Source organism: Abrus precatorius, unplaced genomic scaffold (genome assembly GCF_003935025.1).
Source record: "Abrus precatorius isolate BTA unplaced genomic scaffold, Abrus_2018 Scaffold3, whole genome shotgun sequence".
Classification (NCBI taxonomy): Eukaryota; Viridiplantae; Streptophyta; class Magnoliopsida; order Fabales; family Fabaceae; genus Abrus; species Abrus precatorius.
Genome location: NW_020874373.1, coordinates 14,606,927 through 14,679,015, shown reverse-complemented (window position 1 = coordinate 14,679,015; position 72,089 = coordinate 14,606,927). Strand labels below are relative to the sequence as shown.

The 72,089-nt window shown below is 33.2% G+C and overlaps 5 protein-coding genes across 8 annotated transcripts; 3 read left to right on the top strand and 2 right to left on the bottom strand.

Annotated features, from left to right (window-relative positions):
* Positions 1-10,062: 10,062 nt before the first annotated feature.
* On the top strand, positions 10,063-13,492 carry LOC113861829 (U5 small nuclear ribonucleoprotein 40 kDa protein). 2 transcript variants are annotated; one of them, XM_027494881.1, is made up of 2 exons: positions 10,063-10,201; positions 12,087-13,492. In XM_027494881.1, the coding sequence occupies exon 2, from the start codon at positions 12,145-12,147 to the stop codon at positions 13,180-13,182; it is 1,038 nt and encodes a 345-aa protein (XP_027350682.1). In that variant the 5' UTR covers positions 10,063-10,201; positions 12,087-12,144; the 3' UTR covers positions 13,183-13,492. The 2 variants fall into 2 exon arrangements, with proteins under 2 accessions (XP_027350682.1, XP_027350683.1); XM_027494882.1 differs by lacking the exon at positions 10,063-10,201 and adding an exon at positions 11,078-11,983 and having other exon boundaries at positions 12,087-13,367.
* A 1,448-nt stretch (positions 13,493-14,940) lies between these two features.
* Positions 14,941-19,766, bottom strand: LOC113863055 (tafazzin-like). 2 transcript variants are annotated; one of them, XM_027496445.1, is made up of 8 exons: positions 19,325-19,766; positions 18,470-18,917; positions 18,187-18,305; positions 18,033-18,098; positions 17,751-17,948; positions 17,245-17,363; positions 16,039-16,144; positions 14,941-15,713 (listed from the first exon to the last, which is right to left on the bottom strand). In XM_027496445.1, the coding sequence occupies exons 2-8, from the start codon at positions 18,702-18,704 to the stop codon at positions 15,162-15,164; spliced, it is 1,395 nt and encodes a 464-aa protein (XP_027352246.1). In that variant the 5' UTR covers positions 18,705-18,917; positions 19,325-19,766; the 3' UTR covers positions 14,941-15,161. The 2 variants fall into 2 exon arrangements, with proteins under 2 accessions (XP_027352246.1, XP_027352247.1); XM_027496446.1 differs by having other exon boundaries at positions 19,491-19,710.
* LOC113862230 (F-actin-capping protein subunit alpha-2-like) lies at positions 18,763-24,280 on the bottom strand. The gene is made up of 6 exons (XM_027495331.1): positions 24,169-24,280; positions 23,971-24,086; positions 23,716-23,805; positions 19,611-19,764; positions 19,209-19,259; positions 18,763-18,917 (listed from the first exon to the last, which is right to left on the bottom strand). The coding sequence occupies exons 1-6, from the start codon at positions 24,278-24,280 to the stop codon at positions 18,763-18,765; spliced, it is 678 nt and encodes a 225-aa protein (XP_027351132.1).
* Positions 24,281-24,837: 557 nt separating this feature from the next.
* Positions 24,838-39,750, top strand: LOC113862004 (protein RRP6-like 2). Of its 2 annotated transcripts, XM_027495152.1 has the most exons (12): positions 24,838-25,521; positions 29,943-30,101; positions 31,030-31,188; positions 31,278-31,361; positions 32,247-32,326; positions 32,462-32,512; positions 33,888-33,996; positions 34,248-34,330; positions 34,518-34,563; positions 35,478-35,565; positions 35,662-35,834; positions 39,000-39,750. In XM_027495152.1, the coding sequence occupies exons 1-12, from the start codon at positions 24,985-24,987 to the stop codon at positions 39,255-39,257; spliced, it is 1,827 nt and encodes a 608-aa protein (XP_027350953.1). In that variant the 5' UTR covers positions 24,838-24,984; the 3' UTR covers positions 39,258-39,750. The 2 variants fall into 2 exon arrangements, with proteins under 2 accessions (XP_027350953.1, XP_027350954.1); XM_027495153.1 differs by lacking the exons at positions 34,518-34,563; positions 39,000-39,750 and having other exon boundaries at positions 24,858-25,521; positions 35,662-35,828.
* Positions 39,751-68,976: 29,226 nt separating this feature from the next.
* On the top strand, positions 68,977-71,960 carry LOC113863459 (plant cysteine oxidase 2-like). The gene is made up of 5 exons (XM_027497049.1): positions 68,977-69,373; positions 69,927-70,048; positions 70,171-70,330; positions 70,585-70,788; positions 71,651-71,960. The coding sequence occupies exons 1-5, from the start codon at positions 69,139-69,141 to the stop codon at positions 71,779-71,781; spliced, it is 852 nt and encodes a 283-aa protein (XP_027352850.1). The 5' UTR covers positions 68,977-69,138; the 3' UTR covers positions 71,782-71,960.
* The last annotated feature ends 129 nt before the right edge of the window (positions 71,961-72,089 follow it).

Here is a 72,089-nt window from a genome sequence, read left to right as displayed (position 1 = left end):
AAAATAGTAGGAAGAAATATAAAATAAAAGAACAAAGAAAAAAATTTCTCATTTCTGAAGTAGCGCACACTCGCAGACTATGGTTTAGAAATTAAATAAAATTTTGAGGATGTTACATTGTACTAGTTTAATATTTATGTATGGAAATATATTTAATAGGTTTTGTAAATAATTGTGTTTAATATTTCTATTATAATAAAGGTCAAGTTCAAAATTATTAAAAATTATGGATAATTATAAAATAACGTTATTACATTTTTTTACTAAATGTTACCGATATAAAATCTATATTAATTTATAATAACCTAAAAATTTAAATTTTTTTAACGTTATATAAATATAATTTAAATAAGTTATATAAATTTTCTATCCTAAAAAAAATTATTTGTCGTAATTATTATTTTTAACGATATTACATTTTTATTATTTTGAATATACATATATTTTTTTTCAATTATATTTTAAATTTCCTCTTCATACTGTCATAAAGAATGAATTTATTTATAATTTTAATCATTTAAAATTCTATTATTTCTAATTTATTGGTAAAAAAAATTTAAATTGCTGATTACTATTTTTTAAATTTTTTTACATGAAATTTTAATTTACTATTTTATAAAAACACTAAATCAAAAATGTATTTTATTCACAATTAAAAAAATATTAATCTCTTTTTACTCACTTTACTAAATATTTTACACAAAATTTACAATTTTTTCACAACTACATTTAAACGTAAATATATTATAAATTGTTCAATTTAATGCTGAACTTCAAGATTAAATATAACAATTAATCAACTTCTAAATCTATTTTTAAGAAAAAAAATATAATTCAAATATTATTTTTTCAATTAATTTTATATTAAATTACGCAAAAATATATAAATATTTAAATAAATTAAAAATATTATATATAAAATTTTTATCTTTCACTAACCTCTTTTGCTGATTGAAATGGAGTTCCACTTCTATATTCTTTGGTACCAGCACCTAGAAATATTCAAAATATAACAAACTATTATTTTTTTTTATAAATAAAATAAACATATTTTTTTGACAAATTTCATTTTTATCTTTGAATTTCGTTCAGAATAACACTGCAAAATCAACAAATCGTTCTCTAAAATTTTACACTAGTAATGGAGAAAATACTTTTGGCCAGCATTAATGGAAGACGAAGTGCAGGGAAGAGAAGAAGAAGGCTTTCGCGGCACCAGTATTGACCATGCCACGTGTCACAATCAGAAGCACTATTGCCACTAACGCACTGATAGGCTAGTCGATGAGGCAAAGTTAATACAGCATAGGATTTTAACACGTGTCTCGATTCTCTGTAGCCGTTGATTTTAAAAGTCTATCGTCGTCATTGACCATAAGACACGTGATAGTTATCGCCTTTATTTGTCCGATGTAAGTAAAAAAAAAAAATTACTCGAAATTCTTTGCCTCCACGTGTTTAACTCTGAGAAAGTATCAGTTGGGGGTTACTGATAAAGTATTAAATTAAGACAAAATAGTCTATCATATATGCAGGTGCGATACAGGTGCTTACCTGGCCAAAATTCACACCAGGCAGAGAGAATTTGTTTTAAAAAAAAAACTCTATTTTGAGAATTTATTTTTTAAATGGCATTATTTAAATAAATTTTTTGAAACTTTATTATTATTATTATTATCTGTATTTTTCTCTTTAGGAAATACACTATAAAATGGAATGATATTAAGTTAACAAGGATGTTTGTATTTATATGAAAGTGTATCGTTCTATGACCATTAATGCATCCATAAAAATAAGACTTCTTGGCATGATCTTCCTCTTATCATATTATGGTAGTAAATTAATAGGAACATAACTCATAAATTTCTTTACTTTTTCTTGTACGACTATGACTAATTCAAATGTCAAAAAATGGCTTTATGACTCCAACAATCTCTTACTTAAAGTCATTTTTGACAAGGTTACAAATCTTTCTTTTCTTGGCAGTTCCATGCTGCTTACATTTCTAATAAGTCATATGAAGATCTATATCATGTAAACTTATTAGTGTTGATGTGCTTCATCATGACATCTGTTAGATTTTCTTTAATATAGATCTTCTGCGTATCTATACTTCCTCTTTTATTATTTCTCGAACACAATGATATTGAACACTTATGTGTTTCATCTTGGAATGAAAGGTTGAATTTCTTGTGATATGCAAGACATTCTAATTGTCATAATACACAAGAATCTTTTGTTACTTATGCTCGAGTTCTTCCATTAACCTTTAAATCCAAATTTCTTACTTGCATGCTTGTGTAACTGTCATGTATATGTAACTTTGATAACTAGCTTACTTCTCCTCCTGTAAGTGTAAACACATAGATTGTAATAGATTTTCTTTTATCAAAATCACCTATGAAATGAGTCAACTTATCATTTGATAATAAACTATGATCCTCTAAAACATAATGCAATATTTGATGTTTCTTTGATGTATATTAGGATCCTTTTGACAACATTCCAATATTCCTAGTCAGGATGTCATAAAACAAATAACATTTTCAACTGCTTGAGCAATATCTTGTCTCATACAGATCATTGCATACATTAAGCTTCCCATTATTGATGCACATGGTACTCGAGATATTTTCATCATCTTCGCTTCATTGCTAGAACTCATAATTGAGGATAATTTATAATTGATAGGAAGTGAGATAAATATGGGCTTACAGTCTTGCATGTTGAAGTGCCACAAGACTCTCCTTAGATAGTTCTTTTGAGAAAGTCAAATCTTCCTATCTTTCATGTCTTCATAAATTTGCATCCCTAAAATCTTGTTTGTTGGTCCCAAGTCCTTCATATCAAACTCCCTAGCTAATTTTACCTTCAATTCTTGGACTCGATCTTCAATGGGGCCTACAACCAACATGTCATCCACATACAATAGTAAAATAATAAAATCATTATCATTCAACCTCTTGTAGTATGTACAATGGTTTGAACTCAATCTGTTTTATCTAAGGCTAATAATGAAGGAATTAAATCTATTATACTAACATCTTGGTGACTATTTCAAACCGTATAGAGATTTGGTCAATCTACAAATCAAGTTTTCGTTTCCTTTTTTTGCAAAGCCTTCAGGTTAAAGCATATATATTTCTTCTTCAAGTTTAGCAATCTTTACATCTAACTGTTCAAGATGTAAGCCAAATGCAACATACTTAGCCAGGACTACTCTGATAGTGATAAGTCTAACAATTAGAGAGAACATATATATAAAATTAATGCCTTCTTTTTTAGCATATCCTTTAACCACTAATCTTGCACAATATTTTCCACTTGATCATTGACATCTCATTTGATCTTGTAGACCTATTTGTTTCCAATGGCTTTTTGACCTTGTGGGAGTGTAACAAGTTCGCATGTCTCATTTTAATGTATGGCTTATATTTTTTTTCATGCATTGTTGCCATCTACAAAGAAAAATATGAACTGTTCTTGGCCTAAAAGTGGCAGTTCACCTTCGTTTGTAAGAAGACAATATGTGTCGTGAATTACTATCACATAGTCTGAGAATCAAGATGGTATGCGTGTCTAGCATGTAGTCCATCAAACAATTACACCATCCACCTCATTTAGTTCTTATTCCTCATGTTCAGGTTCAACTTCAGAAAAAAATAAAATAAAATCCTATCTAGATTTTTCATATATTTGTAAAATAATAGTCTCATTGGTAATGCTATTACTTTCTTGTTTCTTTTGTAGTTGATTGTTAGTAAATATTACATATTTGTTGATAATAACCTTGCAAGTAGTGTGATCCCACATGCGATACCCCTTGACACTATCAGTATACCCCAAGAATATAAACTTCTTGGATTTGGATCTAGGTTTGTTCTTTCCTGAGAATTGTACATCACGTACACAAGACATCCAAACACATGTAGAGAAGAATAATATGCTGATATTCCTTTCCACATCTCTGTTGGTTTCTTGAAATCAATTGCAGTTAATGGTTATCAATTTATCGTGTAACAAACAATTTCATTGCTTTTGCCCATAAAGACTTGACCAAACTTGTTCTCAACATAACTCTTGTCATTTCTAAGAGAGCTCTATTCACCAACTTTGCTATACCATTTTGATGAGGTGTATAAGGAACTGAGAATTGCCTCTTAATACCCTTTCTTTTACAAAATACCAAAAATTCACCCTCTACACATTCTCCTCCATTGTCTATCCTTAAGCACTTAATTTTCTTTCCAGATTCAAGCTCTGCATGTGCTTTGAATTCCTTAAATACTGGAAACACATATAGTTTCTTCTTAATCGGATACACCCATAGTCTCCTGAAATAATCATCAATGAGAGACACAAAATATGTTGCTTCTCCTAGTGACATTTCTAGTGACTCCCACACATCAGAATGAATTAGATAGTATGTGATTATTTCTAACAATTAATCTACCAAATATTAATATATGTTGCTTACTTATCACACAGTACTCATAGAAATATAAACTTACTGATTTCAGCTTGGATAAAAGATTACATTTTTTAAGGATCTTCAAGCCTCATTTTGACATATGGCCTAGTTTTCGATGCCACATCATTGTTGTTTCTTCTTAACTAGCAGTTGCAATTTATGCATCTGCCTCTTACAATGTATCTTATAGAAGCATGTATAAATTAGTTATGATGTTCTTTGCCCTTATCATTACAAGATTATCTTTAACCACCTATAAGATCTCTCTTTTAGTATGAATCTTGCATCCAAGGTCATCTAATTGTCCAATAGACAATAAATTCTTCTTTCGACCCTTCACATGTTGTGCCTCTTGAATAGTATGAACAGTACCATCATATATTTTTAATTTGACAATACCAATTCTAATAATCTATAAAGCATGAACACAAATCCTTTGGAAATAAGCTTATAGGTACAAAACCAATCTTGTTTTTTACCTTTAGAACTAATTACTTCTTTGTTGTATAGTATTTCTTCATCACCAAAGGTACTCACAACATAACCTTGAGATGTTGTTGCTTTAGAGCTCCTTTCTATACCCTTCTTGTTATACCAACAATCATTCTTTAAGTGTCCTCTCATACCACAATGGTAGCACTTGCATTCTTCCTTCTTTGGGATTTCAATCTACCACGATTTTGACTCCTACTAGAGCCATGCTCCATTGATCTCCCCCTCATCACTGCTAAAACTTTTATTTGCTTTGAACTTTCCACTCTATCTTCCTTATTCTTCTTCAAAAATGATGTTGGCCACATCATCGAAAGTTAGAGAGTCAACAATATTATTATTTGTAATATTGATGATGAGTTGATCATATGAATCTGGTATACTTTGAAGGTGCATGCTCATTTTCTACTATTTTGAAATTCAATACCTTGAGTTGACAAAATAATGTTTTTAAATTGTTGATATAGTTAGTCACAGATAACACTTCACTCATTTGAAGAGTATAAAATCTTTAAGAAAATTATATTGTGAAGGGACTTGACTTCGTACAATTTAACAAGAGTACTTCAAATCTCTTTTGTACTTGTATTCTCTTCTATACTTGACAAGACGAAATCAGTCATTACCAAATGTAAATTTGCAATAACGTTATTATCGACCTCCATCTGCTTATCATTGGTTATATTTCTCTCTAAAATTGCTTCCATCTTCAATTTCCATAATGGAAAATTATTCTCATTAAACTTTTCATTTTCAAATTTTGTTGCAATATTTTTTTCAACTATATCAACTTGCACAACAGTAAAGAAATATTTACAACTAAAATAGAGTTGAGAAATACTGGAACTAAAATTTTACTATGTGGAAGAAAAGTACAATTTCTCTTTAATTATAAGGAGAGACCAATAACATTATCTCTTAGTAATAGAAAAAAATACTTGCAGAACTTGACACGAGAAACTTTATTATTATTATTATTATTATTATTATTATTATTATTTCTCTTTCTTTCTTTCTTTCTTTCTTTCTCTCTCTCTCTCTCTCTCTATATATATATATATATATATATATATATATATATATATATATTCTCTAGTAAATACACTTTGAAATGAAATAATATTAAGTTATCAAGGATGCATGTATTTATTTATAAGTGTATCATTATGACCATTAGTGCTTCCATAGAAATAGGACTTTTTGGCATGATTTTTCTCTCATCATATTGTGGTAGCAAATTAATAGGAAACGTAGGCTATAATTTTTTTTCCCTTTTATGACTATGATTAATTTAAATACCACAAAATGGCTTTACCCTTCCAAAACCCTTAAGGTCATTTTTAGTTATAATCATTTTGAATATGATCGATAATTAATTTTAAGACTAAACTCTCATTTAGTTTCTGAGAGAGTTTGAGTCCAACATTTTAGTCCTTGAAAAATTTAAAATGTCACGTTAGTCTCTAACTTCCTTCTCCATCATTCATTTTAATTCATAATCTCAGATTCCATTAAGAAATAGTAAGTGAAAGTTGACTTGTTACTTTAAGTGGCATGTCAGAAGCCTAGTTGGCTGAAATGACATTATTTATTAAAGTGAATATGACAAAACACCTTTAATTGTTAAAAACAATGTCGTTCTTCAAGATTGTGAAGTGTCTTGTTTGGTCATATATAATTACATATTTTTTTCATTTGTCTCGAAGAAGAACCCTAAGTATATACGTAGAATCTTACCCAAATTCGTCTTCAAAGTTGTGTTTGGTGGTAGAATATTTAGAGATTGAAGTTTGTTATAATGGAAGAAGTAGAATTAGATAGAAAATTCAGTAAATTTTTTTTCTTAATCATCCTGTGAGTTTTTGGTTTAAAGGATGACAAACCCTAACTTTACACTTTTTGGGATGACAAACAACCTATAACATTCATTTCTAGCAGATCATCCTCTAGCTTAGAAATGCTTTCCAAGTCCCTACACAATTTTTTGATCTCATCCCTGTATTCAGAAACTGCAAAATCTTGCTTTTGCAAATCAGCCTTCAACTGTTCAATCTCTAAGTCCTTTTCATTTAGAAGACCTTTTAGATTGTCTCTACCTTGAACTAGCCATTTCCTTTCTTAACTGCCATGGACAATATATCCCTAAGCATGACAATCTTTTCCTCTTATCGTTCAAGATCCTGCAGCAGAGAATTCCTTTCTTCATTTATTGCTACAATTTTTTCAGATGCCATTTTGGACTCAGTTGATAGCTATATAGTGATATGTTTGGGCAAAGGGGTGCTTGGATCAAAATTTCGCAAAACAATGCTATTTTTTATAATTAAATGTGTTTTGTCACATTTACTTACCAAAATGACGTTGTTTCTGCCAAAAAAGCTTCTGACATGACACTTAACGTGACAAGTCAACTTTCTGTTATTGTTTCTTAACAGAATCTGAGATTAAGGAATAAAATGAATGACAGAGAAAGAAGTTAGGGACTAACTTGACATTTTAAATTTTTTAGGGACTAAAATGTTGGACTCAAACTCTCTCGGGGACTAAATTAAGGGTTTAGTCTTAATTTTAAATTTCTAACATACTATTTCGGAATAGAAATGTTATAAGGGATAAGTTCATAAATGTATGAAGTACACAAGAAAGAATGAGAGCTTATGGACGCTCAACTTGTAGGGGTGAACCAAGCAAGCATAATATATGCTTTTCTGGGGGAATGAGTTTACCCTTATATCTTGGCATATCTCTTTCTTGTAAGGGTAAACTCATTTAGTAAAATATTGCCCATGAGTTCCCATTTAGTAAAGAGTAAAGCGCGCTTAAAAGCTTTTTAAGTCAAATATTGCCTATGAGTTCCCATTTAGTAAAGTGCTCTTTCAACTTTGCCTGAGCGTCGTTCCTTCGCTCAAACGTATCAAGGAATGCTCATCTAAATACAATCATTTGTACTTTGCAACATCAATAAATTATGAAGTTTCATCCTCTCTCTTTATGTCATGCTTTGGGTTTGTGAACTTAGGGAGCACACTTATGAGAAGGCCTTTTTGAGAAGGTATCCTCCTTTCTTCTTTGTTATTCTCTGGGGAAGGTTATCCCACTTCTAAAGTATCAAAATGTGAAAGAGATAAAAAGTTCATTCATCTTTTATTCTTTTGTTCCTTATTTAGTTTGCTTTGCCTTACTATTCATCATTTTTCTTTTTATCTTTTCTTGTTTTTGGATGTTACTTCTCCTTATACTCTGACCTCCCTCGTCCAGTTCTAGGTGTATAGTCAGGATTAGGCTATCTGAGTGACGTTCTTATTTTGCCCAAATATGTCTTTCTCTCTATTCTCTTGTTCATAATGACTCCTTGTCTTCAATTAACAAGACCATGTTCAACTTCTCAGCTTTATATGATGGCTTCCTACCTGTGCATAGGATTGATCTTTCACTTTAGCCCTTTTGGACGTTGCTTGCTTAGATGAGTGCTCCGCTTCTTACTTCATTGTGTTGAAAGGCACCTTAGTTCCTTTCTCTTTCTTCACTTCTTTACATATATCATAATGTTTCCATTTTACCCTTATTTTTTTATTGAGTCCCCCAACACATACATACTATTTAAAGATTTAAACTAAAGTTTCAAAATTAATGATTCAAGCATTGAAAATAATATTTATCATTTTTTTAAGTCAAAAAATCATTAATATAATATTTAAAATTAGTTGTCAATGACATTTAAAATTGAACTGGAAAAAAAAAACTATTAGAAGGATTATTCATATTTGTTTACCATTATTAATCAGCTTATTTATATTAAAACATACTATAGTATATATTATTTATTAAGAGAGAAAAACATAAACAAATAGTAATTAAAAGTACGTCAATTTTTTTATAAATTATTAATTTTTATTTAATGCATATATTGATTTCAAATAAAAATGATACTCATTACATATTAACTTTTACTTATTTGTAAATTAGTTTTTCTTTTAAGCTTATTCTTTTAAGATATAAAATTTCCGATTGATAATATATTATTCATGCCATTAATATTAGCAAAATATACACTTAACTTATAGAAATATACACAACACAATATTTTAAATAGAATACTTGTAATTATTTTAATATAATTTTTAATTTTTATAGATGTTGAAATAATTTATAGGATGAAATAATAATTTTTATCATAAATAAGAAAAAAATAATAAAATTTGATTGCTATGAATTAACTAATTTCTTATTCATTAAAGTTTAATTAAAAATAATTGTTTTTTTTTTCTAAAGAAAAATTCATTTAAATGTGTTTGAATTAAAAAGTACATATTAAGGAGAAATTTATAAAAATATACAAATTTAAAATTTATTTTAACTTGAATTTAAATAAATATGCTTTTAGAAGCTTTTTATTTTATTTTATTGGTGATATTTTTTTGTTAAATTTTATATATTTTTTATTTTATTAATTAAATATTATTAAAATTGATGTATTTATTTTATACATTAATATATTATTTTTTTTATAATGTAACACTCTAAATTAAAAATAAAATTAAAATGTTAATACATTTAATATTTCATTCTGATAATTTGAGAAATTAAATATCAATGGAGTTTTTTTTTTCACAATTTTATCACATATATTACACGTATTTTTGTCAATTTTATTCTAAATTTAAAAAATTAAATTATTATTTTTAAATTTTTTATAGTGGCTTATATAAATTTTCAGATCTTTTAATATTTGTTTTTACTGTATATAATTTTTTTTAGTTGGGTAAAACAACTCTAGACGGTACATTTATAAAACTTATTTAACTTTTTAAATTTAACTTTTTTTAAAGAAAATTTTCCTTTCTAAAAGTATTATTATTAATATACATTATATATTGATTTTTAAATTAAAAAATTGATAAAATAAAATATTATTTTAAATAAATTATATTTAAGTTATTTAATTTGATAATTTTTTTGGTATTTTAATATATAACTTTTGTAGTTTCGAAATTATGTTAAAATAATTTTGTAAAAGACGTTATTTTTTAAAATAATTTATTATTATTATATATTTAAAAATATAAATTATATATATATATTTAAAAAAATGTACGTGCATTCAACTAGTAATAATTAAAAAAAAAAAAAAAAGATTTGGAAAAGGGTGGGAATGGATCTGCGTGGGGTTTATACTTGATAATCTGTAGGGCTTTTCCGGAATCGAGTGCATTCCTTTCCTCTCGGTCTCAATCTCAGGTATCACTCTCTTCTTCCTTCTCCTTTTACTTCACCGCTTCTTCTCTCTTCTCTTTAATTCCATTTATTCACACTCTCTCCTTTCATATTACCATACAAACTTATGCTTCGTTCGAACCCTTTTTTCTTTTCGCTTCCAAAATCATTTTCATTTTCCCCCACATGCTCAACCCTAATTACTTCTCAACTATGACCTTGCTGTTTTCATATCTATTACTAGGTTGCATGTTCGGAATTGGATTCTCTGTGTACAACATTGATAGTTTTATTTTTTATTTTTTATGAAGTTGTATTTTTTTGTATTTGTGCTTTGGATTTTATTAATAACCTGAATTTGTGTACAACTTTTATTTTGCTCTTGAGAAACCCTTCGGTAGTCTATATGTTACTATCACTTATGTGTTGTTATTTTGAACATCTTCTTTGGAAGTCCTTAACTATTATTGTCAACGACGTGGAAATCTTATGTGTGGTGCATAGTTGATTGCTCTACTTGATTGGGCTGTGGAAAAGAATTTTGTGTACTGAACCAAACATAAACATTGGAACTGAACTGAATAGAACCACAAATAACTAAATGGGTATGGTTTGTGTGCAGTTCAGTGATTTCCTAATGACCAAACTGAACTGTCTGATTTAGAAAAAAAAAATTAAAAAATTAAAAAATACTACTTTAACCGACTATAGTAGCGCACAACATTCAAATGCCCTGTTTTCACTTCCTCTCTCAATATTTGGTTGTCATCATTCAATGGCGTTGTTCCTTGTCTATGAACCACCTTCTGCCAATGCCTTAGTCAAAGCTTTTGACCTCAATGAAATCAAGCAGAAGACTGAGAGTGGTTTTGAAGTTCTCTGTAACAGCAACTGGTGGCAAGTCATGCTAGGATGCCTGGTGGGCTTGCAAATTGGCCTCTTTCTCAAGTAGGTATTAGAGATCCAGGATTTTAATAAGAAAGAGATGCTTCAACCCAAGATTTGGGTGATGATGATGTTTCATTTAGCTCTACTATAAAGTGTTCGTGATGTATTCAACAGTTCAAGAAAGTAGGAAGAGAAATAATCACAGGAATGGAAAATGGAGCTATGCATCAGCCATGAAGCACTGGTTAAACAATTCTGGTGCCAATTTAGTTGACATTTGAGCTGAAAATCTGTTCAAATAATTTGGTTGTTTTACCCTTGCTAGACAATAACAATTATAGTTCAGTTTTATAAACACATTTGTAGTTCTGTTGTTAGCTCAATTGTTTTTTATCCATGCCCACTCCCACATGTTACATCATTTCTGCTGAAGAGCAGTTGTTGTGTGTGTGTGTGTGTGTTTTGGAGATTCTAGGTCACGGAATTACTTCTAATGAACTGAAAGGTAGTTCCCCCTTCTTTGGTTTGTGTAAATTGACATCAAATTATCTGAATTTTATGTACTATGTCATTGATACACAGAAAAATCGTTTTTTGGTGGATTGCTTTGAGGAACAAGTGTGCTTTTGTAATGAAAAGCTGAAGAGTGATTCAGAACTAACCCTTGATATTTGTTGCTTCCTTTTCTGCATTATTTATATGTTGGTATATGTCCAACTTGGTTTTTTTAATGTTCATGTAGTAGTTAACGAATAGTTCCTTCACTTTTGTAATATTTTATTTTTTTGGCTTTTATCAAATGTTGTTTTATAATTTTATCTTTCTCAATTGTGTTTTTGCTTTGGAGAACTGGGGGGAGAGGGGGGGGGGGGAACGCATGAGAGAGATCATTTTCTGATTCCATTATTAAATGCAATGGTAGATGAAAACCTATGGAATTGTGTTAAATGCCCTAGAATTTGAAAAGGATATCATGTAGTATTTTTGAGATCTTACTGCTATTCTTATGATTCTATTTCAGTGTTGAAGACTTGAGCTTGTAGAAACTGTTGTTTAAATTCAACTGAGCAAAGGTCATCATGCAAGGTTTTCCAGGCGAAGGAGAAAGTGCTTTGTCAGTTGTTGGTCCAAGACCAATGGAATGGTCTACTGTTCCGTATAGTGCCCCTCAGGGTCCTGGATCAAATGGGAAGCAGCGGACCTCAAGTTTGGAATCACCAATCATGGTGCTGACTGGCCACCAGAGTGTTATATATACCATGAAGTTCAATCCAGCAGGATCAGTGATTGCATCTGGATCTCATGACCGAGAAATTTTCCTTTGGAATGTGCATGGGGATTGCAAGAACTTTATGGTTCTTAAAGGTCACAAGAATGCAGTTTTAGATCTTCACTGGACTACAGATGGGACACAGATAGTCTCTGCCAGCCCCGATAAAACAGTGAGGGCATGGGACGTGGAAACAGGAAAACAAATCAAAAAGATGGTAGAGCATCTCTCATATGTTAATTCATGTTGTCCTTCCCGGAGGGGGCCACCTCTTGTTGTCAGTGGCTCTGATGATGGAACTGCTAAACTATGGGATATGCGTCAAAGGGGTTCTATCCAAACATTCCCAGATAAATATCAGATTACGGCTGTCAGCTTCTCTGATGCATCGGATAAGATTTTCACTGGCGGTATTGATAATGATATCAAGGTATGGGATTTGCGTAAAGGTGAGGTTACCATGACACTTCAAGGTCATCAAGATATGATTACGGGTATGCAATTGAGTCCTGATGGGTCCTACCTTCTTACTAATGGCATGGATTGCAAGCTTTGCATTTGGGATATGCGCCCTTATGCTCCACAAAATCGCTGTGTGAAGGTGTTGGAAGGGCACCAACACAACTTTGAAAAGAACTTGTTGAAATGTAGTTGGTCTCCTGATGGAAGCAAGGTCACAGCTGGTAGTTCTGATCGCATGGTTTACATCTGGGATACCACTTCTCGACGCATCTTGTATAAGCTTCCTGGTCACAATGGGTCTGTTAATGAGAGTGCCTTTCATCCTAATGAACCTATTATTGGATCTTGCAGCAGTGACAAGCAGATTTATCTGGGGGAGATATGAAGAACAACGTTTAGAAACTTGCCAAATGAAATGAGCATGTTTGGTGCTTATGACAACCATTAAGGAGTGGTAACTTTAGATATGCTGAATTCCTTCTGTTGTTTGCTGGTCGATCGATTCAGTGACTGTATAATATTCTGGCAAAAATATTATATCCTGCTTTTGTTACTAATTAATGTAATTTGATATTTGACATGGGTGAAAATGGTTCCACCGTGTCATACTGAACTTCCAAGTCCATTTGGATAGGGTCTTTCAAAAGCATTTTTCTGGAGAATTGGATTAACATTAAAATTAGAAATTTTAGCGCTACACATTTTGGCATTTTCTTAAACTCGATATTAGGTAAATTTTATGTACGTCTTATTAAATGAAAGAAAAGACACATCACGTTTTAAATGAAAGTGAACAAGGAAATCATGCCTTTGTAAATATTTATTCAGCCATCTCTAAACAAATTTTTGCTTTTCTAGATATCGATGCTATATCTGTTTACAACTTTATTCATGAAATATAGTTTTAATCTCAAAATACAGATTTATAAAACTGGGCACGCAAATTGATATTAAAAAAATCCGACAATAAAAGACTCCATCCATTGGCATATTCGGGATGCTAAGTGCCAAATAAAAAATATATATATTTTTATTATTATTGGTTAAATTTGTCAGAAAAGATTGAGGTGATACTTATTGAAGAAAATATGACAAAATCAGTCAATGTGATTTTTGACATATGCAAAGAAGGCACTAAATTAAGGATTTGGATCCTCTGCATTGTAAGTGAGAACTGCACCTTGTTTAAATGAAAAAAATTTGTTTCAGTGAATTTCACCAAAAAGTAATTTTTACTTAAACCAAAAAAATTTGTTTTAGTAAATTAGTAAAAATAATAATTTTTATTTAAATAAAAAATTGTTTCAACCAAATTTACAAAAAATTTTAAAACTTTATTTTTTCTTCTCTAAACTATTGTATAAGATCATATGGTTAAACTTTATGATCATGTCACAAAATTGCTTAAATAAACTTAAGTAAAAATTATTTATTTATCAAATTCGCTTAAGGAAATTTTTTTTATTTAAATAAAAATTACTTTTTTCAAATTTACTTAAGCAAAACAAAATTGCTTAAGTAAACTTAAACCCTGTGGGCAACATAATCGAAACATAAATGGGCCCAACTCGTTTAATAATCATACTTAACACATCGTTGGGTAGTGTGTGGCGTTAGCGACTGATCTGTACAGTGCAGTACAGCCCATGGCGCCCGGTATCAGCTCAGCATTATCGATGATATTTACATGTGGAATAATTTGCTTCAAAAGGCAAAAGAAAATCCCAACACTTAATAATATTCGTGCTCCAAAATCTTCACTTCTACCATCCACTACTAGAAAGACAATTTTATTGATCAACAGGTGAATAGGTTTTATATAATGTTGGCAATTATTTTTATAGCTACTCTGTTTAATCTATCAATTCATTATAATAACAGTATTTTTATAGCTTACGCTAGACGTACAAAATTTACACAAGTAGAAACTTCTTCAAAACACAACATTTTGGTTGCTAAATGGAAAAATCTCTTTCGTAAAATGAGCAATCTAAATATAGATACAAAATTTCTTGATATAAAATAAATAATTACTTAACAGCATCCTAAGTGTTTTTCAAACAATACAAAAATGAAATTAAGTAAAAAATTCTATTAATACACTTTCCATAATTTTTAATATACCCACTCCAACGCAGTTTTCGAGAAAAGAAGCTATTTATTAATTCTTTAATAATTTTTTAACTATATGAAAGGAAAAATAACCGAGTGCCACTAAATAATTACACACTGCCACTAAAACAAATTAACTGGTGCACTAGCTAATTGAGTTGAGTTACGAATTTTATCCATTGGTCTAACAAAAACTCAATTATTTTAATCAAGAAGCAAAGATTTGAATTTACACCATCTAAAGCTATGTTTTCAGCAATGGACGTAATTCCGCTGCCGTAATAGATTAGCTTCCAAAAACTGTTTCCATGCCCTCAAGGGGCTTATCTGTCTACTACAGCCAACAGAGTTCTTAGTTTCATTATTCGTAAGTAAGCCTCTCGCCGCAAAAGATTTGAGCTCCATCTGATTTATATAACCACGCATCCTGAATGAGAGACTCATTCTCCAACTTTGATCACTATGAGACTGCTGATGTTGAGAAATGCATGTATTTGCGAGGGCAACCGTTTCATGTCTCTGCTTGGGATCATCATCTACAGACATAAGACTATCCATTCCAAACAATTCCCAATCAACCTGCTGCAAGATACCAGATGTTCGTTCCATGCTCTGTGAGGAGTGATCTTGTAGCTGCATTTCTTGTTCAATTGCTATGGTGTCAACTTGGACCTTCAATTCATGTAACCGATCACCAATTCTCGATGCTACTACATCATATAGTCTTCTTCTTGGCACATCCGGGCCCTTTTCCATGTAGAGTATATCATCAAAATTGATTGGATCGCCTATGAGCACTGTTACCTAGAAACCCAAGCAGGTCAAACCAATTAGTGTAAGATAATTTAAACTGAAAATTACAAATAATTAAAATTAATCACATCAATAAAAGACATGCCATGCAATACAGAATCTTTATTATGTAATTAAAACATCTTGATCTTTTGAGTAAGATAAAAAGAGATCCAAATTCAAGGAGCATTGAGTGCAGTATTTCCACTAAAGCTAGCAGTCTAACACCATCCAACACAATTAAAACCTTTGAAGGAGCATAGATTGAATAAAACTCGACTAATTTCATTAATTCTTCATGTCATTGATATTTTTGGAAACATATCAAGAACAGTACCATCTTGCCTATTCTGGGAAAGTTAGCACCTATTGGCATAATCTCTTGCATCCCTGTATGTACAAATGGGACAACAAGGGGCATGCTCTCTCCATCCAGAACCAACCTGATGCAGAAATTTATATCAGGAAAAATGTTTTACTCTTAACAAATTGTGAAATAATAGAAATATAGAGAAGTAAAAGATAATCGATGAACATATAATATTGACCCCATACTTCTGAACCAGGTTACTAAACGTAAAAGAAATGGCTGGGGGTGAAACAGAAACAAGAGTTTCAGATGTAATAAGGCATAAATATATGGTTAATTACCATAACATTATCCCAACAACACACACACATACGCAAATAAATAATATCTTATCTAATCCAATATATTGACTGAAACGTACTATAAAAACAGACAGATATATGATATAAAACCATACAAGCATATCCTTAAAATTCATGTTATATATGAACAGGACTCATCATTTTAATGATAAAATGTATTCAAATTTAACCGATCATGCTTTCTAAATAAATCATGAGTCTGAAAACCAATATTAAAATTTTAAAGGAGAAAATTAACAAACTTTACATATCATTATCAATTCCAGACCTAAACTTTGAAAAGGATCAAATTCATAAAGATTCTGCTTCCCTTCAGCTTCATCACTAAGACTAATGCCATTAAGCAAATAACACTTTTTTTGCAAGTAATGATAATGGTAAACTACTTCATTTTCAGAATTTACCAGTGTAGAGACAACAGAAGTTGTTCCGATTTGAATTAAAGGTAAAACCAATAGGTAACAAATAAATTATGAATTTCAGGAATTCTATCATCTAAATTTCAATCAAACTCAAGCCAAAAAAAGGATGATAATGAAGAAACAAAGAAGGAAAAAAAAATGAGACCCCAGGGATTAATTGAATAATTTATAATTTATAAGTGAAGAATAACTGTGAAATACATAATTGAATAATACTCCAGTTAGAACTTAGAAACAACTGTGAAATTTTGCCATGTTGGACTTACGAATGGAATAGCTTTCTATAGAGGAAACTATTTCTTTAGTCATGATTTTAATTATAATACTCTAAAGAATCAGAAAATAATTTTTCAAGGAAATATGGAAACATTTAAGATCTGGTTTATATGACAAGAAAAGCAAAACCTTTAATTAGTATTCTACTTGAAAATACTTTGAAAGTTTGTTACCTGCCAACGCCTCTCTTGGAAGAGCCCATGGTTTTGCCTCCATCCCGGGAACGACTACCTTCTGGGAATATGTGAACCCAACCACCATGGTTCAATTTTGAAAGGGCCATGTCCATTCCCTACAGCAGGGCAAAGGAAGTAGTTGAAATTAAAATCATCCATAAGATATTCCATTGTAGAGAGGGCAGGGGAAGCAAGAGACAAATGAAAGGTAAGAAAAAACCAATTAAAAATTGATAGAGACAGAGACACTCCTTTTTTAACACTACAAAAATAAGCACCTTTAGAACAGTTGCGACATGAAGGACTTAGAAAATCGTTTTCAAGACATAACAAGAATATAAATTGAATAATTCAAGTCATGACAGACAAAAAAAGAACTAAGAAAAATTCACGAAAAGCCACAAATTTCAGCATAGATCAACTATTATCATAAACTCCAATGCCTCAAATTACATGATCAAATATTGTTAAACGTCATTAGCTATTGTATGTTGGATCCATACCTCCTGATAAATCCCATCACCCCGAGAAACTGGCAAGACTTTGACAGATCGAAAGAATGCAGAGGATACAGGGTTTTTAAAGCACCTATCGGTTGCACAAAGCGTCCATCTGAGATTTTTAGCATCCAAAAGAACATGAGGAGGAAGCAGCGAAGCAATGACAAACGGATCATCAATGGAAGCAACATGATTGCTAACCTGAATAAAAAATCAAAAGCAAGCATCGTCAAAGAATTACATCCCCACACAGATTCCTTTTGCATAGCTCGGAAGAGCACGTACCGTAAGAAGAGACTTGCCTTTAGGTCTGTGCAGCAACGCGGAGTGTAATTTTTCTAAACCATAAACCTGTTCTTCCATATAAACACGAGTCAGATAAAATATCAAAAGGCAAGAGAAGATAATCTAAACCATATAGTCGGCATATCATTCATACCTGAACGCGGTTCAATCCATTCATAAAAACGTGACATACATTTCCAAGAACAGGAACAGCAACAGCTTGCATCATACGAAAGAGAGTTGAATCCTCTTCGGAACTGAAATCCTTAGTCACTGTAGACACATACGCGACAATCATAAAGTGAAAAACCTAGCCGATGCCTATGATATATTTTAATTTCATTTGATCACAACATTCACGAGCATTAATATATGTGGATTTACGGCATAGAGAGATCATAATGTAAAAGCAACGAGAGAGGTAATTGATTGAGTACCTCGTTTGCGATAGAAAGAGGTAGATGAAGGCAAAGAGTCCCTCCGAAAATCACGAAATCTGCTAAGCCAGCGCTGAATCGTAGAGGAAAAGTAGCCATCGGCGGAAGGGATGAAGGTATGGTGGTTGCGGCAGCGCCAATGGCGGTCAATGGCGACTCTGAATCGGTCCCGGAGCTGGAGCTGCAGGTGTCGAGCGTTGCTTTTCCAAACATCAACGCGATCAAGACGAGGCATCGGCGAAAAAAATGGAGATAGAAGAGAAAAAAAGAGTATCGAGAAATGGTGGGTGCAGTTAGTTGCACAGATAAAGTAGCAAAGCGCGAGTGTAGAAGGAGAAAAGAGAGGGATGCAGCAAATTCCACCAAGATTCCGCAGAATCGCCAGGCAATGGAGCCAGCCAAAGAATATTTCGCAGGTTCATTGAATCATCATATGTCACATTGGATCCTGAATGTGGCAGAGAATTGAAAAAACAAAATGTCTTATTCAAAGTTGAGTATCAGAAAAAGAAGACAATCAAACATTTAAATATCTGTCATCCACAAAGAGGTCTTAAAACTTAAAACTTAGCATCATCAAGGTTCTCTCCTCTCTCACCGTCTCATGTCTCCTCCCTCACACACATAACAAAATTTAAGAAACACATGATTTAGAGAATAAATAGTACATAACTTCATAACAGAAAACCTACAACAGACAGGAAGATTAACATTTATAGAGGTGGTGATGGTTATGTACCTACCTCTTCGACAAAATCCCATATTGCATGGGAAATTGTTACATTTTTAACTGTGACAAACTCAAACAGTCTTAAAAAGCAGAATGCAAAACTAACAAAAATATATAAAACATACAAGATACCAGTCTTCCAGATGGCTAGAAAGAGGTGACCATGGAACAGATCAAACCGGCTCAAGGTAACAGTCAACCCAACAGATGACCTCGATCAACAATGAGTTCAAACAAAAACCGTATATACAGATTCAGTTCCGGAAATTTCAGAGAGAAATGAAACAATACATAGGCAATTGAGTAGTCTTTCTCTCCCGTGACCTATTCTTCTTATTGTGGAGCAGCGAACCTCACAAATGAAGCATCTGCCATAGGGGATTCTGGTGAGTTCACATCGATCTTCCTTACCTGTGTAATCGCCCAGGCGGCCACCAAATGAGCTCGTTCTCATCTCTCTGAGTTGGGCCGGTTGGTTCGGTGGGGCCCAATTTGCGGTGGCAAGGAGGGTGGAGACCACGTATCTTCTCTTTGTTTTTAAAACATTGTATTTCTTATTTTCTTCCTACATCCAAACGAAAAGATAATGACTAAAAAGTGAGACTAAAGATAAGTTGACGGATTTAAAAAAATATTTTACATTTTCCAATGAATTTAAAAGGAAACGAGCTCCTTCCTGTGGTAGAATATAGTGACCGTGATTAACTCGATACTGTTTTGGTTAAACAACCACACATGTGAGTATGTTTTTTTTGGTAAAACATTGAGTATGTTATATGTACCATAGAATTTCTGCAAGCATAAAAAAAGATATATTTTGAACACAATTATTTCATAAAAAATTATTTCAAACAAACCAATATTAACTTATATAATAAGATCAATTTACAAATTTTTAAGTGACAAGCGACAAAAATCAACGTAACATTATTTTCAATATAAAAAATATATAAAAAAGTGACGCGTTATTTTTTAATTATTTGTATTTTAAAAATACAATATAAAAATTTATAATATATAATTATTTTTTATTAATTTAAAAATTTATTTATTTATTTTTAAATAAAAATGCAGAAAGTTTTTGTTTAATACACATTCAATAAAGTTGTCCCTCTTTTCGTAAATCACCACTCCTATGCCTACCTACTCTCTCAGCCATAAATTGTACTTTTCCCCGCTCAAAATGTCTCTGTTTCTCACGTGACCCCTCTTGACGGTTCTTACCCACTCACAAACTGATTGAACAAATTTGGAAACGATTCCAAAGTCCCCACAACCTCAGTTTCAATATTCTCCTCAACTTTAAATGCAACATTACTATACAAAATTAATTAACAAAATAATTTATTTGTTTAGACAGCAAGAATTTTTGTTCAATGGACAAAGACTATTATATACAACCTTCAAATATGTTAGAATAACTCTTTATATTTTTTTAAGCATTTTAATGTATAGTTAAAAATATAAATTTTAACTTTATATTAAAATGCTTAAAAAATATATTTTTTTATTAATAAAATTATAATTTATAATTAAATAATAATATAAAAATTGTTATACTGTTAAATTAAATTTATAAAATGAATTGTATAAAAATATTTAAAAAGTTACAAAAATAAATATATTAGTAATATTAAATATTATAAGTTTAATAAAAAATATTATTTATTAACATTTTATCAGTTACCTTAAATATAATTAAAAGGTTTTTATTTTAGAACATTCTAATGTTTAAATACTTTATATTACTTTCTTATATTTATATAAAAAAAATATTAAATTATATATTCTCTTTATGATTTTTTTTATAATGTGTTTCTAATGTTTTTTTTTTTTCATCTGGTTTAATCTGGAGATTCGACCCGGGTCGCACATTTGAATGTAGTGGATAAGTCTATCACTGAAAATTTTTTGCATACATAAAAGTTCAAACTCAAAACCTTCCTTAAGTAATACTGAATTGCTTGCCACTCGAACCAACCGCTGTTAGTTCTTAATGTAATTTTTAACTTAATGTTATAAAAAGAGTTAAATAAAAACACAAAAAAAAAGTATAAGAAGAATAATTACACAAAAACTGTAAACAAAATCAATAAAATGTTAAGGTAAATTACTAGAATTGATATTAATTTTTAAAATATATTAATAACAAACAATAATCAATACAGAGAATCGTTGATCTTTTTGTTATCGAGCCTAAGTTGTATAAAGTCTTTGCAACTAAAACTTATAACTAAAAAAAAATGGTTTATAGATATAATTTTTATTAATTATCTAAAAATACATTTATTCTTGTAATTATTTTTACATATTATTCACGATATTTATTACGTGTATTGATTTTTAGTCCTAGTGACTGCTCTCAAAACATTTCAATTCTTTTTTTTTTACATAAATTCATCATTTTATAACAGGTCTTTGTCATTTGAACTTAAATGCTTTTAAACTTGAGACACTTCAACTCTTTTTTATGAAGCATCACTCGATTAACTGTAAAAGAAACATGTTGAAAAGTATGAAATTCAACTAACTTCACTTTTTAATTATGTCAATTTCTTTAAGTGCCTAGAACTGAGTATGAAATTAAAATTGAACTTCAAAATTTTAATTATCATATTTAAATGTCAATTTGTAATTGAGATTATAATTTCATAGTCTAATTCCATGAAATTATGTGACAATTAAATTTGGCTAACTTCAATTCATAACATGTACCCTATGATTTTAAATTCATAATATCATAATTCACAGTACACTTTTTCACGTATCATGCTTCCTCCTTATCTCGTAGTTTCTCTTTGTGGTTCTTTTTTTCAAATACTTTCTTTTTCTTTTATTTTGTATTTTCTTCTCTTTTTAACTCATTACGTTTATTATTATTATCATTTCTTTTTCTATATTCTCTTATTTTTTTCTATTCTCTCCTTTTTTGTTTTACATTGGCTATTAATAAAAAATAAATTTTCTCTATTCTTTTTTTGTCTTTTTCTTTCGTTCTCTTTTTTTTTTTTTTTACATTTGTTACATATTTATTATGTTTATATTACTGTATCGTGTTTTTATTTTACACTTATTACAAACTATATTGTATTACTATTCTGTATCTTCTAAATTTGCCCCAAATGATATTGTTTATATTAACTGTATAATAAATTATTTAATACTTTTCTTGAATTGTTAGATGTAGAAGAAAATTTTGAGAGTACAAAAAAAAATAGAAAAGAAAAAACTTGTGCTAAATATAAAATAATATATTTTTGAGGCAATTATATTATGGAACTAATAAAAATTAATATAATCAATTATATTTTATCAAACAAATTTTTTTAGCTTTACAATATTTTAAGAAGGACTACATGATGCTTATCCCATGAGCTTTGGAGAACAGAACAGAAGAGACACCTTTTGAATAGGCTTCTTCAACATACTTAAGTATTTCAGCGTCCAGACTGCATCTGCAGTAAACAAATTGTGTTATGCAAGCTATACTATTTAGTAGGAGAAAGATATGGAAGTGTGGTACTCAATTTACTTAATTGAAGAGGTGAATCTCTATTTCATGTTCTGATCCTGAAATGCTGATGCATATAGTGTTTTATTTAAAAAGAAAAAAAGATAGCCAGATATTAACAATCACTTGTGCGAGTCTGCTCTGCTTCCAAACTAGAATACAGTACATATTCTCAATAAAACAGTTGCACGGAAACCACAAATTAGAGCTAACAATTAAAAGGATTGTGATTTAAAATTGAAGAATAAACCTCCTTCAGTTGATTGATCTACAGTAAACAATTAACACTCGCTGAGTTCACACTGTTAAAAATTGATGAATAATAAATTACTGTAACAACATAGTTTTTTTTTTTTTTTAAATGAATAAATTCATTGAAATGTAACATGAAACAGCATCCCCCTCAATAGATTGTGAAGCTCACTTTAGTAAAAGAACATCGGGTAATCAAACACAACATTTTAATCATGACAATTGCAGAGCATTACCGAAATTCTTCAATGTATGGAGATGGAAGCTCTTCATCCAGTGCAATAAGACAACAGGCGATACAACTTAGCTAGACCCTTCCTCCTATTTATCAAAAGAAGTCACGGTTGCAATAACAAAATTTTCATGATTTGCTTTATTCCCTACCAATGAAGTTTCAATGTAATCTTGAGATATTCACAGAAAACGCAAGTTCCAACAAGCAAGTTATAAGCAGGAAGTTAAGCCACATAAATACTAAAACCGAACTCAATGCTCGAAGTCACAGATTACAATTAATATAATTTTTAACTTGCTCCACGTTTACGCAAATTAAAAGAGTTAAAAAAAAAAGAGCAGTGAGTACTAGAAGGTGTAGTTACTTTATCCATTCCTTAAGAAACAACGCAAAGCTAAGCAGAACCATGAACACTAAAAATGTAAAAATAAAAAATTAGTTTCTGAAACAGTATTTAAGAAATTGTCTCGGTAGTTGGCCGATCCACAAAGGCTCAGAGAGAAAGAGAGGGGACTAACTTGTTTGACATGATCAACTACTGCCACTTGGGTAGTCCTAGGATCAAGAAATGCATTCCTCTCAAGCTCACCAAATGATGTAACCAGTACCTGCATGCACGTGTTAAGTCAGGTATTTACCAGAAGAAATTGATTTAGCATAGTATACATCACAATAAAAGCATAAACAAAATCGATCCAATGAATTCGAAATTAAAAATCGACCAAAGAAACCCTAGGAAATGAGTAGTAGGGTGTTTGGCGAGAGATAGTTACGTCTCCGCTTCGGGTGGGCATTTGAAGGGAAATCAAATGGGATTTGTTGTAAAAGGGAAATGCCTCGGAAGCCGCCTCATTGTACAAATCGTCGTTGTTGAGAATGGATTTGACGTCTGCAGAAACGATTGGGGGATTGAATTGTAGATCAGAGAGCGAATCACAAAGAGCAAGAAGCAAATGCGGAGGAAGAAGAACCTTTGGCAACGTATTGGATTTCTCCAGGGGGAGAGTTGAGGAGGAACCATTTCGCGATTTCTACTTTGTGCTTATCGCTAAGCTCTGATTCTTCTTCTTCTTCTTCTGCCATATCTCTGTCCAGAGGAGAAGTCGCGGTTTTAAATTGCAAAATGCAGTGAAGAAGAATAGAAGAAGAATGAAGATCTTGGCTCGCCTCTTCTGAATGATAGACAGTGAAGAGAATGCTTCCTCGCCAACCAGGCCCGTCCAATTTTCACTAAAACTGCAGAGAATTCATGAATTGATAGACATTTTTATTTTTCATTCCCCTTTTATGTCTTATGATTTTAGCCCGTTTGAATAGAAAAAATAAAAATAAAAATTAAAACGAAGCCTGAATCTTGTGGCAGTAACCGAACATGAAGATTAATTACACAATTATATTTTAGATGATGATGTATCACAATCGTTTCGTGCCTCGTCATCACATTGGAATCAACCACTGACGCGTTTCTTCTATTATGGCATAGATCAAAACAAAGAAGTAGTAACAAAATGACTTTCAATACGCTTTTCCCTCCACTTATTCACTCTGGAGACAAGTACTTCGTTACCATGTCCACGTGCAACGTCGCCCCGCACGTGACATAAACATATGTATATGTCCTTGCCCGTGACATTCTCCTCTCACACTGTTCTGAAACAAAATGCTTCGAAACCAAAACGCAGAGTAGCGAGAGTTCCCATTTCCCAACGGCAATGGCGAAAACCCTGAAACCCTAGCCTAAAACCTTTTCGTACCATTTATCTGCTATCTTCACGAGCCACGACGCCATGGAATTCGATCATTACCTCTCGGAGCTTTCCGCTTCCTCGCCATGCATTCCCTCCGGCGAGGACTTCCATTTCTATTACAAATTCGGCGAATTCCGACGCCCGATCGAAGAAATCGCGAGGAGGACGCACTCGATGCTCGACACAATCGGCGCTGCCGAGCATATATGGGGCAGAGGCACGACATTTCCCAGTGACATCGATGACGCGTACGAATGGCTCGTGAATGCGAACGAAGACGTTTTGGAGCTGGTTGAGGAGTTGGTGGATGAGTTGCGGAAGGTTGCGAAGGTGGAGGAAGAGGATTGTGAAAACGGGTTCGGGTCGGGTTGTGTGAAGAGGAGAAAGGAGTTCATTGACCCGGTGAATAGAGTTGATAGCGAGATGTTGGGGGCGAAGCCTAAGGTACCGTTTCATATACCAACGATTACGAAGCCGCAGTATGCACACAACATTGTGGTTAATAATGCAAGCCAGCCTTTTCAGCATGTTGGGTTGGAGAAGAGTGATGATGGTCAGAGGTTTATTCATCCACTGGTTCGATCACTGTACTGAATTTCTTGATAATGTGTTGATTTATTTTTGTATCTTGTATGGCCTTAACATTTTGAATGTGTTTCAGTTTAAAAAAAAAACTGTGTTGTTTTAAACTAATTAATGTTTGACTATGGTATAGGGGTACTAATTTATTTGTGAAATATTGTCTCACATACTTTCTTATGTTGAAAAGAATGAATTTCAATCAGATGAGCTACATGTCAAGTCCAATGCAAAATCTTTGTAACTCTGGATGAACATCCAATAATTGCTAATTTTGTACTAAAATATCTTTTTTAGCTTTGAAATACTCCAGATGACCATCAATCTTATTCACTTCATCCATGTTTTGTACCATCTTTTATAAAAATTCATATAATCCACGCTTAACTTTAACTTCAAAATCTAGAGCATAATGCAAGATTGAATTAAGGTAGTAGCCTGTAGCATGCAAAAGTCTATGCAATTGATTATCCCATTTTTCATCAATTATCTTCCATAGTGGCATAAAGCTAGAGATTAAAGAATGAAAAAAAAAAGAGTTTTGAAATCAAAGCTATAAATTATCAAATTAAACTAGAGTCTAATATACCTTTTTTTAACACCATTGAAGTTGGTTTGAATCTTCTTCTTAACTCGATCCATTTCCTCATAAATGAAACTTGTCCTTTGAATCTACCAGACACAACACTCTAATTAAGGGTAAGTACCCCTTAAACAATTCAAAATATCTTTCCAAAACACCTTATTTATGACTGGATTTTCTACAACTATTTCATCCTTTGTTTTGACAAATTTACTATTCTTCCATTCTTTGGATGTAAACGTTCTCAATAATGATCCTTTATTATCATTCAAGCATCTCAAAGTCAAGTAAGAAGTTGCAAAACGTGTAACTGCAGGTTTAATTAAATCTGTACCTTGAGTAAAGTTATGCAACAATGATATAAGACCAGTTCTAGAATAGATGTAAGTTGTGATTTTATTCTTGTTTGCAATAGTTTTTTTATGTAACGATATCTTCTTCTCAAAATCTTTTATGTAATATACAGCACAAGGTGTCCAATAAAGCCTTTTCCTCTTCTCCGTCAATATTCCTCTTGCTATCTTATAATTTGCAGCATCATCCGTCACAATTTGTACCACATTTGCTTCTCCAACTTCTTCAACAACATCATCTATTATCTTAAAAATTGTCTCCTCAACTTTTTGCTTCAAATATTTTATCCAAATCTCATGATAGGATGGTGGCTTAAATCCAATACCATGTCGAGCAATCCCTCACACATCTTTTTAAATTCTTCACTCTTCACAACATTGAAAGAAATTGCATTATTGTAAAAAAATGAAGCAATTTCTAATCATGCATCCTCTCTCAAACCTTGCTTAAAAATTGAATTAATTGTAGATTGTATGGTCACTCCTTTTTTCTTGAAAAGAGTTGCTGGACTCTCAACATCACTTTGTATTTTTCTTTTGCCCACATTTTCAAATTCACCAACATTACCTTCTATTTCCTTTCCTTCAAGCTCTTGCTGTGTGTTTGTTTTTTTATGAATTTTTCTTGCAATTTAACAACTATGTCCCACATTTGTTTTCAAACATCATCAGAGACAATCATGCAAGCTCCAATATTTTGCTTTGTTCCTGCCAAATGATGTTTGAGACAATAAATTCTTCCAGTATATTCATTCTCATAATACATGCATTTGATTCTTCTAGTATGTCCAAAAATAGAAATGTCATGGTTCCACGTCACATCATTTCTTGTTCCAGCAGTATTATTTGATTTTGATCTTAAACTTTCACTTCTACCAACAATACCACTCCCTGTAGCTCCAGCTCTACTTGATTGAATTCTCTTTCCTTTTCCACAGCCACCAACTTCCTTTCTAATATTATTCGCCATGCAGCAATGAAAAAGAGGGGAAACAAAGAACTGAGACCCACACAGAACTGAGATAGACTCACCCAAATAGAACCAGCCACACCCATGGAGAATTGTGAAATGGAGCAGCGAACCAGCAAACACCAATCAACATGAAACCAATAGGAAGAGCAAATCAGAACAGCAAACAACGACCGACACAAAACCAATAGCAAACCAGAACAGCAAGCACCAACCAACAACAAACACCAATAAACAGCGACCAACCAGACCAGCCTGGGTCTCACGAAAGAGAGAAGATGAGAGACTATGTTGCACCAAAGGGAGAAAATGAGAGAATGGGTCGCACGAAAGAGAGATGGGAGAATGGGAAAAAATTACCCTAGAACTATTTTTAAAAACCAGGTCAGAAAAACCCGAGCCGGAAACCCGACCCAGAAATCCCAGGCCAGAATTTGATCCAGAAGTCCATGCCCAGGATCGGATTGGATCTCTGATCCTACGATCTTATGGGAAAAGATCGGGATCTCAGCCGATCTTACAGATTTGGAATCCCAGTTCTGATCAAGATCGCGAGGGAGGTTTAGGGTCGTAAAATCGTGCGATCTTGCGATTTTAATCACAATTTTAACAACATTGATAACAATAATTGTAGAATATTTACAAAATATTTATTTACATAATTAATGTAATTACAAAGATAAAGTTGCCTTATTACTATAATTACTTATGTTTAACAGTCTATGAAGTTATTTCATGGTAGGCATAGTAATTCTGGAGTATCTAATAAGTCTAGCTTGCATGCAGTTGTGCCATGGTCTTATAGTTGTATTGGACTTTATTCCACTCTATGGAGTAACAGTCAAATGGTTTCTGACACAGCAAGACTATTGAAAAGTTGAAATTTTGGGATGATCACAAGCATTTTTCTGTTATATGAAGTGCTTTGATACTCTGGTGCATGGACATGCACACACACATATACATGATCTTTCATCCCTTTCACCTTCTATTTCCCTTTCATGCAAATGCAGCATAAATTTCAGGAATATATGGTATCCAACTATCCATGATATTGTTAGAAGCTAAGAACTTTTTGAAACCTTGTTTATCTTATATTTACATTTTAAAGGATAAAATGAAAAAAAGTGGTTTTATTTGCAGTTCATTCTAGGATATACTTGTCCAATTTTACCACTGTGTTGTCCTGTAGTTTTCTGGTCATTTTGTCTTGTTAATTTTATTTGGTTCTTCAAACAGCATGTAGTAAGATTGACCCATGAGAATAGAAGTTCTTGTTTCAGCTAGAATATCGGGCTTCACATTTGAGAATAACATTCGTTAATAAACTACAGGACAACACAGTGGTAAAATGAATGGAGAGACAAAATACAGATCTGCTTCTTACCTTTGATCCTAATATCCAGAATACCCTTTCAAATTGAGAGGAACATTGCAAAATGAATGGAGTATTTCTACCAAGTTTGTCAAAATAAAGATCATGACTAGGATTATGAAAGGGATGAAAGATCATAAATCATGGGATTATAACACAGATTGCAAAATTCTACTAAAAGTATAAAATATTTTTTAATATAAAAATTATACTATAATTAACTAACACCTAATAATATCACTGGCGCTAAAGTTCAAGCAATACTTCTAATATTTATATAAAAGTTATTGTATTACTAATATCTCAATTTATTTAATATTTGATACTAATTATGAAAAGAGAAAATGAATAAAAAGGGAACACGACAGCAGCCAGCTCCAAAATCTAAGAGAGGTTTAATTTGAAATGAAAGCCCAAAAGCAGCTCAATTTGAGGCTTCATGAACAAAATAAAATGATTTAGAAGGGGAATTTCAAGTGTTTCTTACAGATTGAGATGAAGGGGATGTAGGGATTACAAGTTCTCAAATCACTGGTGGTGGGTGGCATGAGATCAGAACAGACCAGATAGAAAGGTTCATGAAGTTGCATGAAGAGAAGAAAGATTTAGGGCCTAAAAACCAATAAAATCAAGTTTTCTCCCTTCTCGAACCTGACCTCTGCAAATAGTGAAAGCTCACTGATTTTGAAGTCCAATAATCTTCCCTGGCTGTCCCAAAACAATCCCACTGGTCTTCCATCCTGCCTGTGATTGAGCATAGAGAAGGATGAAGACTGAGTATCATGTGATCCTATGACTAAACTTGTGACCTTAACAACCTTGCCTATGAGTGTGCTAACAAAAATATTTGATAATTTAGCTAATGTTTTCTTGTTTGTGTTCAGCTGGGTTGTTTTAATTCTGGATTAATGATCTTTTGCATGAAAACTAAATCATAATTCTGATTAGACAATTTTATTACATATCCACCTCTTGTGCTTTTAAGCCACCTGGATTTCTATTTTCTGTTCTTTAATTTTATTAGTCCATGTAATAGATTTGAACCAAATTTGTATGTCAAAAGCTTCAAAATATATAGCATAGTTCATAATCTATTGTTTCTATATTATATTGTACAATAACTAATTTATATTTCAGGAGAAACTCTCTTTTTTGGATTTTGTTGATAAAGTAAATCTTGAGAATCTTGAGCCAGTAAAGCCTTCCACAATAGAGTGCACCCCTTTCAAGCTTGTGGAGGATGTCAAAGGACTGAAGGAGTTGGCTGCTAAGCTGTCTTCTGTTAATGAATTTGCTGTATGACTTGAATGCATTCCTTATGTTTTACTTCATTTATAACACTAGATTCTTTTTTCTGTGGTCTGATTGTACATTTCATTTAGAGCTTGCTTTCCCATTAGTCATACTCATAAGTTGGAACATGTTATAACACCCTATTCTTTGTCTCTGATGTGTGCAACTACAGTGGTTCATAATGCAAAATCAAAATTCGTTCATTCACTTTAAAATTTTTATCTTAAGCTGCACAAAACCTGATGCATCCCTTGGTATTCAGATATCTACCTCTGTTTTATTTCTGTTCAGATTAAAGAAAAGAAATCCAATGAATAGAGTTTCAGTTCTGTTGCCTCTTCAACAGTTCTTGACAGGCAACAACAAAATATTGCTCAAGTTTTGGATATTTAATGTAAATTGGACCATAAGTGATACTCTTCCTTGTGCAGTAACACTTAATATCATATTTGATTAACTATTCACTCTTTGCATCTTCCCTTCATTTTTACTGGGATCTTCTTATATTTAATGTTGGAACCTGATTAAGAATCATATTTCAAAATTAAATTTGTGCCCTTTTCTTTAACTGCTATTGAAACATTTGATATTATGTTGATTAGTAGTCACTGTCTTCGCTTGGCTCAATAAATTATGCACTAATTGTTTCAAGTTGAACATTTCATACATAACTACAGTACAAATCTTAAATTCTTGCTTTTCAAGCTTATTGGTTAAGCTGTTCTTTTGCTGATCGTGAATTTATTTTTTAATTTTGATCTTGTTTTCTATCTATGGAGTTCTTTTACTTTTTGGTTGTTGTCCTCTGAGTGCTTTTTGTTTTCAATGCATTTAATTTAATTATTGCCACAATATTCCCCCTTTTAGTTACTTCTGCTCTTTTCTTTCTTTGTATTCCTTTGATGTTTTCATCTTGACTTGGAATCTTTAGGTGGATTTGGAACATAATCAATATCGGTCTTTCCAAGGTTTGACATGCTTGATGCAAATTTCAACCAGGACTGAAGATTTTGTAATAGATACTCTGAAACTCCATGTTCATGTTGGGCCGTACCTGAGGGAAGTCTTCAAGGATCCTACCAAGAAGAAGGTCAGACGCTTATGATTGATGTTTACTTAATTCAGTTGATTCGCCTCCTTTTGTTGACTGTATTTATTTGACTATTTGTGGTTAATTAGGTCATGCATGGAGCAGATCGAGACATTATATGGCTTCAGCGGGATTTTGGCATTTATGTTTGTAATTTGTTTGATACTGGCCAGGTTTGATTGAAAACCCTTGATGTTCAATATTGAAATTACCTCCCTTATTATTTATCAAGGAAAGAAAATTGTAGAGTTATATATTTGTCACCACATTGTTTCTTGTGCAAAATAGGTCTTAAAGCAGTAGATACTGTTCTTCATGTAGAGAAAATGTGAAAATATTTGTGGAACTAATTTATGTATCTGATGAATTAAGCCTGGAAATTGTTTGTCATGAAGAAAATCCCAAAAGCTTAATTTGTTAGGTTACAGCACATGATTTGTTTTATATATACCAGGTTTCTATGGTTGTTGCTATTTTTTTTTTTTCCCTTGAAATAGTCATCCAAGAAGAATGGGCTTCATAAAGTAATACTCAAGCATCATGTTTGCTGTTGAGTCTGCTTCTTAGAGTGATAAGATATGATTGTTTTGATGTATCCTTGGAGAAGAATGCTGGAAATAAGCCCTGTTGAGAGACTATGCTGACTTTGCTTTTATTTGAGCCTTTGGCTTGCTTGTCTGACCTCATGATTGGGTTTCTGGCTTCTGCACTTGAATTTTACAGTTACTTTTGTACTGGACATTTTTCTGTATGAATTTGACATTTCCATGTTTATGTATTATCCTCATGCTACCTCATTTGCAAGATTGAATAAGAATCATCTTTTCGTTTGGCATAAACCTGAAAATATTTCAGTGTCAGCTTTTCATGCTTCAATAATGTGTTAATCTGTTCTATGGCATTGTGAAATGATGAACAAGCTTTAAAGTTCTGTTGCTTTTGATTATCTTTGTCATAATCCATGTTGCTTGATCACATGTTAGGGATTCATTCTATAATCTTAATCTTCTCTTCTTTTTGTCAAACAAGACTAATGTGTATTTTGATTGCATTGTCAGGCCTCAAGAGTGTTAAAATTGGGGAGATATAGTCTGCAATATCTTTTGCTGCACTTTTGTGGTGTTGCGGCAAACAAGGAGTATGCTGTCTTTATTTTTTGGAATTACCCCATCCTTTAATTGTCTTAGCACAGAAACTTTATCATTCCTATGGCATAACTATTCCTGTTATTCTTACTAATATTCTGGAAGGTTGACAAGTCAACTCCTTGCAGATACCAAAATGCAGATTGGAGAATCCGCCCTCTTCCTGATGTGATGCTAAGGTGCAACTGTGTTTTGAACTTATCAATTTGATCCAATGTTGATTCTTTCTGTGGTGGTTATTTTTCTGCTTGTCTTCTATACTTTCCATAGTTCCAGCTTCTGATAGTATTGATCCAGGTGTCTGTGGACATGTTTGATCAGTTGCCACGTTCCTTGTACTCAGCTGGGGCTTATCTGTATGATAGGTAAAGACCACAGATCACAGGTTTATGTGAGATGTAATAAGAAAGGGGTTCAAGGAATAACTAACTACAGTTAGTTAGTTGACTTTATTGTTAATTAAACACTTAAATAGTAGGAGAGGCAGAATTTAGGCATCAAGTAAAAAAGAGTGGGAGAGACCTGGAACTCTCAAAATTCCAGGGAATTGCATTGTACTCTGTTTTTCCAATTCATTAGTTTCGTGATAAAGATTCAGAGTTGATCTTGCTGTGTGTTGTGTGTACTTTCCTGATTCCAAGTTTATCACTGAAGTTCAGCTTAGACTAAGAATTTGACATATATTTTAAGCAAAATCAGTGTTTATCATACAGGCTTAAGTTTTAGTGAGCTAGTGACTTGGACTTGAGCACCATTGGGCTGACTGTAAGTCATTCATTTGACATTCATTGTTTGAAAATTTGTGAATAGAGGTGTCATTCATACGGGATTCATTTTCTATAAAGTCACTGTTTTGTCCATACAATTACTTGGCTGCTTGCTAACACTGAAGGCATCATGATGGACAAGGGAATAATGTGATGTGGGAAACAAATAATAGGATCATTGTTGTCAATAGTGCACATAGCAGTGGTGCATGGCGGAGCGTCCTTCGGCCGCTAAAGATCTGGCATAGCAGAGCATTTTTGTTGTCACGGGCATTGCAGCTGTATTTGTGGCCCAAAATGCAGCCTGTCACAGCGCAATAGCACCACCATAGGGAAAGATACCAAGTTACCAACTTTCCTTTTCTATCCTCAAAACAAAGGAATTTTAGGATTTTTTAAGGGTAAAAAAGACTTTTAATCATAGTAGTCAATAGCGGCCGCTATCGCAACATAGCACAACGCAAAGTGACTCCCTGCAGCTATTCTTAGTGCATAGAGTTGTGGTTCAGTGTAGCAGCTGGAGCGGCACGAATCGACCAAAATTGCGCATCTTAGAATGGATTATTTGCTGAATCATAACTACATTTGAGCAAAATGAACTGGTCTCAAGCATTTCTGATTTCTTCTCTCATGACAAATCTAATTGTGTATAGTTCATCTTTTTTCCTACACACGCACATCTATTACTGACTTCTGATTATAAATCTAAGGTTTATGTGATTATACTTCTATACTGTCCCAGCAATTTGAATTTGTTCAATCTAATGAAATGTTGTTCTGATGATAGATATGGCCGTGAAGATACACACTATCTGCTTTATATATATGATTTAGTGAGGATCAAATTATTTACATTGTCTAAGGAATCTGAAGGTTCTGATAATCCTCTAGTGGAGGTAAGTTGAGATCAAACTAGTTTAATGAATGTGTAATATATCAACCATTCCTCTGGCCACTAGGTGCTTATTTGTTTCCTTAGTCATTTTCTCATAACTGCTTGACTTTTAAGCATTTTGCAAACATTTCCTTGCTAGCCAATATTTCAATTATAAAATCTTTAATCAAATTGAAAAACAACACAACTGAATGGATAGTTTGGAGAGTCTCTTCTTTTAGCCTTTTAACTAAAATTCTCTGTCACTCATAGGTTTACAAGCGCAGTTATGATATATGCATGCAACTATATGAGAAAGAGCTTCTGACAGAAAACTCATACCTTCAAATATATGGGTTTGTTACCTTTTTTCAATTGTAAATCTTTCGTTACTTCAGCATTTTATACTTAGCAAGTTTTCAAAACAATATGTATTTTCTGCCTCATCTATGTAGAGTGTTGCGTGTGTTTCAAAGTTTCTGCTTTGCATTTAATATCTACCAAGAGGTGTGAACAAAAAACCAATTACTGTTTTCTATACAGGTTGCGAGGGGCTGGTTTCAATGCTCAGCAGCTTGCTGTTGTTTCAGTAAGTTTCTCTGACTTATTATTTCCATCCTTTATCTTTGATTGCTTACACAGAATGATAGCATTTCTTCTTCTGTTGAATAATTTCTGTTGTGCATATGGGTAGGCCTCAGATAAATTTTGGGTAAAAGATTTTGTATTTTGCTAACCCTAACTTCATAATCTAGAATTCTGTATTTGTTCAAGAAGGAAGCTAGGATTTCCTAGGTATTTTCTTTCACTCCCCTCCACCCCCCAGTATCATGGTGTTTGGTGGATCAATCTTTCTTGGTAATTCTATGTGTTTTAAGAAATCATAGGTCTGCTCCTATAGTGTTTAGTATCACTATATTTATGAGTATACTATGCAATATGAATATGAAGATACAGAATACTGCATAAATATTTTCCTCCTCTTTGGCATACTAGTACTGGTATATCCAACATTTTTAACTATGTATGTTGATCTCTGTATTACTTCAACCACCTTCCCTTCCAAAATATATGTTCTAGCTACAATTTGTCATTGCTTGCCAACATATTACTGTCAATCTGTCATTGTTCATAACTATTTGTTACCTTTGCTACTGTATCTTTTATAATACTGCTTCGGTTTTTCACTATGCTTTGTCTCAATGACTCAATCATCACTAGTAGCTTGAATAGTTATATTGCTGAAAAATATTGGTTTCTTTCATGAAACAGTTTTTGTTGGACATCCATAAACTATTGGCCTCCTAAGCATATTGCATAATACTTGCTTTTCTATAAACACAATCCAGTATCACATCCAACCTTGCATGAACCAGCTATATTGTCAGGAATTTATTATGAAGAATGTCAAACTTCTAAACTTATAAAAGAACAACATAAATTGATTCCACTTTGGATTTATGAATGGTCCACCCTTATGATATTTCTGTACATGGCTGGCAGGGGCTTTTTGAATGGCGTGACATTCTTGCTCGTGCAGAGGACGAAAGTCCTGGCTATGTATTGCCAAATAAAATTATTCTTGAGATTGGTAAATGAAATTTATGCACTTTTATATTCTTCTGTTTAAAAATTAGCTCCTTTGTACACCTCACATTAATTTAGTATATGTTTACCCATGTCAAAGCTAAGCAGATGCCAGTCATTACAAGCAATCTACGGCGATTGGTGGGGAAGTCAAAGCTCCCATATGTTGAGCGCAGCCTTGATATCATTGTCAACATTGTCAGACGTTCTATGCAAAATGGTGCTGCCTTTGAAGAAGCTGCACTACGTTTGAAAGAAGAACATGCGGCAAGTGTAAGTAATATGTTTAACAGTTTAGACTTTGCTAGAATGATTGACAGGAGTTTTTGGTGGCATGTCTTGGTGCTTCATAAATCTGAACTATTGCAAGTGATTTATCCTCCGCTTATTCTTTTGATCAAGATGAACTAGGCTAATGTGATTTCCACGTCAATCTGTGGGCTGTAGTCTGTCATCTTACTGTATTTGTATAGTGTTCAACTAAGAAGAGAATGCAAATCTTTAACCATAATCAATAATGTACATCTTTCGAAGTCTGATAAAATCTATGAATGCTGTGTTTTGTTGTTCTAAAATGGATGAAGTTTGCCCACAATAGTCTTAAAAAATTTATCTCACTACACGTCTGATGATGTGATATCAGTAAATTGTGAATGTGCTTTTAATTGAGATAGCTTGGATGCCACTGTGTTTGGGTGTAGGTTTTTTTTTGTGTTCAAGATAATTATTACTAAAATCTTATTGACTTTTTGGGGAACCAAAAAACAAAACTTTTAAAACTGGTTTTAGAATTATTTAAAAATATCTAGACCAAATTTTCTGGAACCTGCTTAGTAAGTATATATTTTAAGATTTTTACTTGGTTTTAAATTCTGGTTTTTATTTGTTGATAAATTGTATGACCATGATACAGATGTCAAATTGTATGTTCATGCATAGCACGATTAAATACATTTAGGACTCATGGATATCAGTTGTGTCAAGGAAGTTGCACTCGATTATTATTAACCTAGGAAATAGTCTTCACCAAGTCTATTATTAAGAGACATGTATATGAATGATATGCAGAACCTGTGTACAACACCATGTTCTCTTGAACAAGAAATCTGTTTTATTCTACAAATATTCTCTAAAAGATTTTGTTCTCTCTCTTCCTCCCTCTAACCCCCCCCCCCCCTCCCTCCCTCCCTGCCTCCCTCCCCAAATTCAACATGGTATTAGAGAGCGGTATCATCCACTGACCTGTCTTTTCAGTTTTGCTGCTAAACTCCTAAAATAAAATATGTAGCCAATTTGTTTTTCTTGAATTTGGGCTTAGGCCTAACTCAACATCAAAAGCTAATTTTTAGGAACAGGATTGAATCAAGTTTTATTAGGAGTATTCTGGCCATATTCAGAGCTGATGGAGACATCTTAACACACTCCTCTCATGTCTACACCTGGACATCTGGTGCAAAATAGGCTTCTTGAATTTGGACTTAGGCATAACTATACCTCAAAACTAGCTTATAGGAGAAGGATTGCTCAAGCCTTATACGGAGCATTCTGGCCATACTTTTTAATATATTCCTACATTTGAGGTTAGTTTGTTCATTCAAAACCCTTCTTCCTTATTTTCTGGTGACATCTCCGACAAACATCCAGCAACTTTTTCCTACTCTACTTCATGTTACAACCACAATTTTAGTTCTGCTGTGAAGTCCTCCTTTCAGCAATCTGAAATGCATCTCCAGCCATCATTTTCAGCTGTTACGGCCACTGTCTGCTGACCTCAAGCAAGTTTCTGGTCAGAGACCCCCAGGATCTTGTGTCACCTTTCTCTATCAGGAACTGGTTTCATTTTTCAGTTCAGCATGCAGTTGGTGTGTCCCTCTGGAAAGCTGCCTTCCAGTCATTTGACTTATCTTCTGACCTGTTTCTGCCGAGCCTGGATCACTGAAGCCTGCTCTCTTCATACATGTCCTTGTTTTACAGTTTTTGGGTCTAGTACTACACCACTGTCTTGCTCAAGTAGCCTCTATTCAATGCTGTTTCTTTGCTACCTGTCACGCCCTATGGATGTTTGGCTCCTCTTTGGGCTTTGTTTTGTTGTCATAGCATAAACGGGGAGAAAGGTTTTGGCTCCGTGGCTTTCCCAAAATGAAATTAGGCTGTGGCTTTTGCAGACACATTAACCCCGATTTATTCCAAACATCAGTAGCGTCAAATCTCTAGGTGTGGATATCTCCAGCTGCATCAATCTCCAGCTTTTGTTAGAGTATTCAGTGGTCCTTTTTTGATCTAATCGTGCCTGTTGTTTCCTTTGCAACCATGTTTGGTGGAGCCCATATTATACGAAAGCATTTGTTTGTGGCAAGCTTAAAGCATGGTCAGCTTAAGCATGAGAGGAAGTATCGGATATAATGATAGTTGATACACATAAGAAGTAGTATGTTCATGTATCATAGGAAAATGTTTGTTTTCTAGTTTGTTATCTATCACAGGATAAAATGCAGCAAGTACTGATGGGTATTAGTGTCCACTGTACAAGTTGCATTCACTCAAAGTTCCTTCTTTAGCTTTAGTAAGACTAGTTACTTCAATGACTTTAAGCAGCTCTCACTTCTCACCCGAGGGTTGCCCTAGACTTTTTGTAAAGGGCCCCAGTCTTCCATTTTTCAGCTGTTAATAAACTCTTGCTCGAGCAACTTTTTCTCCTGGAACGGATAGCTTTCTGTGCAAGTCTATCTCCCAAAAGCCAGCCATGTAATTGAACAACCTTCTAAGCAAAGCACGTAGAGCTTTTTCCTTTTTCACTCTACGTACTTAGCTGGATAAGAAGATTCTCCTTTTATTATGGATTTATAACTTCGAGATCATCTCGTTCTACTTTGGATCGTCTTACCTAGGGGCTATATATGGATAATATGCAAATCCTGTGTATTAGACTACATTCTTTTGAATAGTAACTGTTTTTAATCTCTAAATTCAACACGGAATAGGGAGGGTGCAAATGTTAGTAGCTTTGTGCACCCTCTACAGTGAAGGTTGAAAAACAAAATTGCACCTTTTTCCAATGCTATTCCAACATGGCTTAACCAACACTAAAAAAATAAAGAGAAAAGAAAAATGAAGCTATTCCAGAGTGTAAACTGATTGCCTTTCCTTTTTTACTGTCATTTTCGATTTTAGCATGTTTGGTATCAACTTATTTTAAAGAGAAATAATTGTTTTTATTTTTTCCAAAAATCTCAGAAAGCTGTTAAAAAAATTCCCCCAAAATAAGCCAATCTAAAGATCCACTTTGCCTTCTGGTGAAACCTCAGCTTGTATAACTTCGCCGATGTTGAATTATCTAATGTGGCATGCATGATTACTGTACCCTCTGAATTTTGTATGTTCGAACCATTATTTCTGTGTCTCCTTATTTCAAAACTGCTTGGCGGGATTGGTGAACAGATTATATCTTCCCATTCCATTTTGGGCAACAGTGAGAAGTCAAAACATGCTGTAGAAATTCCAAGTGTAGCATATGAAACATCAGATCCACAGAAACCTGTTTCAGGTTTAGTTTCCACCTCCACCCCAGTTGGGACTGTAACGGTAGATACCGAATCTGATTTGGAGGACATGGTACAGAGTAACCTAGAAAGATCCAACTATCGCCAAGGGGAAAATTCTGTTGTGTCCAGTGTCCACCAGCGGAAAAGAGGGTGAAGATGAGCCATTATCTTGGTCAGCAATGCCATGAAGCTTTCCATTTTGCTTTCAGTCAAACAATCAAAACTATAAAGCCAGAGAAGAATCCAGTGCCGTGCATCTCTTTCAATTTTGAAGTGACAAGGAAACAAGTTTAGCTTTGGAAAAGATGAAAATGCATCTTCTCAGATAGGTGGTACGTGATTCAGTAGCAAAAAGAAAACTTCAACCATCAAACGTTGGGGACAAGTTATTTGAAAAAATGACTGCAACAAGGTAGAGAATGTTAGGTATGTCCAGGTGCGACCTTCTGGTGATAGAATGGAAATAGATTAGACTGACTATGTGCTATGTATAGAATTAGAGACAGCAAGATATTGCATTTCAGTCAGGGAGTATTTGAATCCAAATTGAGCAACTTGAAGATAATCTATGTTCCTTTAGTTGAAATCTATAATCTAAATTTCATTCAAGTTTGATCAAGATACACGTATTTTATTTTTTTTTCACTGAAAGGAAACAAGCTCTTCAAATACGAAAGTTTTGCATGTAATTCAAAAAAGAAATTCTTACGGAAAAATTCATGTTAAAATTTAATTTATATTTTAATAAAAGTTGATTTTGTGCGGAAGAAATTAATGAACAGCTTACTAACTAGCGCAATACGAATTTTACGTTTATCAAATAATTAGAAAATTATTAAAATAGTATTTTAAGAGGATTTGAGTGCGGAATCTTATTTGGGTCAAGTACTATTTTGGTTCTTACGTGAAACTTGCATTTTTTTTATTTAACTTCATATAAAAATGTTTTTAAATAAGTTTTTAAATAAAAATAATTAAAAATGGTCTGAAGTTATGTTTTGTTATAATATTATTATACTATATTTAAACGTTTTTATTACTTTATTCCTTGTATATAATAATTTTTTATTTTAATTTTATACATAATATATTTTGTATAGGAATCAAATTAAAATATGTGATATTTATGGATAACTAGGGCTGACATGAAAAAAAAATATATTATGTATGAATATCAAAATAAGTTGAAAAAATGATATAGTGATTCATGTCACGTTATAAAAAAAATTGATTGCAAAGAATTCAATGTATCTTAATGTGATTACAAAGATTGTCGTAAAAAGACGAAGTTTTAGAATTGAAATTTTTTTTTATACATTAAAAAAGATCAAAAGGAATATGTTCTTTTTTATTTGAAAGAGTAGTAGAAACTCTTTTTTTTTTTTTAAGTTTATTCATTTATCTTATAGTCAAAATCTTTGGTCAAATTTGCTTTAATTTTTTATTTATAATTATTATAAATTACTTATCTTACAGTTAAAACTAAAGTTACAAAAATGGGTTAAAGTCTCACTTTACTTAACCTATCATGTCTATTTTTCTAAAGTCTTATATTTAGTAAATTTATTTTAACCTTAAGTTCCAATATAAAAATAAATGGTGGGCTCGGATCAAGACTAGAGGTAGGTTAGTCTACTTGCATTTAAAAAGAAATTAATAACTATTATATTATTTATTTATTATATTTATTAAATTATTTATTTAAATATAAAAAAATTTCAAAAATAAAATAAATATTTATTCAATATATTAAAATTTTATTATAAAAAATATTATCAAATATAATTGTATTAAAAAAATTATAAAATAAAGTAAAATTTAGCTTTTGCATTTTTAAATTTTTCAATTAAATTAAAAATATTATGTTAATAATTTATGATTTTAATTAAAAATTAATAATAAATATATTTAACTATACAATAATTAAATAAAAAATAATATTTTATGTATATTTATTAGTTTAAAATAATAAACTAATGAAGCAAATAAAATTAAGTATTTTATAATCATTCTATTTCTTAAATTTAATTATTATTAATATTGTCATATTATATATATATATATATATATATATATATATATATATATATATATTACATTGATTTTTTTTGTTTTTAGTAGAGAAAAGTAAAAAATTTAAAAAAATAAAAAATTATAATTTTAAATATGAGACTCTCCTAGTATATGCTTGAATAAGTAATCTTTAGTATGTAGAAAGTTAGACCTAATCTTTGAAACCATAATATGAAAAAGATATCAACTTAACTAAAAAAACTTGCACACACACACACACACACACATATATATATATTGCCTTACACAAGGTGTTTCTAATAGTGATTAGCTAGTCTTTTTTAATCACTTCTTTATATCTGAAATGAGTTTAACGTACTTATAGAAAGGTAGAATAAGAGGTGTTTGATATTTAGATTCTAAGTAATTTTTAACTTTTGAAGCATGACTATGAGTGCAACATGGGTATTGTAAAAAATGCCAATGAATCTAGAAGTTTTTCTAAGCTAATTTTCATTCTTATTTATAATAAGAGCATGAAACTAGCTCTCTTAGGCTCCCTAAACACTCTTATCAACATTAAGGATGAATTTAAAATTTTAATCAGCCTCCCAACAAACCTGTTGCTCTAGGCAAGTCTAAGATTATTGCACTTGTTCATATAAATAAAGCTGGTTGATAAGGTTCATAACATCAAGCATAATTTTATAAATTGAGATATTTATTTTAGCAATGCAATCAACATTCCTAATCCTCCATGCTTACCATAGTGTAGCTAAAAATAAGGGAGCATTACTTTTATATTGAATCATAGTTCAGTTGCTGTAAATTCTTCATTTTATAGACCTATGTGAATCCATATTTTCTTGGTTATTGGACAATCTCTGACACAATAGAGAGTATTCTTAGTGTAAGTGTGACATCTTGAGCAAATGAGTAACAATGCTAAGTTCTTATAATGTCTTAAGTAATTTGTGGAGAGGGCATCACAACAAATAAGCTAAACTATGAATTTAATCTTTTGTGCACAAGGAAAGTGTCAAATTCACCTCCAACTAATACATTGGTATAGCGTTCTCCTACCAATGAGTCAATTAAAAATATATTTAACTATATATATCTTCCCTCCAAACTGCTTGACCAAATAAACTTGTCATCAACATAACTATTAATTGACCAATTAGATTAATGAACGAGTGAAGTAATTGATATTGATATCAAAGTGCCAATTTGAAAAAAAATTCACTCTTGTTAGATCAAAATGTCCTTAACTTGCATCTCTATATCTTGAATGTTGACATAGAAAGTGTGGTTACATAATTTGTTCACTCTCGACCAGTCATGATACTACAAGGAAACTTGCCCATTACCAAGTCAAAAAATAAACCTATTTATTTTTATTTTTAGCCTTTTTAATTGCTTGCTAAGAGTGAGACTCTTCATCTTTATAACGATCTAACAAATTATTTTCCTCTACACGTTTTTCTACAAGTAGTTGGACCTAGAGTTTGGCTGTTTTGTTCATCATATCACTAACTTTTTTACCTAGCAAAGCTATATTAGCTTCCTTAGTTGTTCTTAGATCAAGACCTACCCATCTTGGGTCTTCCAAGTGATTGTGTCCCAGTTTATCATTTTAATTCTCTTTCTATCATTATTTTTCAAAAAAAAAAATCACACACATGCGTATCAATTGAATAGTAAACAAATTAAAGCAGTCAATACACTTGTATGTAGTATGTTGGGATCACGGTGATAATTGCTTAGCTAGAGTTAAATGTCTCATTTTATTAAGGAAATTAAACTTTCAATTAGGAAGTCTATGTTGAATTTTGTCCATAATGAAGTCAAAGTCTTTTGCTTTCACTCTACTTACATAATTGAAAAGCTCGAATACTTATTAAGGAAAAAAGTAAAATAAATACCTAAGATATAGGTGAACTTAGCTTGTTTTCGCTCATTGATATGGTCGAAGCATAACCTCGAGTTTTCACAAAGCAAAAAGATTACATAAAATGTGCAAATTATCCACCATAACCCTAACTATGGATTTAACTATTCATGATAAAATAGGTAAAGAAAACAAGTATAAATAAACTCATTCATTCAAAAAGGAAACACAAATTAGAAAAATCCAAAGAAAAAGAGATGAAAAGAGTTTTTGTTCTCGAAACACACTATTCATCACTCGCTCAAGCTTCGAAAATGTATTCTTCATCTTCATCATCTTCACCATTGATCTCTACTCTCAAGTGCCTCCAATAGTTGTCAAAAGTTGGCTAGAAAAAATTGTTTGTATCAATGTGTAAGGCCATTTATAAATGGTGTAGAATCCAAGAAAAGATAATGATTTGGCCTCCAAAAGATATATTTTTATCTCTAACAAAGACATGATTTATCAATAGAGGAAAAATATGATTTTCTGTTGTAAAATTTAAAGTTCAAATTCCTTCTCACAGACTCCTTGAAAATTTATAAATCAGTTATATCAGAAAAAAGAGCATAATCGTGCATGATCACAGAACACTTATAGGTTAGTTGTTAAACAAGGTTGTACTTTTTATTGTGTGTAGCCTTGCTGTCTTTCAATTGTGACCAAACTACTTTTCTAACTCACTTGTTATCAATTCATGCTAAACTACAATAATTAATCATCAAATTAGTGCAAAATCATCATCAAATAAAGGTCAAACATAACAAAATATGTCATAAATATATCTCAAAATATAGACTTATCATATAACTTACCCTTAAGAGAAAATATCTCTCACCAGAGGAGAAGATATCACCTATAGACTTCAAATAACAACTGCTAAAGTTTTTCTATAAAAAAGTAATTGAATTATATCTATACTTGATAAATGGCTTATTAACATGAAAAATGTTAAAGTTCATGAAACAATGATGAATATAAAATTATTAAAAAATATTATTTATATAAATATTGAATATATGACATATGTTTATTAGATATGGTAAAATGAGTTATTCGACTTAATTCAAGTTCTATTATATTAAGTATACAATTTATTTTTTTTATTTTAAACACAAAATATAATTCTAATCTTGATTGAAATATGTATTTTATATTTAAATATGTCAAGTTAATCTAAATTTAAACAAAGAAAATTTTGAACAATTGAATCAAACAAGCCCAAGATTAATTTATGCTAAAATTTTGGATTTAAATTTAATGTTTTAATTGACTTAATCAATCTAGTTTGATCAAATCTTTTAATTTATAAACACTAATGACTATTATTTTTTAGGATTATAGAATTTTTGCTATTAATGTATATCTCATGTTGTATATTTTTTTATTAGTTTTCAATAAATTATAAAAATCATCTTTTAATTGTTTATGGTATTTTAATACAATTAAAGTAAGTTATTTCATAATTTTTTTCTTATGTGAATACTACTTTTTAGGACAAGTATAAAATTTAAAAGTGGTATTTTTTTTATTTTTTATTTTGCTACTAAGATGAATTATAAATTGTATTTTTAAATTGTAGAATATATTTTTATATATAAATTATACATGATAAGACCAAATTTAGTTTTTGATAGTAAGAATTTTGATTTTTGAAATATATATTGATACTAAACTAAAGCCCTTATACATGATAGAAGTAGCAACATTCCTTGACAAAAGATTCTTTTTTTATGTGCTTCATTTCTAATGTAGTACTAAAAAAATTCATTCTTATTTAGGTGAATTACCTTTATACAATTCACCACATACACAATCCAATAGAATTGTACAATTAAGTTACATGCAATTTTTCAGATTTTCTTTTTTAATATATTCTAAAATTTGTCTTAACATTCAAATATAACATAAAGATGTGTACTGGGAAAGGAATCAACTCGGTTCCACCATCAGCAAAAAGAAACCGAATACTTACTCGGCATACTAGGCCGGTACCCCTCGTCAGGATTAAAAGGTAAATAATCCAATTAAAGATAATAAAAAATACTATGGGCCTCAAATATAAAAATTGACTCAGGCCCATTAGCCCAATAGAATGTATATAAAAAGAAGATAAGAAATACAGGTAAGTGGTTGACTTTTGATCATTAAATAACATTTATTGCTCAGAACCGAATCCTGACTTTATCATCGGAGTGCCTTTTGCAGGTATTCTCCCTATCAGCAAATCAGCAGAAGGACGCCTGATCAGAGGTTTGAAGACAGTTGTTTCGCGAGGAAGGAACATTTTGGCGCCCACCGTGGGGCCTGATCAACTTCATCACTCAGGATTAAGCATGGTAATGACGAGAAGCCAACAGGAAGGGACTTCTAGGCAACAAATGGAGGGCGTCACGCCAGAGGAACTAGTACCGGAAGTAGTGATACAGGGAGGAACGGAAGAAAGCATCCTAGCTGTACTGAGGCAACTAAGGGCAGAAATGGTGGAGATGAAGAAGGATCGCGAAAGAGATGCACTGGAACTCTCAGCCCTACGAAGGGAAAATGCCGGCCTAAGGGAGGAAATAAGGACACACGTCCCCTCCCTTACTACCCTCGTCGTCCAAGATCAAGGAGAATCATCAGCGCTGCAAGAAAAATCAAGACAGGTATATCAATCGGTAACCGAAAATGACCGAGACGAACTTGTGAACCAGAGCCCGTTCATTCATCGCATTCTAGAAGCCAAGCTACCCGATAATTGGAGAGGGTTGGTAATAGACAAATACGATGGCACATCCGACCCCGGAGAACATGTGGACATCTTTACAACGCAGGTCGGTCTGTACACAGAAAGCGACGCCTTATGGTGCAGAATCTTTCCTACTTCACTTCGAGGACCTGCACTTAGTTGGCTCACCCGACTCCCCCCCCTCTCCGTCGACTCGTTCGCAACTCTCACAAGACGTTTCAACTTGCAGTTCGCCACAAGCCGGCCCCATCCACTAACATCCTTGGCCCTAGTCAATATTCGCCAAGAGAAAGGAGAATCACTTAGAGCGTTCATGGAACGCTTTAGCAAAGTGACTCTTTCAATTCATAATTTGGAACCAGCAGTGGCTATGCACCACCTAACAACAGCGTTGAAACTGGGACCCTTCATTAATAGCCTCTGCAAAAAACCCCCGATCGACCTAGATGAGTTAAGGAGCCGGGCTGCGAAATATATGCAAATGGAAGAATTATCCGAATACCGGAGCCAGGTACGGATGGAACAAGGACCTAACTCAAAAAATGAAGAAAGAAGGGAGACCTTTAAAACAAGGCGGGGGAACGACAGAGGAAAAGAACTTGAGCGACCACCTTGAGGACCGAAGTATCCCTCCTACATGACGCTCAACTCTAATCAGTCCAGAATACTTGATCAAGCGTTGGCCACAGAAATATTGAGAATGCCTAGACGCGCTAACACTCCTCCTCGGGCAGATAAAAGCAAGTCTTGCCGGTACCATCAGAACAGGGGTCACACTACCGAGGAGTGTATAGCGCTAAGAGACAAAATTGAAGAATTGATTAAAGGTGGACACCTAAAAAATTTTGTACAGACAGATCCCACAAGGCAATACAACAAAGGAAGAGACCGCCACCCCGATTCACCAAAGAGATCCGACGACAAAAAATTTGAACGGCACAGGAGCAGGTCTAGGGAGCCCCCACCTAGAAGATATGAACAAGATAAATATCCGAAGAGGGTCATTAACACCATAGCCGGAGGGTTCGCTGGTGGAGGACCTACCCATTCGGCTAGAAAGAGGCATCTTCGGAATGTCCGTTCTGTGAATAATGTTTCATTGGGCAGCAAGATCCGAATCCCGCCTATTACGTTCACTGACGACGACTTTCAGGGAGTCGATCCGGTACAGGATGATCCCATGGTAATTAGTGTAGACATTCTTAACTGCACTGTCCGAAAAACGCTAATAGACCAAGGGAGCTCGGCTGATATCCTATACTGGAATACATTTAAGCAATTAGGCATCTCAGAACAAGAACTCAAGGAATATCATGAGCCGTTGGTCGGTTTTTTCGGGGAACGAGTAGAGACCAAGGGGTGTATCGACTTGTATACGTCCTTTGGATCAGAGCACGAGGGCAAACGCATAAGAGTCACTTATCTTGTAGTACATGCGAACACATCTTATAATATACTACTCGGTAGACCGTCCCTGAACAAATTGAAGGCCATAGTTTCCACTCCGCACTTGGCCATGAAATTTTCGTCTGAAAGAGGCCGAATTGTTACCGTCCATGCCGATCAAAAAACAGCCAGGAAATGTTACTTCACAAGTTTACGCCTTAAACCCTTTCAGGGGAATACCCGGGATGTCAATATTGTATCCCCTCGGTTGGAAGAAGAGTTGGATGTTGAACTCGATCCTAGGGTGGATGAGGAATATCGAGTCGAGCCCAATGAAAACAAACAATCTTTCCAACTAGGAACAAGGCCAGAACAAGTTGCGTATTTAGGGATCGGTTTGAACGAACAAGAGAAAGTCGTTCTCCAAAAGATGCTAGTAGATAATGCCGACTTGTTTGCTTGGACAGCCTTGGATATGCCTGGCATTGATCCAGCATTCCTATGTCACCACTTATCGGTCTATAAAGGAGCCAAGCCGGTAGCTCAAAAGAGGAGAAAAACTGGTGGTGATAGAGCAAAGGCGGTAAAAGAAGAAACCAGCAAACTAATACAGGCTGGCTTCATCCGAGAGGTCAGGTATTCAACATGGTTAGCCAACATTGTCATGGTCAAAAAAGTCAATGGCAAGTGGCGAATGTGCACGGACTTCACGGACCTTAATAAAGCATGCTCAAAGGATGCATACCCCCTACCAAACATTGACACCTTGGTTGATGGTGCTGCCGGTCACAAAATACTGAGCTTTTTGGATGCTTATTCTGGGTACAATCAAATACGAATGTACCCCCCGGATGAGGAAAAAATAGCATTCATCACAAATTCTGCAAATTTCTGTTATCGGGTGATGCCGTTCGGGTTGAAGAATGCAGGAGCAACATACCAGCGACTCTTGAACAAAATTTTTGAAAAACAAGTGGGTAAATGCATGGAGGTGTATGTAGACGACATGGTAATTAAATCCCTTGCATTAAAGCAACATCTTAACCACTTAGAGGAGGTATTCGGAGAAGCCAGAAAACATGGTATGAGGTTCAATCCTGAAAAATGTACATTTGGTGTAGCTGGCGGTAAATTCCTGGGCTTCATGTTGTTCGAAAGGAGGATTGAGGCAAATCCCGACAAATGTAAAGCCATCATCGACATGGCCAGCCCTCGCAATGTCAAGGACGTGCAACGACTGACCGGGCGGATTGCAGCCTTGGCTAGATTCTTGCCAATAATGGCAGAAAGGTCTCGGCCTTTCATTGAATTGTTGAAGAAATCGCAAAAATTTGCGTGGACCAATGAATGTGAGGACGCCTTTGTACAGTACAAGTATATGCTGGCAGCACCACCTGCGTTGATTAAACCAATACCGAATCTGGAAATGATTGTTTATTTGTCCGTGTCCGATCACGCCGTCAATTCGGTTTTACTTTAAGAAACACCCGAACCGAACCCCGTATATTTCGTTAGCAGGACACTTCAGGGTCCTGAATCTCGGTACCAGTTAGTACAGAAAGTGGTACTTGCCTTAGTCCACACAGTTCGTCGGTTAAGACACTACTTCTAGAGCCATCAAATGATAGTCCGTACAAATTGTCCGATGGCCAAAATTTTGAGAAAACCAGAATTGGCTGATCGGTTGGTGACATGGACAATTGAATTATCCCAATATGACATCCATTTCGAGAACCGACGCCCCCTTAAAGCCCAGCTGCTAGCCGACTTCATCAACGAGTTTACGACACAACATAATACCATTTCAGACATGTAGAACCTGCACGTTGATGGATCATCAAATCAATCAGGCAGTGGAGCGGGGGTCATTCTTGAAGGACCGAATGCGTTCGCCATTGAATAGTCTATCCGGTTCGGATTTAAGGCATCCAACAATCAAGCCGAATATGAAGCTTTACTCGCCGGTCTCAGGCTAGCAAGGGAAATGGGGGTTAAACTCATTACTGCTTGGAGTGATTCAAAAATTGTAACCGAACAAGTGAACGATACCTATCAGATCAGGGACTTGGTCATGCTTAAATATTACCAGGAGGTTAAGAAAATAAAAACCGAGTTTGAGAAGGTATGCATTCGGTACACACCCCGAAACATGAACACACGAGCCGACAGGCTAGCTAGGCTGGCTAGCCAACGGAAACCAGGGCAGCTGCAGAGCATGGTTCACCAACAAATCCCCCAACCTAGTATCACCAAGCAAGAATGCATGGACATAGAAAATTCATCTCATAATTGGATGACCCCTCTTGTCCGATACCTCACTGATGGCAGTCTCTTGCAGGACGCAGCAGCAGCTAGGAAAATTAAAGCACATGCAGCCAAATACCTTCTTCTCGGCAAAGAATTGTATCGAAGAGGAATTTCCACCCCCATGCTTAAATGCCTAGAAGACGATCAAGCTAAGTACGTGATGAGAGAAATCCATGAAGGTATTTGTGGAACCCATTCGGGCGAACGAACTATGGCAGCCAAAGTGCTCAGGGCCGAATACTACTGGCCAACAATAACTCAAGACTGTCAGTTGTTTATAAAAAGATGCATTCCCTGTCAACAACACGGCCCTCACCTGCGCCAACACGCTGATACCCTTCGGCACATTAGCGCTCCTTGGCCTTTCGCTATTTGGGGAATGGACCTCCTCGGTCCTTTTCCCTTAGCAAAAGGGAAATGTAAATTTCTCCTCGTCGCCGTGAACTACTTTACCAAATGGATTGAGGCTGAACCTCTAGCATCGATCACGGCACATAACGTACAAAAATTCACTTGGAAAAACATCATAACACGGTTCGATCTCCCTCATGCACTAATTACAGATAATGGGCTTCAGTTTGCAAATCGGCGATTCAACGAGTTCTTGGCAGGCCTGCATATCAAACATAGAGTTACGTCTGTTGAACATCCACAGACGAATGGCCAAGCCGAGGCTGCAAACAAAGTGATCTTACATGAATTAAAAAGGAGGTTGGGTTCGGCAAAGGGAGAGTGGGCAGAGAAACTGCCTGAGATATTATGGGCCTATTGGTGCACGCCGCAGACCACAACAAAAGAAACCCCCTTTCGGCTTACCTATGGTACTGATGCCATGGTGCCGGTAGAAATTGGAGAGTCGTCATTCAGGAGAGAGAATTTCAAGGAATCGGCCAATGAAGAGGCTCTGGCCGTCAACCTGGACTTGATAGATGAGATCCGTGACCACGCTGCCATCATGACCGAGGCTAGTAAAAGAATGATGGCTAGAAAATTCAACTCCAAAATAAGTCCACGACAATTCTACAAAAACGACCTGGTATGGCGAGTAACCGGGGACGCGCGCAAGGATCGACAAGAAGGGAAGTTGGCCGCCAACTGGGAAGGCCCCTTTCGGGTAGCGGCAAGATTAAATAACGGAGCATACAAATTGGAAACCTTGGCAGAAAAATTAATACCAAGAACTTGGAATGTCACTCATTTAAAGCATTATTATAGCTAAAACCTTGTAATACGTGCACAGGTGTACTCTTTTCCTATCCCAGGTTTTATCCTCTTAAAAGAAAGTGAAAAAGGGTTTTCCTGAGAAGGTTTTTAACGAGGCACCTAATCAATAAAATTTTTCTTTCTTCACCTATACGGTTTTTTACGCACTACACACCTTTCAAGCACCATTCCCTCCTAAGTTTCACTTGGCTAAGGTTGAATTGTTTCCCTCCCGACTACCCTACTCGGTCAAGGATGCAGCAATTATATTTCCCTCCCGAGTACCCCACTCGGTCAAGGATGCAGCAATTATATTTCCCTCCCGAGTACCCTCACTCGGTCAAGGATGAAATAATATATTTCCCTCCCAAGTTTCACTTGGCCAAGGTTGAATTGTTTCCCTCCCGAGTACCCCACTCAGTCAAGGATGCAGCAATTATATTTCCCTCCCGAGTACCCCACTCGGTCAAGGATAAAACAATTGTATCTCACTTCTGAGTACCCCCACTCGGTCAAGCGTGAATTATTTTTCTTTCAAGCATCTCTTGACTAAAAGGTCGAAATACCTCAATCCCGAATACTCCCGCTCGGTCAAAATTAACGAATTACGAGTTCTTACCATTTGGTTAAAGCTGAATTTTTAAAAAGAGATCATCTCCTCGTCCCCTACTCGGCTAAAGATGAGTATATTAAGTGTATATCGTATGCAAGTTATTTGGCTAAGGATGAGTATATTAAGCATATCGTATATATTAAGGCAAGTTGTGTGACAAAATACAAAGCATGAGAAAAAAGGATAAAATTCTATTTCAAAATAACTGGTTACAAAAAGTGGGCACTAATGACCCATGAATACAAAGGGCGAATAATTTAACTTTCTATTCTTTCCACTGCCTCGGGAGCGGCTACCTCAGGGTTGGCAGTAACCTCAGGGAGGCGTCTCGGCACTTCGACGTCGGGTTCTACATCATCCTCAACCTCGGTGTAAGGAATGAACCTCCCGCCAAAAAAGTCCCTTGTAATGTCAAAATGAAAGTCTACCGGTACTTGGCAGAACCCATGACACTGGCGAATAGCATGGTTAAAACCGGCTTCATGCTCGTAAGATACTTGTTGAGAACACTTCTCGGCAAAGTTTCTCATCTCGGTTTCAGCCTTTTGCCTCTCCAGCGCCAAGGCTTCTTCCATCTCGGCAGATTTGGCCCGTAAAGCCTCCTCCATTTGACAGGACTTTGCCTTTAACGCCTCCATCTCCTCCCCCTGGACCCTCGCCACCTCCTCGGCTGCATGTACTCGGTCCTCCATTATTTGAAAGTGCTCTTTGTATTGGTTAACCTAACCCTGCAGGGATTGAACGGTCTCGTCCAGGCTAGCTTGAATCTCTCTACTCTCGGCCAAAGCCTCTTTAGAAACCGAATAGGCAGCCTTTAACTTCTTAACTTCGAGAATAGGATCCACAACCAGCCGTCGGAGCATTGCGGTGGACCGTACATGAAGTTTCGCGTAGTAGCGCCACAGTGACTCATAGTCCAAACCGCCGACCAGTTCCTTCCCTGCATCAGATAACAGGTTTGGAGCAGCGAGCCGACCGGCATGTGTCCCGCTTACCAAGAAGCCCTCGGCCAGCATGTCCAAGGGAACTACGGGAGAAGAACTGCTTCCCTCCCCAGCAGCTACCACTCGGGTCTGACTCCGAGCCCCTTGAACGCCGCCAGGCTCACCTGAGTGGGCATGCCGTCTCTTCCTTTCCCTTTCGGGCTCCTTGCCTTTGCCATTGTCCTTGCGTTTCTTAGAAGGGCCTTCGACTGGAACAAAATCTTGGGGAGGAGGGCGAGGTTCTGGCACCTCGGGAAGTTGGTCGATTTGAGGATGACGATGCTCCTCAACGGGCGTCCCTTCGGGCATTCTCTACTTCAAAGTACGTCGGAAGGTCGGCACATCCACACCTCGTTGAGCCATTAAACCTGCATTAACAATAGCAAGTCAAATCAATATAGCTCAATTCCAAATACAAGTCACAAACGAAATAACACATACCCTCCATATCCCACCGAGGACGCGGAGACTTGAGGACGAGGACTACATGTCGGGCAGGAATGTCCCGGGGAAGGGACTTCAAGAATTGCAAATCCGATAGCTCCCTACCCGATAACATATCCTCAGGGTATGTGTCGTATCGGCGCGGCACCCGAGTCCAGTGAAAAGGGAATAGGGGATTGTCCTCGCTATCAAAAAAATAATTTTTACCTACAGGGTCCACGGTTACCTTGAAGAAACCGGTCTTGAAACCCTTAAAAGACGACGCATATGGCTTAAATAGGGGCAACTCGGGTTGCCTTATTAGAGAGACCCACCTCGCTAGGTCAGATGGACACGTACAAAAAAAATGAAGAAAAAGACCTACACTAGGCTCTATATAATGGAATTTACAAAGTATTCTAAAGGCTTGAATTGCCGCCCACCCGTTCGGATGTAGTTGTGTTGGCGCTACATTCAATACCCTCAAAACCCCCATTTGGAAATCGTCAAAAGGGAGCCTGATACCTAATTCCCTAAACATGTACTCATACATAAAGAAGGTGTCGGTCATTCCGACACCTCCCAGGAAAACAAAATCTGGGTTCTCACCCTCGTCCCCTTGACAGGGGTCAAGGTGTATAGGATACAGGTCACAAGCCTCCCATAAAGAAATATCACAATTATCTACAAAAAATTGAAGACTTTTATTTCTTTTGAAACGAGAAAAGTAGGCGGCCACTTCACCGTGCACCCATTCATAACCAGGCACCGTGCAAGGAGGAAACACCTGCCTTTCCCGAGGAGGACTAGTGCTAGGAAGGGGTTCAGAAGCGTCAGTATCACTTGACGATGACGTCTCGGTTTCGCTACTACCTTCGCCAACCTGTGCCTCTTCAGTCCTCCGGTTTGAAATAGACGAAACTTCGCCACTCCCCTCGATTCCATTTATAATATCAACCTCAATGGTACTCGGCCCCGAGGCATTCGACAGGGAATCCTCCCACTCAATACGATCAGCCATGATAGAAAAGAACTAAAGAAAAAATGAAACGCACCTTGCTAGTAGTCAGTAGGGAAGAAAAGCCTAGGATCTCTGAACACTCGTCGGTTTGGAGCAAAGGTATGCAGGGTTCGGCACAGAGCAAAAGAGTAAGAAAGGGATGCAGGGACCACCACATATTTATAAGGGACTGATGTCGGGCAAACGAAAAGACGCCCTTTCGTTTCAAACCATCAGATCCCTTCCAGATCAACGGAGGAGATGGAGCACCCCTTCGCTTCACATACCCTCTGACAAATCCTCAAAACCAATATTCTAGAATATTCCTTCGCAAATTTATTATTTATAATCTCGGCCTATACCGTGTTGTTACTAAACCGACTACTCCTCAGTGTAAAAATTAATACATCAAACGTTACCATCAATCGAGACCGGACACCCCCACGATGACCCCCTCAGTACAATAAAAAGCACTCCAACCGAATACCTATTCTAATATTACCATATCCATTTTTAAAGCCCTTGCTTCGCAACTCGCCGGGCTTGTGGGGCTAGTGTACTGGGAAAGGAATCAACTCGGTTCCACCATCAGCAAAAAGAAACCGAATACCTACTCGGCATACTACTCGGCATACTAGGCCGGTACCCCTCGTCAGGATTAAAAGGTAAATAATCCAATTAAAGATAATCAAAAATACTATGGGCCTCAAATATAAAAATTGACTCAGGCCCATTAGCCCAATAGAATGTCTATAAAAAGAAGATAAGAAATACAGGTAAGTGGTTGACTTCTGATCATTAAATAACATTTATTGCTCAGAACCAAATCCTGACTTTATCATCGGAGTGCCTTTTGCAGGTATTCTCCCTATCAGCAAATCAGCAGAAGGACGCCTGATCAGAGGTTTGAAGACAGTTGTTTCGCGAGGAAGGAACAAGATGTTTTATACCAACTTACATCTTTACCTTCCAAAATTTAATACGTCTCATATCACATTACATGAAGTAAATGTTAAATCCTTACATAGTGTCATACAAAATAAACCTAACATCAGAGTCATACAATATTAATTTCTACACACCATATATGACTTATGGGGTTCCACTTGTAAGTAGAAAATCTCTGTATGTGATCATGATATGTGACTATGCTCCTAAACATAATATTTCTATTGATGAAATCTTGTAATAATCCTTAAGTATAGTTTTGCTCATTGAATAAAAGCACTCCACGTTTAATCTATTTCAACTTGTATTTCAAGTTTCTTTTGATGAAACTGACACTTGTCTATATCAATTAGAATAATATCTTTGCTAAATCGTGCACACTTAATGGAATAGACTATATAGTTGAATATTAAAAAAAGTCACTTAAGTTCAAACTAGAAATAACAATATCAAGAGAGAGAGAAATATAAATCAATCCCTTACCAACATGTTTTAAAGTGGAGTTGTGGAGACCTAAACAATTTTAGATCAATGATAAAATCATGTTGTTGGAAAGTGCTTACTACATGAATGATATGTGATAGCATGTCAACTTAATGGATAGTATAGACCAGAAAACACAAAGGGAACTAATATACCTGCAACAAAATCTACATATTTGAAGTTACTTATGATTTCAAGCTAAAAACATATGAAACAATCTTTGATAATAAAAAAAGATACATTGAAAAACTTAAGTATATAGTAAAAAAATGCAAATGCATGTAAATTTTTTTTTAGAAGTATACGTAAAAAAACACAAAAATGGCCATGTGTACACAAGAAAATGGGTGAAACAAATTTTGATTAATCATCAAGAGGATGTGTTGGAAAGCTCCCATGAGCAATTATTGTGAAAATATGGAAACGATTATTGTGAACGTAAAAAAATAGTTTTTTTCAGCATACTTATGATTTCAGGTCTAAATTAATTATGCAAAGTCCAATTGACAATTGAAAAAATATGTTGGAGAGCTTTCATTGTGAGGATGAAGGAAATGTAATTGCATGTTAGTTCTAACAAGAGTAAAAGTCCAAAAACATGAAAATAAATACTGTAGAAAGGAAATTTTGTATTTTATCATACTTGCGACTTTAAATAAAAAATAACAAAACAAACTTTGATTGGTAATTTAAAAAATGCATTGGAAGCCTTGTGATATATAGATGATAAAAATGTTATTGCATGCCACATTCAAAGAGATTGAAGACAAAAAGTAGTGAAAAAAATGGTTGGACTGTGAGAAAAAAAATTAAAAAGGAAGAATTTGAGTGATTGAAAAATCTTAATCTTACCCTGCATGCACTTGATTAGCCCCACAGAGAGTGACTCAAGCTTGTCTAAACCAACTCCAAATATGAGAGGGAGAGCTCCTCCAAAAGTAATGATAATTGTTTCTAATTTGAAATAAAATAAGTGACATTGCCTCTTATTTTTTACTAGTAATTTTGGGTGAGAGAAAGGAAAAAAGGATGAGATTGAGAAGAAAGGGAAGTTTGGTTCAACAATGAAAAGTGAGCATGAAATTGTTGAACCAAACTAAAGAGGAAGAAGTCAAAAAATAAAGAGAGTTTTGAGAGGAAGTAAAGGATTGAGATTGTGAGGAGCTACAAGGCTTAGTACCTAAAGAGCTTATATAAAAACATTTAAAGAGGGCTTGAAATTGGTGATTGAAAAATGAAAATATGAGGGACATCCTTTAACGTACAACACTAAGACAAAACATGGAAAGTTGCTTAGAATGCTAAGAGTTTAGGCTCCTGTGTCTAACCCTCTTTCATAGCCAAAGTATACATAGGTACAGGTGGGAACCTTTCATGTGCTTGGGAGTTCATTTTAGAGTCCAATTCTAAGTCAGTGAATTACAAAATTGAACTCTTAGAAATTAGGAGTTTAAGTTGAATATGTATCCAAATTCAAATAATTATCTACATGAAACAAATGTTATAGGTACATGTTTTTTGTCTCAAATTTAGAAATTAAAAAAATGTAAGTCATAAATGACCTCATGGAGCTATAAACCTTGATTGGTTGCACATTTATGGAGAAGGGACAAAGTTCTAGTGCAAGTTCTAATTAACTAAAATTGATAATATTTGTTTTGTAGTAAAATATTTAGAATGACACACATGACAAAGCGTGTCATCTATGGATATTTCTTAAAAAGGAGGAGAATAAAGACATGTGACAACTAATATGAGTGTAATTTATTAAAGAAAAAAAAAGAGTATGATTTTGTCTTAATTCCTATCCATTCTAAATATATTCCAATAATAGAAAATGACTTAATTTAAAAAAAAATAGAACATATTTTCAGTATCTACCAAATAAAATATATTAAATAAAATAAGATAAATAATATCAATATCAATTTTCAATATAATAAATATTTAATACATTTAAATAATATAAAAATATTTTTAGTAAAAATAGTTCGATTAAATTACCAACCAAACGACTGGATTTTACTAAATTAGGATGAAATAAATCTTAATAAAAATAAAAAATTCAAGAAAAAAGAATCTAATTTATTCTTTACATACATATATTTTAAAAAATATCTTACTAAAAAAATTAAAACAACTTTTCTAAAATTATATTTTCCTTGTATAAGTATTTTATATAGATAAAAATATAGACATGTTCATAACTTCAAATACTTAATATTTAAAATTTTATAAATTATTTAATTTACATAAAATTAGACAATGTGATTATTCATAAAATTAAGAACATAATTTTAAATAGTTAGCATCTAAAACAGTATAAGTTATTTAATTTAAATAAAGTGGGAATGCAATTATTCATAAAATTAAGTGTTCAATAAATATGCACTAGATTTAAGAGTACTAAAGGAAATAGTTTCATGAACATAAATAACTTGCTATAATAAAACTTATTATCTAAATATTATAGTTAAAAGAATCTATTTTAATATTTTCACAACTATCAATTAAATAAATATTGATTCTATATTTAAATACATATTCTTAATTTAATAAATACTCATTTTTTAAAATATTGAAGGTAAGTATTTTTCATTTTTTTATTACAAACTTTTATTTACTAGATTAATAAATTTTTTGAAAAAATAATATCTATAAGTCTTAAAAAATAATAATTTTATTAATATATTTTAACATAAATTGTAGAAAATAAAAAAAAATATTAAAGTAAATTAATGTTACTTATTTATTTTAATAGATCAAGCTTAATTTTAAGCATGTAAATCATATTCATAATCTTAAAAGATATATAAATATTATGAATATTAATATATTTTTTTATATAAAAAAATATAGAAACAAAGAGGTTAGAATAGGTTTAAGAATGAGAAAAATATTTTTATTCTAATTAATTATGAACCTTGAATTTTTTTAGTCATTCACACGTACATGAAATATACGTTCATAAGAAAAATTATTTACAATTTAATTGCGCAACTTAAAGTGATATATAAATATATATGTATAGATCTTATATGAGCCTCCTCTAATTTATATAATAGTATTATATTGTGTATCAAGCTTATTTTTCTAATTTAGTATGTAATTTATAAATTAGGAAAATTTAAAATAATGTTAAAAAACATTGAATAGAATTTTGTTAAATTTATAAAAGTAAATATATTTATCTAATTTAATAATTATATAATTCAAATTTATTTTATTTATTATACAGAAGAAGTCCTTTAAAGATAATAAAATAGGTGTCCTAAAAAGGATACTCAAATAAATACTATTGTATTTAAATATAGTTTTCCACCCAATTTAAAGCAATGTGCCTTAACAATTTGTTGGCAGTAGAATTTATACTTGTTAGTCAATTAATGGTTAATGTTACTTTATTTGCTAACAGTATTAATAATATCATTTTAATATATTTTATATTTTATAATTATGTTAAATAATTAATAGTGTTGTTAATTTATTATAGAAAATTACCTATATACTTGTATCTAAGAAATTTATTGAACTTAAATTTTAATATTCAACCATAAACATTACATTTTACTTTTTAATTTGTTAACTTGATCATTTTTTATGACAATAATATTTATTAATCATCAAATAAGAATTTATTTTCTATATTTAATGAAATTATATTTTATGAAATATTAACTATAAATTTTTAAATTTTTAAAATATAACTAAAATATTAAGTATTAAAAGTTATATAAAAAGGATGGAAAAGGTGCGCGTGCTCCAAGATTCATTTCTTGACTTTTCAGGAAAAGAAAAAGAGAGAGTCTCTCACAAGGCTTCTTGCCCTAATGTTTCATATATTTTTTTTATTCTCTAAAGTTGAACGTTGTTGGGCCTCAGGAAATTAAGGGGGTCCAAAGGTGTCGTCTTAAAAGATGCCACTTTTAGGAAGACTTTTGTAGGATGGAGCGATTGGCAGCTAAGAAAAGATTGACTGAGGAGTTAGATCAGATGAATAGAAGTATAAAGAAGATGAAAGTGAACAACGAAGCTCTACTAGATGAGATGAGGGAGAACATGCAGGAGGTGATTTCAGTGGACATGCATGTTGATCAGGTGCGTTCAAAACCTATTAGATCTGAGTTTCCTTCTTATAAAGATAAGGTCCTTGAATATAAAGATCTAAATCTCGTCCTACGAGAAGAAGAAATAGTGAAATATGTTCTTGAAGATTTTAATATGATATTTGATAATGATTAATCGAATGAAATTCATGATAAAAATCTAGATTTATGCCCTAATTTAAAAATTCCCCTAGACAATTATGAAAACTGGTGTTCCCCGTGGAAATCCACTCTAATAGTTAAACTTCTAGATAAAACTATAAGCTTTAACTATTTAAGTAAAAAATTAAATAATATTTGGGGAAAGTATGGTCTCCTAAAAATTCTAGATCTCAATAATGAGTTCTTTTTTTTTTAAATTTAATAACATAGAGGATTATAAGAGAGTCTTATTTGAGGGACCGTGGCTTATTCTAAACCACACTACCTTCTTGTTCAAAGATGGAGGCCCCTCTTCAGACCCAAAGACTATAATCTTAGAAAGATTGTCACTTGGATTCATATCCCTGACTTACCCTTAGAACTTTACAATGAAAAGTTTTTGTTGCAGGTGAGAACTTGTCTGAGGTCAATGTTAAAAATTAACCCTTACACATCCTTATTAGCCAGGAGTAGTTTTACTAGAATTTGTATAGAAATTAACCTTAGAAAAATTCTTATTCCTTCTTTAGGGTTCTAGGATAGGAATTTAAGGTAGAATATAAAGGTTTGCACTTAATTTATTTTAACTGTGGAAGGTATGAATATAGGCAAGAAATCTACACAGAAACTCATAAATATAACATCGAGAGTAGTTATCAAATGGCTAGTGATAGATTGCAGTCTGGAAAACAGCACAAAGAATTTGCTATGATAAAAGAAAAAAACATTTGAGTATAGTCAAGGTAGTCAAGAGAGGATAAATAGAAATTATACAGACCAATTTGGCCCTTGGATGTTAGCCAAAAAATCTTTTAGGAAGAAACCCAATCATTCCTGTCAGGCTAGAGATTTATTATTGAGTAATCTATAATATTTTATACTTGTTCAATGTTAATTGAAGGATTATTTGGTATTGGAATAGATTTAGATGGAGTTTGAAATTATTTAAAAAAAAAAAAAAAGTGAACAGTACCGTATGAACAGTGTCAGATGAACAGTAAAATCGCCTATGAACAGTGCAAACCGCGAACAAACCGTGTATGAACAGTGAAAATCGCGTATGTACAGTGACTGCTGACGTCATCAGTGACATCATCATGACGTCATGGCTGACGTCACATACGCGTACATTGCGTGTACAGTATTTTCTGGCATGAATAGTGCTCTGAACACTGTTTCCAGCGTGAACAGTAAGACAGTGAACAGTGTTTCCGGCGATGAACAGTAAATTCCGGCGGTGAACAGTAAATTTCGAAAATTTTCTATAAAAAGGGAGCTTCACACGAAATTTTCATTTCTTCACCCCTATCCAAGGTTCTCAAAGGTTCTAAGGCCAAAAACTACCATTTCTCTCATACTAAACCTTCCTAAACTTAGATTTCTCGCCAGATCTGAGATCCTACGTCTATTCTGAAGGATTTGAAGTAAGTTTCTTTAAGTTTGAAGCTAGATTTACCGTTCGTTTCTCTTCTTCTTCTCTTTCTCATAGAAGTTCATGGTGTTCTTAGGAGAAACTTCGTTCTAAAGCCAAATCTTCGGTGAATCTTGCTATAAAACAAGTAATATTCGGTAGATCTAGTGTGAATCGTCGTTCTGAGGTAAGGGGAGTTTACTTTAACATATGAACTACGTTTTGAACGGTTTAATATGCTATTTTAAGATGTTTTGATATGATTTTTGTTAGATCTACTGAATAAAAGCTATTTTCTAAGCTGTAACTGCTGTTAATTGATTTAAAATGCTGAGATTTTGGCTGATCTATCTTAAACTTGCCTTAGCTGAGCTGTTAAAATAATTTTGGCAGTGTGCATCATGCTGAGATATATGTTTTGCATCATTATAAAGCCGAGTTACATGTTTAGGTGGGTAGACGTGTAACGGTAAGTTCATGCTGAGCTGCTGTGCTGTGCTGTCTGGATCCAGATACCGGAATGGGTCGCTCCCGGACCGGCTCTGTTCCTTCTGGATTACTTAGGCTGTGAAACCAGTTGGAAACCGTTTTCATGTTGTGCATTAGATGGGCTGGAAATGCATGGGGCTATTGCTGTGAGAAATATTTTACTTTATATATATGATTTTTTTTTTTTTTTGTAAGCTCACCCTTTCATTTCTTTCTATGTCGTTGTGTGCGTGTGTACTGCGATGATCGTACGGTGGTACGTGAGCAGATGTAGCAGGTGTTGCATCTACTTCACAGGCTGAGGGGCCAGTGAAGAAATGATTGAAGCTGGGGTCGAGTAATATTGCATCAAAGTCCTTTTTCCTATATTTTGAGACCTCATGTAGAGGGAGCTACGTAGTATAATTTTAGGTATTTTTGAATATTATGAACTAAATGTAATATTATGTTGTTCTGTTGGATATTTGTTGTAAGAAACTTTGTTTTATTTTGAATGAGAAGAGAATTTCATAATTATATTTTCTATACTTTATTTCAAATAAGTTTGTGATGTAGAAACAATGTTCTCGGTTCCTTATAAAAAGGGGTCGTGACAATTCCCAGCTGAGTAATAACCTAGCCACTAATGAAAAATGGAAAGAGACTTATTCAAGCTCTAGGTTTGGTATTTTAGGTGCCTTTGCTCAAGATTTGGACTCAAATAGTCCTCCTAAGCCTCAACAAGCCTTTGGGCCTTATTGTCCTAGCAAGAGTTGTATTAATGACTTACATATAGCTAAATTGGAACTCAAATCACATAATGGTGTAAGGTTTACCCATCTTAAGAAAGTTAATAAAAAATATTAGGCTAAATCTAGTAATTTGGATAAGGAAAGAGATGTTATTCCATAACTAGGCAATCTGAATGAACCCTGTAATAATGAAGGTGGCCAGCATAAAGTTGATCATGACAGCTTAGATACCTTGCTCCTAATGAATAGAATCCAGAAAGAACTACAAGATAATATAGACTATGTGAGTTCAGTTTAAAATTTAATTGGTCTTAACCCTACTTATTATTGGAATACCCACAAGATGCTTACCAATGCTCATTAGAGAGACCCCCTAATAATAATCAAAATATGGAATTGGATACTTATGGTAAAGAAAGGCATGACAACTTAAGTAACATCCAAATTGTAGTTGATAGTGATAGCAGAGTCTAACATCCTAAGGATGTTATCCCTCTCTATAATTGTTACTTTCATGAATTGTCTCTTTTGGAACTGTAGAGATGTTGGAGGAAGGACATTTTTAAGGTTAATAAATGACTTAATAAACATTTATAATCTTGATTTTATAGCCTTATTGTAACCTAGGATTAGCATGAAGAAGGCTGATAGGGTCATTAAAAACATTAATTTAAATGAATCTATTAAGGTTGATGTTGGATTCTCTAGTGACATTTGGTGTTGCTAGAATTGTAACAAGGTGCAAGCTTCTGTTATGAAAATATCTAGGTACTTTATTCATTTAAAGATCAGTAGTCTTAGGTAGGATGATTGGATTCTCTTATCTTTTATATGCTAGTCCGAAATAGAGTGAATTGCTGACATGAGTTAAATGAATTTAGTTTAGATATAGGTATCCCTTGGTGTGTAGCTAGGGACTCGAATTCAATTTTGTTTGAATATGAAAAGGTTGGAGGTAGTCCTACTAACATTCATTATATTTAGGAGGAGTGTGTTGACTGCTTGGATACCTGTGGCCTTTAGGATATGGAAGCCAAATGGAATCTTTTCACTTGGCAAAGAGGGAATATAAAAGAAAGGATAGATAGAGTTGTTGTTAATAAACTTTAGAAACTTAAATTTTCAACTAGTTCCCTCATTCATATCCCTTTATTAAAATCAAATCACTTAGGTCTCTGGCTTAAAATAAGAACTAGAAATATCCTAAAAGATAGGGGTAGAGGTTTCAAATTTCTAGGGTAGAGGTTTCAAATTTCTAGCCTCATGGGTCTCCCATAAAGACTTTCAAAATCAAGTTAAGATTTAAATTCAATATCTTTGAGTCTAATAAATCTGTTTTTGAAAATATTTTTTTATAAAAAAAAGGTTTTTTTTAATAGAATTCAGGGTATTTCTAATAAACTAGTCTATGAGAATAATCCTTTCCTGACTAGGTTGATGTCTTCTCTTTGGAATGATTATCAGAACCTTCTGGATCAAGAAGAAATATATTGGTATCACCATTTTAGATCTAATTGGATTAGATTAGAGGATAAAAATAATAAGTATTTTCATAAGGCTGTTGCTATCTATAGGCAGAGAAATTTAGTTGAGGCTCCTAAAAATGATGATAATGATTAGGAGTATGACCCCTTAAAATTAAAATCCATGACTTTGACCAACTTTAAAAACTTATATACTAATAATGCTCCTTCTGCTGCTCCTGACGTCAACAACATAACTTCTTTTCCTCCACTTAGAGAGTATAACAAAGATAGACTTTATTCTTCTCTGTCCATAGGGGAGGTTAGAGCCTCCATGTTTAGCATTGAGAATTATAAATTCCTTGCCTAGATGGGCTGCATGCTATATTCTTCAAAAGCCAATGGAATATACTAGCTCCCTTTATTTTCCATTTTATCTCTAATGTCTTTCATAACCCTCAAAATATACATGCAGTCAATGACACTACAAATACCCCTATCCCAAAGTTAGAACACCCTAAACATATTAGAAATTTCAAACTCATTTCTCTTTGTAATTTGAGTTATAAGATTATAACTAAGTTTTTAGCTATTAGGATTAGGGAGTCCTTACCTTACCTAATTTCTCCTAACCTAACTAGTTTTGTGTCAGGGAGACAGGACATTGATAATGCCCTTATTATGTAATAGCTCCTGCATTCTTTTGCTAAATTAAAAGGAAAAAGTGGTTTTATGATCTTAAAAATTGATCTTAAGAAGGCTTATGATAATTTGAGATGAGAGTTCATTGTTAATACTTTTTAGAAAATTGGTCTACAGTCCAACTTAGTGAATCTTATTCATTATTGTATCTCTTCAATGTGTATGTCTATAAATTGGAATAACAATACTACTGAGCCTTTTAGACATGGTAGAGGCATTAGGCAGGGGACCCTATATGCCCCTATGTTTTTATTCTTTTCCTAGAAAGACTTGCTCACTTGATCCAGGATAGGATTACAGGGTAAGATTGGGTTCCCTTTTCCTTTAGTATCATTGGCCCTAAAATTTCTCACTTATTCTTTGCTAATGAGATTATTTGGGTGGCCAAAGCTAACCTACAACAAGCTAGTATAATCCGTAGTGTCCTAACTGAATTTGGTTTGGCCTCAAGCCTTTCTGTTAATAATGATAAATCATCCATTTTCTTCTCAAAAAATATTGACCCTATTGTAGTTCAGGGAATTAGCAATTGGCTTGGTATTAAAAGTTCTAGTAAATTTGGTAATTATTTAGGTATTCCTATTAAAAATCAGAAACCCGATAGGAAGGATTTTGCCTCAATTCTAGAGAAAATTAGGAAAAAGTTGGCCTTGTGGAAGATGAACACCTTATCCCTTGCTGGAATAGTTACTTTAGCTCAATCTTGCCTTTTATCTATCCTTTCCTACATCATGTAAAGAATGCTCATCCCTAATTCTATGTGTAAGGAAATCCATAACATTTGCAAAAAAAATTCATTTAGGGTTCTTTAGGGAAGAGAAAATGTCATCTAATTAACTGAGACAATATGTTAGCTTAAGAATAAAAGAGGTCTGGGTTTTAAGGATTTATCTCTATTAAATAAAACCTACATGATGAAACTTCTTTGAAGATTAGTTCAATCTCCCAATAAGTTGTGGGCCCAAGTAATGTATTCAAAGTATAATTTTAACATTGGTAATAATCCTTAGGTAACAACTTGAAGGCTTCTCATTTATCAAAAAATGTATCTGCTGTCTACGATACCTTTATCCAAGGTTTGGGTTGGATTGTTGGTGATGGGTGCTTAGCCCAATTCTGGAAGGAGAGATGGATCCTTTATGTCCAGAACCTATCTAACTTTGCTTTAAGGCCTGTCCTTGAGGAGGAGTTGGACACTTTAATTGCTCTTTTCTCTCAACAAGGAAGTTGGGACTAGCATAGGATTAGGAAATTATTCCTACCCCTATTTGTGATTCCATTGCTCAGATTTAGTCCCCTGATAAGAGGAGAGGCTAGTACATTGTCTTCTAGAATCTATAGAAAAATTACTTATTTTCCATTAAATTGCTTGTAACTTATACCATTTTCCTTATCACCATCCTAACTTAACTAATGATATTTTTAAAACTGTTTGGAATTAGGATGGGCCCCTAATTACCCTTTTTTTATGGAAGGTGGCTCATGGTAGACTTTTAGCTAATGAGGAAAGATGTAAGAGGAAAATGACTAGTTCTCCTCTTTTCAATGTTGGTTTGCTAGAAAAATCTGAAATTATTTTATTCTACCCAAAAAATGGGCTTCATTTTTAGTTTGGGTTTTTGTGATTGGCTTTTCTCCAATTTATCTAATCCTCATTATAACAATTTTCATAATTTATTTAATATTGTAATTTGGTATATTTGGAAGTAAAGAAATAATTCCATCTTTCAAAAGTCAGTTATTTCTCCTAGCTCCTTTTATCACAAAATTTGCTATGAATTTGAGTACTTGAATTCATGTTTGAGGGGCAAGGATAAATCAACTAAGCATCAGCAGGATGTCTAGATTTAGGATAGATGATATCTCTCACATGGGGCATCTAAAACTGAATACTGATGGAGCTGTGTCCCAGGTCCTTAAAAGTGCTGATTGTGGGGTCTAATAAGAGATAGTTAGGGACTGGTTATTGCTGGATTTCTATAAAGGCCTGAATCTATGCTCCCTTTGATACTGAATTTTAGGGATTACTTTTTGATATATAGTTAGTTCATTTGATAAACATTCCTGCTATTTGGATCGAATCAAACTCTAATAAAGCCTTGCAATTAGTGTTAAGTGTTCAAAGTTGTAACCATTTTTTTTTTCTGATTTCAACAATTAGGAATACTTTAAAGGGTATACCTTTTGTTTTTAGGCATATTTTAAGAGAAGAAAATAGGAGTGTTGATGTACTTGCCAAAATTGGCTTAAATTCTGCCCAAATTATTTCTTACTTTGATCAGGTCCCTCTTAGTTTACTTTCTTTTCTTAGTATGAACTCTTTAGAAGTTTGTTATTATAATTTTACACAGGTCGTCTTACGTTATCTAGACTGATTAGTCCTGTTCATTAGCAAAAAAAATATTAAATATTAAAATTACTTGATAACAATTCTAATTACTACTTCTATTTACTTGAAAGTATTAAATTATGTATATAAGTTTAAATAAAAATACATAAAAACAGTATAATAAAAACTAAAAATTAAATTTATATGATTATTGAAATTTAAAGAATTAATCATAGTTTATAATTAATATATATATATATATATATTATTTTTTATTTAAATAAATTTCTATTCAGACCAGTTTAGAGTATTTTTGTTATTAAATTTTGAAAAATAAAATAATATAATTTGAATGTACTCTCAATTAATTAAAATAAATCATAAATATAATTTTTATATTAAAATTTAATAATTTTTAATGATATAGTAATTATGATTACATGAGTATAACATTTAATGTATTTAAATTAAATTCTAAAATAGGACGTGCAATAAAACGGGCAAAAATACTTGTCTATTAATGTAGGATCAACAATGATATATACAAATATAAAATATCATGTGTTATGTTTTTATTCTCCATCAATGCACATGTTTCATGCAGTATGATATGTTAGCACGGAAAGTCGAAGTTTAACGATATTGAAAAATAATTTTTTATATTTAACTTGCGATAATTTTTATTTTGTTAAAAATAATTATTTGACGTAGGGAGATAATGAAACTGTTAACTATAATTACTTGCAAAGTTTCCATCCACAGAAAAGTAGATAAGACGTGCCACCGTTTCCTCTGATTCTGACTCCAAGTACCCCTTCCCATCCCAAGCTTCCCTCTTTACACATTTATAATTAGAAACTTGCTAATTAGTGCTATTCAAGTATTGACTAGGAAATTAAAAAGTTATTATTTATCTTTTGTTACATAATTTTTTTTATTAAAAAACATAGACATATATATTAAAATTATGAAAAAATATTCACAAATAATACTTTTAATTAAAAAATTATTTTAAAATTTTCCAACTATATATAAGTAAATTTGCCTTACAATTTTAAGCGATGAAAGAAAGTAAATAACCTACAAATCCTACCACGTTTATCTTGGTTTACCGAAGTCAGATAAATCATACCCTTTTAGGAAGAGAATATTATGTGAATGATAGCAATGTCCATATATCATTCAATAAAATGTTTTGGTGAAAAATGATCGTAGACTTGCATAATGTAACGTGTTTACTATCATTTCCATTAAAATATTCATACTTACAACACTTTTAAACGTTGCTTTTATATATATATATATATATATATATATATATATATATATTAATTTACTTTTATTAATAATTTTTAAGATAATTAAATAAAAATAAATATAGATGCATTCTCAAAATATAAAAAAAAATCTAATTCGCTATTCTGATTTTTTTATTTTAAAATTAATTCCACAGTGGACAGTGTAACTTCTTTATTTCCGAATAGATATATAAAGATGTTATTAAAAGAAAAACAACAATGGCGGTGCCAAACTATAAACAGGAAAAAAGAAAAAAGTTCCTATGATTATTTTAAGGTCAATCTCTGTAGGTAGGAGAGAATAGGGCACTTGGCATAATTGGTCTATGAAGTGTGGAACCAAATCGGTGACACTTGTGACTTCTTTTCATTATTCTTTTTCAGTTTTTATAAACCCAAGTGCACGCTGATTTTTGTGGCCAGACCCATCTCATTGATTCACTTATTTACATTTCTAAAGTCTAGAAGCACCTGTTTTACATTTTAAATATTTTTTCTAATATTCTATAAATACTTTAAATCAAATTAAAGAACTTGTTAATTAATATATTCAAATATTAGTTAAAAATATTTACTTCTAATTCTTTAATTAGCGCTAATTAGCATTCATGCTTAAAAATTATTTTTTATTTTGAAGAATGATATATACAAAAATTAAAGTTTAAAATAAAAAAACAGATAACATTATATGCTTAAATAATAGAATTACTTTTCTTTTACACTTTGAGAGTCTATATACAGTTTGAGAGAAAAAAATAAATTTAATATAAATATAAAAATTAAGTAAAAAAAAAAAGAATTTATTTTTAACAATTTAACCAAGCAGCAGAGGATAAAGGAAAGTGATCCACAGACACTGACACGTTGAAAGGAAGTGGAGATTTTTGTAAAATGGATTTTGAGTTCACCGTCTTGACCCACAAAACAGGGGTCGCTTTAACCGCCAGTTTCCAAACAATCTATGGGGGCGGGAAGGGAACTGCACCAAAAACCCTGCTTTTGCTTTTTCTTTTCTTTCCGCTAATTTACACCACTCTTATTACACAAAACATTACCACAATACCATGCCACATGCCCCTAGTTTTCAACCCTTTAATATTCTCTCTCTCTCTCTATAAATATATATTACAACTATCATCTCCAACATTTTCATCTTATCTGCCTTTCACATACTTTTGCACTGTTGTCTCTAAATATCAATTCACTCTTCTTCAACCTTACTTAACTATTTCATTCCATCACTTGAAGCAAAATTGTGTTCATGTGAAGGACTATATATAGGCTTATTGAGGAGTCACATAGAAGGCTTCGTTTGGTTAATTCACATTTTTAAAGGACTAAAATGGAGGCAAGTTTGGTGGATCAGGGTAGAGAAAGAGTTGGGCATGTTAACAAAGTTGGTTATGTGAGAAGGGTCATTGCCAAGAAGAGGAAACCTTATCGCAGGGTTAAGAGGCCAGTTTTGACCGTTCCAAAGGCACTTAGGGAGCTATTTGATTCATGCAGAGAAACCTTCCGAGGCCCGGCTGGCACTGTTCCTTCACCACAACATGTTCAGAAAATGTGCAACATCCTTGGTATGATTAATCGTTTGGTTATTTGATGAGAAAAATTTTAGTGTCTCCTCTGATCTATTTAGTCGCATGCTTATCCAAGTTTTGGGGTCAGTTTTTAGATATGCTTGGATTCTTTGGTGATTTTCGTTGCATGTTGTGGCTGTGCATTTTACCTCAACTTCCCCGAATTTCATTGCATAAGATTACAAGCTAGATGGTCCCCAACTAGTTGTCTTTCCGTTGTAGGTGTTTTGTTTTTAAATTCATTGTTTAATTTTGTTTTTGTTTCCTTCCAAAATGAAGGAATTAATAATATCAATTCAGCTATATTTTTCGTGCATATATTTGCGTCTTAAAGGTCTATAGAATTGAGTGTTTCATTCCCTTAGGCTAGTTTGAAAACTATAGATCAGTTTCCTTCCTTCTATAAGTGCATAAATAATATGAACTTATATTCTATAAGTAATGTGGATTTACAATTTATTTTCTCTTAATTAGAATTTGCGTACTTATGATTAATCTCTGGTTGCCTATATATTTTGAAGTGTTGTTCTGATTCTTTAATACAATTCAGATAACATGAAGCCAGAAGATGTGGGTCTAAGTAGAGATCTGCAATTTTTCAAGCCTGGAAATATAATCAAACAGAACCAAAGGGTCACATACACAACCGTGTACAAGTGTGACGATTTCTCGGTAAGTGTTGCAAGCTCTAATTGATTTTATTATCATTGCACACTAGTCACTACTCCACAATGCAAATATTGCTAGTGTGATTAATTATTATGTGCATTTTTTCCCCTTTTGTATATGTACAGCTCTGCATCTTTTTCCTACCTGAAAGAGGAGTCATTCCTCTTCATAACCACCCGGGCATGACTGTTTTCAGCAAGCTTCTATTAGGAGTAATGCACATTAAATCCTACGATTGGGTTGATCCTGAATCCTCTGACAACACGTTGCAGCAACCATCTAAATGTGGGTTATCTCTCTTTTATCACTTTAAGAATGACAGTTAATTGATGGGGTGTGTGTACTTAGTTTATGAAGGGTCTTGCAAACTAGTCCTAATTAAAAGAAAACTTTTTTTTTTATTACGAATCACTCTGAGATACATTAAATATTATATAATATTTTGTAATGAAATAATTTACATTTTAATATTTTAACTTTAGTATCGATTAGCATTTTTTGTTTTTGAAAGTTGACCCACAGAGATTATGATTTTGCAGTGAGATTGGCGAAATTAAAAGCTGATAAGGTGTTCACAGCACCGTGTGACACTTCTGTGCTGTATCCAACGACAGGAGGCAACATCCATGAATTCACAGCCATAACTCCATGTGCTGTGCTTGATGTCATTGGACCTCCTTATTCCAAAGAAGATGGCCGAGACTGTTCCTACTACAGAGATCACCCTTATGCTTCTTTTCCTAGTAAGCAACATTCTCTCTTTGTACACAACCATTCTATCAGCAACTGTTACCAGAACACATTTATATTTTTTCCTAGTATGTCATTTTGCTATGTTTTCATAACAATAATTTTTTTGTTTTTGTTACAGTCAACCATGGTGTTCAAATGTTTCCTTTACTTATAATTCTTCATTCCTTTTTCAAGTTTCACCTATGCAGATTCTTATATCAACATACTGATTCAATTATTAAGTGGACTCAATATTGAATATGAGAAAGATAAAAGTGTCCTGAATATACATGGTTAAGTTTTGATTTATATTTATTTGTAGAGAATTTTTAAACTATTATTTTTATTATATCACATCATTTATCATTTTTTTATCTCTTACAAATATATAGCCTTCATAAGCGAACAACAACCGTTTTCCAATGTGCATGCACAGTACGTTCTTACAGTTATATTATTTCAATATCTAAAAATTGATATTATGTATATGACATTTAAAAATTTACAAATAATATTTATACAGATGTATTATTTAATATCAAAATTTGATCCTGTGTATAATATACACACACGATTATCTTTATATTTTTAAATCTTTTTCTATATACATATCTTTAAAATATTTGTCAAAATAAAAAATACCATAAAAAATCTCAGTTCATGGTAAAAGAAAAAATATTTTTCCATATAGGTATAAAGTCTGGTGACTTCATTTGGGCATCAGGATCATATTTGATGAGGTGGCACCTCCACTTGTCTACTTTATTTAAGTTTTAAATTTTTTGGTCAGGACTTTATTTGAGTGTCTGAGGAGGTACAATTGTACATTATTGTTGTGTGTCTCTGACCATTAATGAATGGTTTATCCTGCAGATGAAAGGATGGGTGAGGTGAAAGAGGAAAAAGATAGTTACGCGTGGTTGGAAGTAATTGAGATGCCAGAGAATTCTCAAATGGATGGCATTGAGTATCTGGGTCCTCCCATTACTGAGACAACCTTTTAGTTTCAATCAAACATGTATTCTACTGTGTACTAACTCTCTACCCACATAATATACAGAAAATTTCCAACACGAAACCTTTGTGTCCATATTCAAGGAATGAATGCACGTGTTGGCTTTTTGTTCTTTAGTGTGCTTAAATATTTCGTTGAAAGTGTAGCTATAATAATTCCTTCATTTTTGCTTGTTGGAATATACAACATTATGAGACTCATTGTCAGGTAAAGGAAAACCATGGGCTTGGGTTTGTTCATATGTCAATCACTTCGATTTATGATATATCATTTGGTTTGGTTACAGTTTGTAAAGAC

What these genes read in the sequence shown, in the direction of transcription:
- LOC113861829 (XM_027494881.1), top strand. Translation starts at nt 12,145, where the DNA reads ATGCAAGGTTTTCCAGGCGAAGGAGAAAGTGCTTTGTCAGTTGTTGGT.
- LOC113863055 (XM_027496445.1), bottom strand. Translation starts at nt 18,704, where the DNA reads ATGCCTCGTCTTGATCGCGTTGATGTTTGGAAAAGCAACGCTCGACAC. An exon ending in ATGGATTGAACCGCGTTCAG is followed by an intron (nt 18,099 to 18,186) that starts GTATGAATGATA and finishes ATGGAAGAACAG; the next exon opens with GTTTATGGTTTAGAAAAATT. An exon ending in GTGATGGGATTTATCAGGAG is followed by an intron (nt 17,364 to 17,750) that starts GTATGGATCCAA and finishes GCCCTGCTGTAG; the next exon opens with GGAATGGACATGGCCCTTTC.
- LOC113862230 (XM_027495331.1), bottom strand. Translation starts at nt 24,280, where the DNA reads ATGGCAGAAGAAGAAGAAGAAGAATCAGAGCTTAGCGATAAGCACAAA. An exon ending in AATCCAATACGTTGCCAAAG is followed by an intron (nt 24,087 to 24,168) that starts GTTCTTCTTCCT and finishes TCGTTTCTGCAG; the next exon opens with ACGTCAAATCCATTCTCAAC. An exon ending in CCGCCTGGGCGATTACACAG is followed by an intron (nt 19,260 to 19,610) that starts GTAAGGAAGATC and finishes AGTTTGTCACAG; the next exon opens with TTAAAAATGTAACAATTTCC.
- LOC113862004 (XM_027495152.1), top strand. Translation starts at nt 24,985, where the DNA reads ATGGAATTCGATCATTACCTCTCGGAGCTTTCCGCTTCCTCGCCATGC. An exon ending in CTTCTGTTAATGAATTTGCT is followed by an intron (nt 30,102 to 31,029) that starts GTATGACTTGAA and finishes TGGAATCTTTAG; the next exon opens with GTGGATTTGGAACATAATCA. An exon ending in AGGATCCTACCAAGAAGAAG is followed by an intron (nt 31,189 to 31,277) that starts GTCAGACGCTTA and finishes GTGGTTAATTAG; the next exon opens with GTCATGCATGGAGCAGATCG.
- LOC113863459 (XM_027497049.1), top strand. Translation starts at nt 69,139, where the DNA reads ATGGAGGCAAGTTTGGTGGATCAGGGTAGAGAAAGAGTTGGGCATGTT. An exon ending in ACAAGTGTGACGATTTCTCG is followed by an intron (nt 70,049 to 70,170) that starts GTAAGTGTTGCA and finishes GTATATGTACAG; the next exon opens with CTCTGCATCTTTTTCCTACC. An exon ending in GTTGCAGCAACCATCTAAAT is followed by an intron (nt 70,331 to 70,584) that starts GTGGGTTATCTC and finishes ATGATTTTGCAG; the next exon opens with TGAGATTGGCGAAATTAAAA.